This window comes from Chrysemys picta, chromosome 2, assembly GCF_011386835.1.
Source record: "Chrysemys picta bellii isolate R12L10 chromosome 2, ASM1138683v2, whole genome shotgun sequence".
Classification (NCBI taxonomy): domain Eukaryota; kingdom Metazoa; phylum Chordata; order Testudines; family Emydidae; genus Chrysemys; species Chrysemys picta.
Window position 1 is genome coordinate 159,704,055 of NC_088792.1, and position 72,089 is coordinate 159,776,143.

Consider the following 72,089-nt stretch of genomic DNA (forward strand, 5'->3'; position numbering starts at 1 on the left):
CATGGAGGAGAATAGGAGTATCAGAAATCCAAACTACAATCCTCATGAGGCAATGCAACACTTCAGGGAAATGCCATTTAATGTTGAACTGATGTGGAAACAAACCCTTTAGATTTGGGAATATTGAAATATTTCATTTTGATTGAAAAACAAACATTTTGTCACTTCTAAATAGAATTTTTTTTTAACTTCTTGTTCTGCATAAAATTTTGATATTTCAATTTTTGGAGATGAAAGCTAATGTTGAAATAATCAGAATTTTCCATCGGATGGAAATTTAAATTTTCCTTAGCTCAAGTCTGACCTGCTTAACACAGGCCAGGGAATTCCATCTGGTCATTTCCGCATTAAGCCCGTAACTTCTGGCTGCGTTACAGCATTTCTTTTAGAAAGGTGCACGCAACGTTGACGTAAAGACTTCGAGAGGTGGAGAATCCAACACCCCCCTAGGTAAGTTGTTCCAATGATTAATTACCATCACCATATTCCTATCCTGCATTTGTCTAGCATCAGCCTCCACTGAGGCTGCCAACAAAATGGTCATTTGTGAGGATTTTAGGATGCTGCATCTGTTTAGTAGGAATTGAGCTGAGACCCACCAGCTCATTTCATGCAGGGTTATGGAGTAGCAGCAGATGGGAATGAATTTTGGTCAGAGAACAGAACGTGGAAGGAAATTTAAATTAAAAAGCTAAGTGGGAATGGGCCCAACCGCTTTACGTAACAAGCCAGTCTTCCTTTATGTTGCGCGGGGGCACCTGGGAACCAGCTATGGTTTAATTGTATTGCTTTAATTTTACCAATGAGATGCCTTGAGGCAGATGCACATGAAAGAAGATTATGATTCGGGAGAGTTGCTCTTCTTGTTTACCTATTGAAAGAGCGTTTCCTTGGTACCTTTGCCTTCAGGGTAAAGTGCAAGAGATGAGGAAAATGAGTCTGTGCTAGCACAGAGGCAGGAATTTGTGTATCCTCATGAGCTGTAATGCATTGGTTCTTAGTACTCCCCTGCCAGCAAGATTATTACTCTCCCCATTTGACAGGAGGGAAAACCGAGGCACAGCACAATGACACGACTTGCCCAAGGTTACAGAGGGAGTTTGTGACTGGACCAGGAACTGAACCAGATCTCCATGGATGTGGTGTTCTTCCCACTAGTGCAAGGTAACCTTGTATTAAGAACTCAAGAATTAATTTATTTAAGTTTGCATCCCTCTAACGTAGGGTTACCATATCTAATAAATAAAAAAAGAGGACCCTCCATGGGCCCTGGCCCCGCCCATTTCCCCAGCCCAGCCCCAACTCCGCCCCTAACTCTGCCCCCTCCTCCCTCCCACTCCCAGCCACACGGAAAGGGCTGCCCGAGCGCTACCAGCTGCACGGTTTGCCGGACAGCCCCCAGACCCTGTGCCCCTGGCTGGAGCTTCCCCAGCGCAGCTGGAGCCCGGGAGGGGAAGGGCCCAGCCGGAGGCGCAGGGTCTGGAGGCTGCCCGGCAAACCATGAAGCCGGTAGCGCTTGGGCTTCGGGCAGCCCCCTTGCCTCCGGACCCTGCGCCCCCAGCAGGGCACTTCCACTCCCGGGCTCTGGCGGCGCAGAGTCCGGAGGCATGGGGGCTGCCCGAAGCCGGTAGCGCTCGGGCAGCCCGGCTCTTAAACAGAGCCGAAGAGTCAGGGGAGGAGCAGAGCCGCCATTTTCCTGGACATGTTCGGCTTTTTGGCAATTCCCCCCGGACGGGGGTTTGAGTGCCGAAAAGCCGGACATGTCCGGGAAAAAGAGGACGTATGGTAACCCTACTCTAACAGCACACCAACCACAGCCGGCTCCTGTCTGCAGCAGGCAGCTCTCTGTTCTCCTGAACTTCTGGAGACTTGTCATGCTATGTCACGAGGGGCCATTTGAACTCTTCAGCCACACCCCACAGCCTCCGATAACAGCTGCTGCTCCATTCAGAAGGTAGGCCTGAAATCCATAGACCATTCCTTTAAAGAATCCAAGGCCATGAAACTGTTAGCGAGAGAGTCAGACACACACACACACACATTGGGGCTGATGCTTCCTCAAAGGAAATTTCGAAGTCCATAAATATATCCACTGAAATGGAGGACAAAACATAATGTATAAAAGATGGAACAGAAGATATATGACGCTATTGCGTAGCAATCCTGTCTGCAGGAATTTATAGCTGTGCTCTGTTCCCTGTTAAAAGAGGTTCTGCTAGCTGATGGAGGAGTTCAGTGCATCATGTATCTGTTGCAAACCATCAATATTATGGCTTACCTATTTAAACTGGAAATGAGACCAAATGTTTTGACTGTTAGGTTGGCGGCCTAGAAGTTGAGGGAGTGGAGAACTAAAAAGTAAATTGAACATGGGTCTTTATTTGTTCCAGTGTGCCAAAAGTAGGCTGTCTTCTTCCCTCTCCTCATTCTGCCGAGATAGGTGGCTGAGAAAATGGATCAGCTGTAGGCCCAAGGAGGTTCAAATCCAGGCTTGAGATCCCATGGGGTACACACCTGGTATCTTATTGCCTGGGACTGGAAGTTAGGACTCCTGGGTTCTGTTCTCAGCTCAGCTACTGATTTGGGCAAGTCACTTTGTGCCTCACTTTTTGTGTCTGTAAAGAAAACTAGGAATAACAGTGTTTCCCCCCCCACACACACACCGGGGTGTTCTGAGCTTTAAGTAATTAATGGTTGTGAAGTGCTTTGAGATCCTCTGATGGAAGGTGCTACAGCAAGGCAAAGTTTGTTTTTTATTTCTTCTGTTGGCATCAGGCAGCAAACACAGGCAGCCCTGCTGTTTTTTCTTTAGAGAAGTTAAATGGAACACACAGAAACAAGGGACAAAGAAATGCAGACGTGAACAAAGACCTGCGTGTGCATGCACACACATGCACACAGAGACAGGTATGGTGTGCACACACTTACACAAATCCAAATTTGGAGACACACACATCCAGCTATGAACATGTGCATGTACACTCACATACACACTTAGTCACAGATTAACCTACTAGCCCACACCCATTTTGGGGAACTAAGGGGTAACCCATCAGCTAGACAAAATTTGCCTGCCTAACGTGTGATAGCAATGGTCATCAACAGGGTGGGTGTACATGCTGGAAGTGGTGTGGGGTTTTTTATATTACGTAATGTTAAAATATTGTTGAGCATCCAATCTGAAAAAATCATAAAATCACAACAAAGGCCATAACTCATAGAAACCGTTTATTTGTGACCAAAATTGGCAGAAAACGTCTAAATACAATCGATAATGCAGCTATGCACTCAAATAGTAGTGTTTGGAAATATTTAGCCCCAGATGACATTTTATGCATTCTCTTGTATTTTTTTGCTTTCGGTTAAAGCGAGTCTATAGTCACGTGGCAGAATACGTTTGTTTGTACCGTGTAATAATCAAAATATTTGTCCTTTGTAGAATGGGCTAATTTGGAAAACATTTTTCTGTCTGTTATTTGTATGAAGTTAACAAGATAATAAAACCTCTACCCCCTAATTATAAATCATCTATTTTTGATATTATCGGCTCGGCCACGGCCGTAAGTCTAAAACGTACCCAGTACAAGTATAATTTCCTTCTTCCGATCGATGAATATGACAGTACCTGGAAACTACTTATATAACAGTAATGACACTTAGTAGAAGGACTGTAGAATGTCTTGTGTGTACATATAACTATGAGCTACTGAATGTCTAATGCTTAGAGCTATATTTACTCACAAAAATAGTCACCAGTTATAATGCGGCCTGCATTGACTCAGTAGTACTACTCTCAGGGCAAAGAGTTAGGAAACAGGGCACAAACCCCACATTGGTTGGGAGTTCTACATTTAGATTCACCAACCAATTATCAAGCGTAAACTCCCCTCAACCACCCATAACAGCCTTAACGTGGAGTCACGGACAGTCCCAGGGGTACTCTGACCTATCTCACCACCATGGTGATTGATGGCCATTGGCCACTTACCCCAAGAATCACAGCAACATTCAGGTTACTCCCAGTCCCAAAGGACCAGTCACTTACCCCAGATCTATTTTGCTTTAGGTCTCACCCCAAAGACATGCTTGGAGCCAATCCTATAGTAAACTATATGAAGATTTATTCAAAAGGAAAAGGAAATTAGAGAGCGATTTACAAGGGTCAGGCAACCAAACAAAGATGCACAAATGAGGTACAATCTTAAATTTCAAAAAGTAATTTAGACTTCTATAATCATCAAACTCTATTTGTCCATTAGGGCTAATTCAGTCTAAGTAGCTGAGGATCTCTTCCTTGCGCCTAATGCTGCCTTGTCCCCCACGGTCCAAGCGGCACAGATACGCATAGTTCCTTTTGTTTGCAACTCAGAGCATGTTGCGGAGAAAAACCCCAAACTCAGCTGGTGGGAGGAGTCCAGCTGCATGCCTCCTCTTCACAGGGAGGAGAACAGAAGAACAATAAGCGTCCTCGGTCCTTTTTGTTGATAATTCTTCAAACTGGATGGGGGGAGTTTCCCCTCCTTTTTCAGAAGGGGCATAACAATTTCTGTAGAAGAGCAACTCTTCATGCTCATTAACATCCCGCTCCTGTGTGGCGATTCGTGTGGTCACAGGGGATCACTTTACCATACCGTATGGAATGCAGCTATAACAAATACTATTAATGCCAGCAGCAACTCACAAGCATTCAGTAGAGTCCAAACACTAAACGTTTTTTTTATAATTCTAATAGCTATTCTATCAAATTAACCCCCAGGCGAGCCAGACCAATTCCAGCTCTGTATCTGTCAGTGTCTAGTTAAGACACGGGGAGCCTGGCATTAGCAGGCACCTGGTCTACCAGCGTCATAAGTAGATAGTTGAAATATCACTACTTCCCATTAGAATCTGTGGCCGACGTGTTTGACGCTCCGTCGGTACACTCGTCGCCGTGATGGCAGCGTGCAGCAGAGCACGCCAAATCTTCCCTGAGGTATAGAATCGTAGGACTGGAAGGGACCTGCAGAGGTCATCTAGTCCAGTCCCCTGCACTCAAGGCAGGACTAAGTATTATCTAGACCATCCCTGACAGGTGTTTGGGGATTTTTAAGGGCAGGTTAGACAATGAGGGAGATTCCACAATCTCCCTAGGCAATTTATTCCGGTGCTTAACCATCCTGACAGTTGGGAAGTTTTTCCTAGCGTCCAACCTAAACCACCCTGGCTGCAATTTAAGCCCACCGATTCTTGTCCTATTCGCAGAGGTTAAGAAACAAACAATGTCTCCCTCCTCCTTGTAACAACCTTTTATGTTCTTGAAGACTGTTATGTCCCCTCTCAGTCTTCTCTTTTCCAGACTAAACAAACCCAATTTTTTCACTCTTCCCTCATAGGTCATATTTTCTAGACCTTTAATCATTTTTGTTGCTCTTCTCTGGACTTTCTCCAATTCGTTCACATCTTTCCTGAAATGCGGTGCCCAGAACTGGATACGATACTCCAGTTGAGGCCTAATCAGAGTAGAGTGGAAGAATTACTTCCTGTGTCTTGCTTACAACAAACACTCCTGCTAATACATCCCAGAATGATGTTTGCTCTTTTTGCAATAGCATTACACTGTTGACTCATATTTAGCTTGGGATCCACTGTGACCCCCCAGATCCCTTTCCACAGTACTCCTTCCTAGACAGTCATTTCCCATTGTGTATGTGTGCCACTGATTGTTCCTTCCTAAGCGGAGTACTTTACTTCAATAAGGGCAAATAGGATGAAATTCCGACCATTTCTCCAGTTTGTGCATCTCCTTGTCAAACAGGCGCACTTATAGCTTGGCTGCACCATCACTTTAGGAACAAGAAGTCCTGTGCTATAACCTATCCTTTGGTGACAAGGGAACGCTCGCAGATGCTAAACTGTCGCATGATTCCATATGTACGACTGACAGTTTGCACGTTTCAGGTGCCGCCCGAAGCAAGCCATTGTCGGTGGCAGTTTCTTGCTCATTTTGTTCTTAGCAAACGACTGGTTGCGCCTGTTATCGAGAGGCGTTTGCTTCTTAACACTTGTACAATATACTAGTGAGCTACAGCCCACTGACTCTGAAAAAGCTGCTGTCGGGTTGGACTGCAGTGACTTACCTTCAAATGTTGCTAGTGCTACTGAGCAAGGACCACTCCATTCAGCTACCGCTTGCTTTTTCATTAATGTTCTGGTTAGGTCAGCTCCGTCCATGCCATGAGTTCAAAGTAACGGTCCTAAGTTATTAAGCTATCGACAGGCAGAGACGTAGCTACCTCCCGGACTGTCTCGTCCTCTTTGATGCGTGACCACATCTGAGTGTTTCTGCTCTTTGCATGCTGTCACTTATAAGCTTGCTCCAATTACCTACATTGTGAGCAGTTTTAAGGGCAATTAGGTTACTGACATACCACAGCTGATCTGTCATGCTTTTTTCCTGGGCTGACATATTCACTCAGAATGTATCTCATTAGCCACCCCCTGAGCTGCCTAACACACTGCACCAAAACCCAATAGTCCCAGCATGAATAAACTTTCATTTTGGTTCTACAATGTGGGGCTGTTGGAGCAAGACATAGGATGCCAACAGGTATAAAAGACACACAAAGGCTGCACTAGCGTTTGCGTTTAGAGGTAAACCTTCAATGCGCTCTAAAGTTTGTAGACAGAGTCAGACCGGCTTGGAAATGTGTGTGCTAGAAGATGGCCTTGGGGCTACCATTTGTCATGCAAATTTGGGGTCAAGGGCCTGCCTGGTAAAGAACCTGTGCTTACTTTTAAAGTTCTCTAAACTGCAAACGCAGAGCCAGACTGGCTTCAGAACCGGTATGCCAGATCGAAGACCCAGAATTGCATCTGGGGACAGGTTTGGGCTCACTGGGTGAATAGCACTGTGGTGAGGGTGCTCCGCTGAGAACACAAAACCCTTGGTTCAATGCCTCGCTCTACTTGCACAGGCAAAGGGCTTTGAAGAGGGAGCACCCTCCTCCTTGCCTCTTGAAGCTGTTCCACTTTAACTATTAATCAGGCCAAAGCACAAGACAAGGGTGGCAAGCCCTCGCTAGGGCAGCGGTTACAGTACTCACCTGGAGTGTTTGAGAACTTGATTCCATTCCCCTCTCTGCCAGCAAAGGGGAGCTTTGCGCACAGGGGCTGCTAACAGGGTGTTTTCCAGGTGACGGAGGAGCAAAGACAGCACCCTTGGGGTACATGACTGGCTGTAGTGTGTGTTTGTGTTTGGGGGTTACTTGCTGTGTGCTGAGCTTGTGTTTGGCTGTCTGTTTGCTTGGTTGGTTGGTTGAAGGACTGTGCTGTGGCCGGCAGGTGGAAGCGGGGCGCTTCAAATGAAGGTGTGAAAGCTAGAAGCCTCTGTTCATTGGCTGAGCCAAGGTCACTGGGTGGGGCTGTCAAGCAGGCCAGGGCTATATTCAGCAGCATGCAAGTGACCAGGGAGCTTGCCAAACAGGGGCTGCTAACAGGGAGTTTCGCAAGGGAGTTTGGCAGAGGGGCGAGGGCCCCATGCTGGCTTGATTTACAACCTTACCTACATGCAGAACGTTGTGAGTTAAACAAAAGCCTTTCAGTAACTAGGAGACCATGCAGGCAGAGGCCTATCTTCAGAGCAGAGGCTGCCCTATGGCAAGGAGCAAGGAGCTCCTGGCCCTCTGAGACCGCTGGAGGAGCTAAGGGAGGCCAAGAGGTATGTTGATAAGGCTTTCCAGGACACTGTAGAAGTGTCCCGCCTCCGGTCAGACAGCCTTTCCCCGTTGAGGAGGATGAAAGGCCCAGGGAAGCAGAGCGGTCAATGGGAGCACAGGGAAACCTTTCCATTGCTGGGGCCCTCCTTCCAGAAGTTGTTAGGGTATCCTCTCGCACTGAGGTTGCCTCTCCAGGGGAGGGAACTCCAGTCACTAGAAAAAGGCAGGTGTTAGTAATAGGCAATTCGATCATTAGAAACAAAGACAGCTGGGTTTGCGATGACCGGGAGAACCGTATGGTGACTTGCCTGCCTGATGCGAAGGTTGCGGATCTCTCGAGGCACCTGGATAGACTCATGTGTAGTGCTGGGGAGGAGCCGGTGGTCGTGGTACATGTAGGTACCGATGACCTAGAGAAGGGTAGGAGAGACGTCCTGGAGGCCAAATTTAGGCTGCTAGGAAAGAGACCGACATCCAGGACTTCTATGGTGGCGTTCTCGGAAATGCTCCCAGTTCCACGTGTGGGGCCAGGTAGGCGGGCGGAGCTTCAGAGTCTCGATGTGTGGATGAGACAATGGTGTAGAGAAGATGGGTTTAGATTAATTAGGAATGGGGGGAAGCTGTTGGGATAGGGGAGCCTATACAGGAGGGATGGCCTCCACCTAAACCAAAGTGGAACCAGACTGCTGGCACTTAACATTAAAAAGGTTGCAGAGCAGGTTTTAAACTAGGAGATGGGGGGAAAGCCGACTGCTGCAGAGGAGTGTGTGGATCAGACAGAGAATTCTCTTAGAGGACAGTCTATCGATAGAGATTCTCTAGGTTATAGTCAGGAGCGGAGGATGGAAGAGGATCATGTAAGGGCCAGATGAGATGAGAAACATTCACATAAAAAAGAATCTGATGCATCAGAAAAGGGCAGACAAATCAACAGTGACAAGTTTTTAAAGTGCTTGTACGCAAAGGCTAGAAGTCTAAATAATAAGATGTGTGAACTAGAGTGCCTTGTGATAAAGGGTTAGGCTAAAAGGGGTAAACAAGGGTGATGTCATGCTAGGGGTCTACTACAGGCCACCTAACCAGGTGGCAGAGGTGGATGAGGCTTTTTTTAAACAACTAACAAAATCATCCAAAGCCCAAGATCTGGTGGTGATGGGGGACTTCAACTATCCAGATATATGTTGGGAAAATAACACAGCGGAGCACAGACTATCCAATAAGTTCTTGGACTGCATTGCAGACAACTTTTTATTTCAGAAGGTTGAAAAAGCTACTAGGGGGGAAGCTGTTCTAGACTTGATTTTAACAAATAGGGAGGAACTCGTTGAGAATTTGAAAGTGGAAGGTAACTTGGGTGAACGTGATCATGAAATCATAGAGTTCACAATTCTAAGGAAGGGTAGAAGGGAGTACAGCAAAATAGAGACAATGGATTTCAGGAAGGCGGATTTTGGCAAGGTCCCATGGGAATCAAGACTGAGGGGAAAAACAACTGAGTAGAGTTGGCAGTTTTTCAAAGGGACACTATTAAGGGCCCAAAAGCAAGCTATTCCGCTGGGTAGGAAAGATAGAAAATGTGGCAAAAGACCACCTTGGCTTAACCACGAGATCTTGCATGATCTAAAAAATAAAAAGGAGTCATAAAAAAATGGAAACTAGGACAAATTACAAAGGATGAATATAGGCAAACAGCACAGGAATGCAGGGGCAAGATTAGAAAGGCAAAAGCACAAAATGAGCTCAAACTAGCTACGGGAATAAAGGGAAACAAGAAGACTTTTTATCAATACATTAGAAGCAAAAGGAAGACCAAAGACCGGGTAGGCCCACTGCTCAGTGAGGAGGGAGAAACAGTAACAGGAAACTTGGAAATGGCAGAGATGCTTAATGACTTCTTTGTTTCAGTCTTCACCGAGAAGTCTGAAGGAATGTCTAACATAGTGAATGCTAATGGGAAAGGGGTAGGTTTAGAAAGAGAAAATAAAAAAAGAACAAGTTAAAAATCTCGTAGAAAAGTTAGATGCCTGCAAGTCACCAGGGCCTGATGAACTGCATCCTAGAATACTTAAGGAGCTAACAGAGGAGGTATCTGAGCCTCTAGCTATTATCTTTAGAAAATCATGGGAGACGGGAGAGATTGGAAAAGGGCAAACATAGTGCCCTTCTACAAAAAGGGAAATAAAAACAACCCAGGAAACTACAGACCAGTTAGTTTAACTTCTGTGCCAGGGAAGATAATGGAGCAAGTAATTAAGGAAATCATCTGCAAACACCTGAAAGGTGGTAAGGTGATAGGGAATAGCTAGCATGGATTTGTAAAGAACAAATTATGTCAAACTAATCTGATATCTTTCTTTGATAGGATAACAAGTCTTGTGGATAAGGGAGAAGTGGTGGATGTGGTATACCTAGACTTTAGTAAGGCATTTGATACGGTCTCGCATGATATTCTTATCGATAAACTAGGCAAATACAACTTAGATGGGGCTACTATAAGGTGGGTGCATAACTGGCTGGATGACCGTACTCAGAGAGTAGTTATTAATGGTTCCCAATCCTGCTGGAAAGGTATAACGAGTGGGGTTCCACAGGGGTCTGTCTTGGGACCAGCTCTGTTCAATATCTTCATCAACGACTTAGATATTGGCATAGAAAGTATGCTTAAGTTTGCAGATGATACCGAACTGGGAGGGATTGCAACTGCTTTGGAGGATAGGGTCAAAATTCAAAATGATCTGGACAAATTGGAGAAATGGTCTGAGGTAAACAGGATGAAGTTTAATAAAGACAAATGCAAAGTGCTCCACTTAGGAAGGAACAGTCAGTTTCACACATACAGAATGGGAAGAGACTGTCTAGGAAGGAGTATGGCAGAAAGAGATCTAGGGGTTATAGTGGACCACAAGATAAATAGGAGTCAACAGTGTGATGCTGTTGCAAAAAAAGCAAACATGATTCTGGGATGCATTAACAGGTATGTTGTAAGCAAGACACAAGAAGTCATTCTTCCGCTCTACTCTGTGCTGGTCAGGCCTCAACTGGAGTATTGTGTCCAGTTCTGGGCACCGCATTTCAAGAAAGATGTGGAGAAATTGGAGAGGGTCCAGAGAAGAGCAACAAGAATGATTAAAGGTATTGAGAACATGACCTATGAAGGAAGACTGAAAGAATTGGGTTTGTTTAGTTTGGAAAAGAGAAGACTGAGAGGGGACATGATAGCAGTTTTCAGATATTTAAAAGGGTGTCATAAAGAGGTGGGAGAAAACTTGTTTATCTTGGCCTCTAAGGATAGAACAAGAAGCAATGGGCTTAAACTGCAGCAAGGGAGGTTTAGGTTGGACATTAGGAAAAAGTTCCTAACTGTCAGGGTGGTTAAACACTGGAATAAACTGCCTAGGGAGGTTGTGGAATCTCCATCTCTGGAGATATTTAAGAGTAGGTTAGATACGGTCTAGACCATCCCTGATAGACATTTATTTGGTCCTGCCATGCGGGCAGGGGACTGGACTCGATGACCTCTCAAGGTCCCTTCCAGTCCTAGAGTCTATGAATCTATGATATCATAGGCATCACAGAAACCTGGTGGACTGAGAGCAATCAATGGGACGCAATCATTCCGGGGTACAAAATATATCGGAAGGACAGAACGGGTCATGCGAGGGAGGGGAGAAGCGGGGGGGGGGGGGGGGGGACGACACTATATGTGAAAGAAAATGTAGAATCAAATGAAGTAAAAATCTTTAAGTGAATCCACATGTTCCATATATTCTTATTAGAGCATGAAATTACTATCCATAGAGATTCTAACATTAGGGCTCTATTATCGACCACCTGACCGGGCCGCTGATAGTGACGAGGAAATGCTAAGGGAAATTAGAGAGGCTATCAAAATGAAGAACTCGATAATAGTGGGGGATTTCAATTATCCCCATATAGATTGGGAACATTTCACTTCTGGCCGACATGCAGAGACAAAATTTCTCGATACTTTAAATGACCGCTTCTTGGAGAGGCTGGTACAGGAACCCACAAGGGGAGAGACAACTCTCGATTTAGTCCTGAGTGGAGCGCGGGAGCCGGTCCGAGAGGTAACTATAACAGGACCGCTTGGAAATAGTGACCGTCATATAACAACATTCAACATCCCTGTGGTGGGAAGAACATCTCAACAGCCCAACACTGTGGCATTTAATTTCAAAAGGGGGAACTATGCTAAAATGAGGGGGTTAAACAGAAATTAAAAGGTATAGTGACTAAAGTGAAATCCCTGCAAGCTGCATGGGCGCTTTTTAAAGACTTCGTCATAGAGGCCCGACTTAAATGTATATCCCACATTAAGAAACACAGTAAAAGAACCGCTGTGGCTTAACAACCGTGTACAAGAAGCAGTGAGAGATCAAAAGACTTCCTTTAAAAAGTGGAAGTCAAATCCTAGTGAGGGAAATAGAAAGGAGCATAAACGCTGCCAAATAAAGTGTAAAAATGTAAGAAGAAAAGACAAAGAGGAGTCTGAAAAACGGCTAGTCAAAAACTCCAAAGGAAATAACAAAATGTTTAAGTACATCAGAAGCAGGAAGCCTGCTAAACAACCGGTGGGGCCCCTTGATGATCGAGAGACAAAAGGAGCGCTTAAAGACGATAAAGTCATTGCGGAGAAATTAAACAAATTCTTTGCTTCGGTCTGCACGGCTGAGGACGTTGGGGAGATTCCCAAACCTGAGCCGGCTTTTTTCGGTGACAAATCTGAGGAACTGTCACCGATTGAAGTGTCACTAGAGGAGGTTTTGGAATTAATTGATAAACTTTACATTAACAAGTCACCGGGACCAGATGGCATTCACCCAAAAGTTCTGAAAGAACTCAAATGTGAAGTGGCAGAACTATTAACTAGCGTTTGTAACCTACCCTTTAAATCAGTTTCTGTACCCGATGACTGGAAGATAGCTAATGTAACGCCGACATTTCAAAAGGGCTCTAGAGGTGATCCCGGCAATTACAGACTGGTAAGTCTAACGTCCGTACCGGGCAAATGAGTCGAAACGATAGTAAAGAATAAAAGTGTCAGGCACCTAGAAGAACATAAATTGTTGGGCAATAGTCAGCATGGTTTCTGTAAAGGAAAATCGTGTTTTACTAATCTATTAGAGTTCTTTGAAGGGGTCAACAAACATGTTGACAAGGGGGATCTGGTGGACATAGTGTACTTAGATTTCCAGAAAGCCTTTGACGAGGTCCCTCACGGCAAAGGCTCTTCCATAAATTAAGTTGTCGTGGGATAAAAGGGAAGGTCCTTTCCTGGATTGAGAACTGGTTAAAAGACAGGGAAAAAAGGGTAGGAATAAATGGTAAATTCTCAGAATGGAGAGGGGTCACTATTGGTGTTCCCCAAGGGTCAGTCCTAGGACCAATCCTATTCAATTTATTCATAAATGATCTGGAGAAAGGGGCAAACAGTGAGGTGGCGAAGTTTGCAGACCATACTAAACTGCTCAAGATAGTTAAGACCAAAGCAGACTGTGAAGAACTTCAAAAAGATCTCACAAACCTAAGTGATTGGGTGACAAAATGGCAAATGAAATTTAATGTGGATAAATGTAAAGTAATGCACGTTGGACGAAATAACCCCAACTATACATACCATACTATGGGGGCTAATTTAGCTACAATGAATCAGGAAAGAGATCTTGGAATCATTGTGGATAGTTCTCTGAAGACGTCCACGTGGTGTGCAGAGGCGGCCAAAAAAGCAAATGGGATGTTAGGAATCATTAAAAAGGGGACAGAGGATAAGAGGGAGAATATCTTATTGCCCTTATATAAATCAATGGTACGCCCACACCTCGAATACTGCGTACAGATGTGGTCTCCTCATCTCAGAAAAGATATACTGGCGTTAGAAAAAGTTCAGAGACGGGCAACTAAAATGATTAGAGGTTAGGAACGGGTCCCCTATGAGGAGAGATTAAAGACGCTAGGACTTTTCAGCTTGGAAAAGAGGAGACTAAGTGGGAATATGATAGAGGTCTATAAAATCATGAGTGATAGGAGAAAGTAGATAAGGAAAAGTTATTTACTTGTTCCCATAATACAAGAACTAGGGCTCACCAAATGAAATGAATGGGCACCAGGCTTAAAACAAATAAAAGGAAGTTCTTCTTCACGATCAACTTGTGGAACTCCTTGCCTGAGGAGGTGGTGAAGGCTAGGACTATAACAGCGTTTAAAGGAGAACTGGATAAATTCATGGAGGTTAAGTCCATTAATGGCTATTAGCCAGGATGGGTAAGGAATGGTGTCCCTAGACTCTATTTGTCAGACAGTGGAGATGGATGGCGGGAGAGAGATCGCTCGATCGTTGCCTGTTAGGTTCACTCCCTCTGGGGCACCTGGCGTTGGCCACTGTCAGTAGATGGGATGCTGGGCTGGATGGACCTTTGGTCTGACCTGCTATGGCTGTTCTTAAAGCGTCCTCCATCTTTCCTGTTGGAGCTGTTACACTTTTTAATTGGTGTGTGCTGCGCCAGTTAATAATCACTCTATAGTCCAGCGGTTTGGATGCTTGCTGGGAGATCCTTGGAGTTCCTGGTTCAAATCCTGCCTCGACCTGTTAAGAAGGAGTTGGAATAAGGATGTTCTACCTTCCTGGTGACCAGAGAGGCAGCAGATTCCTGTTTAAGTCCCCTCTCTGTCGCAGGATGATGCTGGGAGAAATGAATAGGGGGCGACTGAGCTGGACTTATCTTTAATAAACTGCATGTTGGGGCTTGTGCTCAGACTGGAAACAAACACTGATATCTCTCAGGCCACTGCTGCTCCTTTGTTCCCTGAATCTCGTTCCTACGCCCCCTTCTTTTCCTTTCTAATGCCCCCGTTTTGCTTCTCAGGCCCATTCCTAGATGCTGCAGTCATGCTCCGAGAATCTGCTCCCTAATGAAAATTGCTGTTGTATGTCATCTCCTATAAGCCCATAACTGGCCTCCCTCCAGTGGGCTAACTACAGCTACCACTTTATTTTCCATTGGCTACAAACTGGCCCTGGGCAGATTTGGTCATTGCTTACAAATGTACTTAGACACTGTGGGGATGGTGGCTATTGAACACCATAGGTAATCAGCTAGATAGTTGGCTGGGTGGTTTTACGCAGGTGGCTTAGAGGTGAAATGAAAGGCTCTGTAGCTTATTGTTACCATTCTGAGCTATGTTACCTCACCATCCCCAACCCTCTGCTACTTGAGCATCTTAAATTAGGATGGCTCAAGACTTTCCCAAGGGGGCTATGATGGTATGGAGGGGATCTAGCTTCCAGGCTCCACATTACCCCAGACTGACCTCACCTGAATCCCACAGCATCAGGACCAGAGCCCAAGAAACTTTCCAGAAAAGCGAGAAGCTCATCTTTTATGGAGTGTGGGTCAGCTGCAATCACTGTCATTTGAATATTGTCCTCAGCCAGTTTCCTCTCGCCACAGCTTGCCTGCAAGTGTGAATAAATCCTTGTTGAATCTCTCTCTCTCTCACACACACACACTGCCTCTTGTGCAGGGTTTGCTTTTTATCTCCTGCGGCTCCTCTCTTATTTCACTCACTTTTATGCTCCAGTGTAAGGAGTAAAATGCTCTATAAAACCTTCACTGCACGGCCCGTGTTCACCATTGTCAAGCTGCAGAACTCGGGATGTAAAAGTTAGGGAATGAAAATCAATCAATCAATCGTGATTGGATTTATAGCGCTCCCTGTGTGCGAAAGCCCAACAAGAGCTCTACATTTTAATCAGTGCAGAACCGTATCAAAACTCATGCAAACAATTGAAAAGACTAACCCAAACCACAGACAGTGCAGCTCCCGGCTCTATATGCCTGTTCTATCCATTTAAGTTACTTACTTGGCCCTGGTCACCGGAAGTATCTGAGCATCTGACGCTCTTTAATATTGTTGCCCCTTTTTGACCTGAGCAGCTGGTCAAATTTCATTCATGGCCTTAGGGATGTTCCGGTCTGGAGTAGTCTGGTATTTTCTTTGATCCATTTTTTATTTACAGGGAATGTACAAAGTCCTGCTCCTCTGAACTCAGGAGGAGCCAAAAATAAAAGGAGCAGTTTCTTAGCCCCCCAGCCTCTTCAGTCAACACCAGACCCAAGAGCTTACTCCCTCTAGCTTTCCCCAGGGTCACTCAGACTGTGCTCACAGGCTCCTTCTTGCTTTTGGCCTCTGGCTCTTTGTCTCTCACTCACACACACACACACACACACACAGGATCACAAAAAGCCAGTGAAACCCGCTGTCCAAGTAGTGCTAGTGTCTGGGCAGATTCTATTAGGCGCTTTTTTTTTTTTTTTTTAAGGGGTGGGCCCTTATGTGTTTCTTACAACTATTTTAAATGATGGGCCTGTCCACACATCAGTTTGAAGGAGGTTTGAATTCAACCCGTAACAAGGTTTCACCCGGGCTCACAACAATATATTTATCCTTAGAACCCCTGATGAGGTAGGGCAGTACTCTTATCTGCATTTTATAGATGCGGAAATGGAGGTATAGATCCTCAAAGGTATTTAGGGTGACCAGATGTCCCAATATTGTTGGGACCATCCTGATGTTAGGGGCTTTGTCTTGTATACGCAACTATTCCCCCCCCCCCCACCTCCCACCCCAGAAAAAAAAAATTGTCCCGCTTTTTCACACTTGCTATCTGGTCACCTGGACAGGGATGGTGTCCCTAGCCTCTGTTTGTCAGAAGCTGGGAATGGGCGACAGGGGATGGATCACTTGATCATTACCTGTTCTGTTCACTCTCTCTGGGGCACCTGGCATTGGCCACTGTCAGAAGACAGGATACTGGGCTAGATGGATCTTTGGTCTGACCCAGTGTGGCCGTTCTTATGTTTTAAAGATATTGAGGGTCTTAAAGGTATCTTCTGTTGATATAAATGGAGCTTAAATACCTTTCAGGCTCTGGGCCTAGGTGACTTGCTCAAGGTCACAGGGGAAGTCTGTATCAAAACAGGGACTTGAACCCAGGTATCCCAAGAAAATCACTAGGAAATCCTTCCTCTCTAACATGTAGTGGAGTGAGTGGGCTCTCGGCTTACCATTTAGGAGATCAAAGTTCTGCTCCTCTCTTAGACTAAGTTCTTTGGGGCAGGACCTGTCAGGCTCTGGGTTCTAGGCAGTCAGGCCTGGTGGTTGGAGCAGCAGTCAGGTACCACTGTTTGATGCCGAACGCAGAGTCAGCACCAGGCTGAGAGCAGCACTGAAACCAGGATCCAGGGACAGGCCGTGAGTCAGAACCTGGGTCAGCGTCTGTAGACAAGCCAAATCAGGATCATAGTCAGAGTCTGGACACAGGCCGAAGGTTGAAGCCAGACTGGAGTCAGTCTAAGGGTCTGGGCATCAGGAGGTGGGAGCAGGGCTGGAGCAGGGTCGGAGCAGTCTGGGACAAGGTTCAGGCAGGAAGAGGGACAGGATCGAGGGCAGGCTGGAAAACTAGGGAGTCTGCAACACCTTGAGGTAGCTGGAGGTTTCCCAGGTGAGGCTGAGCAGTGCCATTGCACAGACTAACTTGCGGCTCTGGGGGTGAGAATGAAATACCTGTGCCTGTGGGCATCTGACCCGGCCCCTGCCCATGGATAGGCTGCTGCAGCACGCCCGAGAGGTGGAACACTGTAGCCTTTGCTTGAGCAACGAGTTAGTGCAGCCGAGTTGCTGCAGGCTGCCCGAGAGCTGCGTCGCTGCAGGCTCCGCTGGAGGGCTGAGGGTTGTAGCAAGGGAGCAGCCCTGGTCCAGCAGTGGGTTTGCCTCACAGGGACTCTCTTTTCATTAAAAGATTTTCAAAGGTACAAATGGGAGTTGGGCGCCCACCTGCCATTGACTTTCACTGGGATTTGAGGTCCTAACTGCCCTTTAAAGTCTATCCCTGTATGTGGGTATAGCACCTACCCCAATGGAGCCCTTGTCCTTGATTAGAACCTCTCTGTGCTACCACAATAAACAGTAACACAAGTGAGAAATGTAGAGCGTTCAGTTTAGCTTATCCTAAAAGGAGAAGGAGTGCACCGTGACTTGATTATGGTGCGTCAGTACCTTGACGGGTACTAAAGGGCCCTCTAATCTAGTGGAGAAAGATATAATAAGAACCAATGGCTGGAAGCTGAAGCCAGACACATTCCAAGTGGAAAGAAGAGAGAGATGCTTTAACAGAGAGGGTGATTACCTTTTGGAACAAACTGCCAATGGAACGGTGGAGTCTCCATCTCGTGACATCTTCAGATTCAGACCAGATGCCTTTCTGGAAGATAGGCTTTAGTCAAACACAGGGCTAACAGGGTGAAATGTAATACAGGGGTCAGACTAGATGATCTAATGGTGCCTTCTGGCCTTAAACACTATGAATCTAGGTCTTCTTATATTACTTATTTTCTCCCTCTCTCTCTTCATCCCTACCTCTCCCACTCTGCACATGACCCTACAATAATTGATCTAGGTCTGCCAATACCAGATTCTCCATTCCATGCACTATATCGGGAACAGCAGATTTTTGCACAGGTTGTTACACAGCTCCCCAACTGGCTATGCTCTAGGATGTTGATTCAGTTGGCTTCCAAACCCAGTCCTTCAGATGCCTCTGCTTCGCTCTCTCTCATCAATCATTGATTTCTCTGTGCACTCTGTTTAAAAAAGAAAGAAATCAATATTACACTAGATAAGGCTGAAGGCAACAGCACGAGGCAGGGCCAAGGGGCCAACAAAATGCAAAGGACAAGAAGCCGAGCTCCAAATTGAGCAGAGACGTCACAGGAATGATGGAGCAGAAGAGAGTGGTTGACAGAGGCAGATGGATGGAATAACAAAGAAGGAGAGAGAGAGAGAGTGTGTGTACTATACACACACAGATTACAGACAGATACGGAGAGGGGGCAAGAAGCTATACAACTGAAAGTCACTCCTGACTCAGTGGCCTGTGAGATAGAGTCTCTGTCATGGTCCCAGTGACCCCATCAGAGAAACCAGGATCAGAACTGGTACTAACTGTCCCTCTTCTCGGCTGAGAGGCTAAGGAATGAAGGGGTTGTGGAAACTGGACTCCACCCCAATGACTCTAGAAACTGGGTTTGCGCCTCAGCTGGCATTCCAGTCAGAGTCACTTTATACAATGCAGTTCCACTTTGCACTTCTCTATGGCCTCCCAGCTGTGAAGCTCAAAGCATTCTACAGACGTGAATGAATTCAACAGGACAGCGCCCCTTTGGAAGAAGGGGCATGTGATGGTCCTCATTTTACTAGTGGGACACTGAGGTACATAAGGATTAAGGACCAGATTTTCGAGACAGCTCAGCACTGTGGGGACTGAGATCTTTTGAAAATCTGTCGTTAAGTGTCACCCAGGGGCCTGCTGGGTGAACTCTTCTGAAAGTCCGGCCCCATGTGACTTGCCCATGGTCGCATAGCTAGTTGCTAATGTAACCCAGGAGTCAATGTGTGTTACCGATCCCCCTTTCTGCCCAATCTACAGAGGCTCTCAGGAGACCTGGCACTGTAACCCATGTTATCGCAAGTCATGCTTTCAGCTTTGGCAGTCCCTGGTTCAATCCCCAGTATGTCAAAGAAGATAGCAGCCATCCCACACTAACAGAGCCAGGAATAGAGTCTAGGCTTCCAGAACATGCTCCCCCCCCCTCGGGGCACTGCCCTTGCCCGTAGCCATTCTATAGCACTGCAGATAGAAGACTCTGATCTCCAGGGGTATCAAACACACCTCTGGACAGCGCTTCATTCCCCAGTGCATAGAAGGGGCTTCCTTTATCTCCAGTCTTTTCACAACACCTAATCCTGTATAAATATTTTGCCCAGTTTCAGCCTCATTAGTAATAACAATCATGGTGTAATGACCAGGTATCAATTTCTGCTCGGGGAAACAGTCGCAAAAAGATCGTTACTTTCCACTTAATTAGTCCAACCTATTTTTTTTTCTAACATTGCCACATGGAAGTCCATGGTGTTGACCTGGCAGGGACCTGCTTGGGAAGAAAGAGGGTTCTGCTGGCTTCCATTTTGCCCTGGGGGAGCCATGGTCCCCATAACAGACACCTCTGAACAACAACCATCTGCTGGGGTGGGGTAGGAGTAGTGAAATAGCCATGGGAGCTGGATTGCATTTCACAGCCTTGTTTGACAAGCCCCTTGAAGGAGCCAGAGATAAAAAGGAAAGCATAGCAGTCGAGTGATAGGATTGCTAATTACCTGCATCTCCTTCTCACCTCTTTCCCATCTGAATCCAGTCAACTCCTTGGTCAGGAGAGTTTACATGGGCATGCCTAGATAAAGCTGCTGACATTTACAAAGCTCAGTGCGCCTCTCTGCTTGCTTCGCCTGCAGGCAGCTTGGAGACAGAAGACTACATGGAAGAAGCAAACCAACGCAGCGAACAAGTGACAGGGGAGGTCAGAGCAACCTGGGACATGGAAACTTTGAGGCATTTTGTTTACCAGTACACACATCTAATCAGACCTATGTTTTTCATGTGCTGCTGGATTGGATGCAAGTCCCTCTAGTCAGGGCCGGCTCCAGCATTTCTGCCGCCCCAAGCCAAAAAAAAAAAAAAAAAAAAAGCCGCGATCAGCAGCAGCAATTGGAAAAAAAAAAAAAAAGCCGCGATTGGCAGCGGCAGTTCAGCGGCAGGTCCTTCGCTCCTAGAGGGAATGAGGGACCTGCCGCCCCCGAATTGCCACAGGTGCCGCCCCTCTCCTTTGGCCGCCCCAAGCACCTGCTTGTTAAGCTGGTGCCTGGAGCCGGCCCTGCCTCTAGTTGAGCTCTGATGCTGCCAGATTAACTTTGTGGGGACGTAGATAGACTTTGCTCAATGTTGGCATAGGAGCCCAGTACAGATACTTCTCTCAGAAGCTGTATTCAGAGTTAGTTATTCATATTGTGGTAGGACTAGATCAGAGGTGAGATGTGCAAGGTGCTGTACTGTAGAACAGTCCCTACGACACTGCTGACAGAACAGAAAAGGGAATATGATCATCTCAATTCTACAGATGGGGAACTGAGGCACGAATAGATTAAGTGACTTGCACAAGGTCACGCTGGCAGTCAATGGCAGAGCCAAGAATTGCATTCCAGTTTTCTGAGGCCTAGCCCAGGGCCTCGGCCATAAGGACCTCCTTCCTCTTAAATTGCTGGTCTCTGCGTTAACGTAATGGCAATGCAGAGTCACTGTCTCTCTCAAAATAGCACAGAACCCAGGAAAGAGCATTGTCTAGCAGCTGATACAAGAGCCTGGGAGTCTTCGCTTTGCCTCTGACTTAATCTGCGTGACCTTAGGCAAGTACTTGTATCTATGGTACAGATGGGCAGACCGAGCCATGAAGAAGTCAAACAAATACCTGCATTTCTAAAGTGCTTTGAGATCCCTGGGTGACCTATAGGAACTAAGTGTTATTTAATGGAGGGGGGAGGGGGAGGGTTGTCACAGCCATGAAGAGCCTGAATCATGCTGCGTGCTACCCTCACTCTGTTGCCAACAGTTTCTCCTTGAGCCAAGGAAGGACACACACGCACACTTCCAGACAGAGAGGGGATTTGGGAGGAAGCAGGTTATAAAACACTCTGCAAGCAGGAAAGGTTCCATTCAGTGCTTCAGGACTAGAATTAATAGGTGCAACCCATAATCCTCTTTTGGAAAGGGAGAGGTGGGAGGGGGAGAAGGGAGAGAGAGAGAGAAAAATAATGGCCAAATCGTCATGTCTTGTTGTCAGAGAGTCTTCCAGGTTTGTGAAGTTCAATGCATAGAAAATCAGGTGGAGAGCCTGCTAGACTCAGCATGTTTTTGGAGAATAAGGGGCAAAACTGACCTTCACATAATCAGCCCTGGGAGGGAAACACAAGTGTTTGTTTCCAGGAACAGGCAGGCAGCAGAGCAACACGGACAGTTATTATAAAGCTAATCTCAGCTACCCCCATCCTGTCACAGCTAAACCCCTGGGGTTTTTTATCTATATAATTTCTGCTGTGGCAATCTTTTCCTCTTAAATTCAGTGCTGGTGGAAGGAGGAAGCCTGAGAGCGTGAAGGCCTCTGATTATTATGGAGCAGGTACAACAGAGGCAGGGTAGGGCAAGCTTCCCTCATATGTTGACTCCAACAGAACTGCTCCAACCCTGACCCCACGGGACCACCTCTGGCTGAGCGGGGGTTCTGTCTCCACGGTCCATTCAGTTGCTGGCCTCTGCTGAGCTTGACAGAGGGGTAGTTAGTTCCCATCAGTCATAATTTCAGTGCCAGGGAGGGTGGAGCTGTAAACCCCGTCAAAATCACTTTGGCTGAGTTACACAGTCTAGCTCCAGGGGCAGGAAAGAGACACCCAGCATCGGAACATGTGGGGCCAGGGTCCCCATTGCCCTGTGGGCCGGATGTGAAGTCACTCCTGACTCCGAATGGCGGTGGTTTGCACCCACCTTTCACTGGCTCACTCTGCAAGGCATGGGGCAATTGAGAAACTGCTGCGTTTCAGGTGGATTCGTGAAGTAACTGGACAGCCCAACTGAGCCAAGGGCAGGGAGCTCACCTCCCTGCCAAAGAAACGAAGCCTCTTCCCCCAAGGAGTCAGCTGTTTCACCTGAATTAGGGCCCAGGATCCTAGTGTCCCTTCGATCCCCTTTTTGCAGCCTTTATTTAACATGGGGTGTGTGTGTGTGCGTGAAAATTAGGGTCTCCCAATTTCCCTCTGAGATCTAGAGCAGCATTTTCAGCAATACAAAGATATTCTAACAATTCAGGTGCTTAGTCCCTGCCTCACAGAGTTTGTCTTTCTGTTCTGTCTGTACAGCACCTAGCAAAACAGGGTCCTGGCCCACGTCTGGGGCTCCTGGGCAGTCACACAATACAAATAATAAATTCCCATAACGGCCGACCACTTGTTCTGCCTATTGGGACGTCTTATCTAGGATACACCATCAGTTCCGAACTCCAGGTGTTGTATAAGTGTAACCAACTGCTCAGCATATGTTCCGAGCCCTCCACATCACCTAATCCACAGAGAATACGGGTATGTTGACTTTTGAGCTGGGAGATGCATATTCAGATTAGCTCCAAATATTCGCTAGTGCCTAAAAATGGCGGCATGGCTGTCAAGGACGTACCCAGGGCAAGGGTGCTGGAACTGGGTGCAGGGGGGGCGAGGAAGGGGGCCATGACCCCATCGCTTTTACCATCCATTAGGGCAAGCACTGGGGTGTGTGTGTGTGAAAGGAATGGGGGGGCAGAGGCTTGGGGAGAAGGGGTGGTGTGAGGGTAGGGCCTCGGGGAAGGGGTGGCACAGGGGCCCGGCCACAGTTTATGTGCCAGTGGCCCCCCACATTTAGGGACCTTCTGCCACTTCTGACCCAGGAGGTTGGGCAGGAGTGTACTCAGGGCAGCTAGCCCAAGCCCCCGTCCATGCAGCCGCAGATGCACTGCTATTTTTAGGCTCTAACTTGAGCATATTGGGAATCATACCTGCCAGCTCAAATGCAGACAGCTCTGATGGGCCCATAAGGTACATCAGGCTGAGAACGTAGCTCTTCAGCTCAACCTGTAAGGATTCAGATGCATCCAGCACCAAAGGCTGCTAGGTTTAATTCCTGGTGTTGGCTCAGATGGTAGCCATCCCAGACGGGGCTCTGAGCAGTTCAAATCCTACTTGTGTGGCAGCTGCCCTCTCAGCCAATGCTGGGGACTGATCCAGAGCGCAAAGCAAGAGTCAATACAGCTTGAGAGACCCATCTCCTCTCTGGACTGGGCACAGAACAGGTTGTATAACCCAAACCCAGCAGTGGGGGAACTGAGCAAATGAAAACCAGTGGCATTTTACTCCCCAACTCTGCACTCTGGTGTAAATAATGACACAATGGCGCTGCACAGTTGGTATGTAAGCCAGAGGAAAATCAGGCTCCATCTCACCAGGTCAGTGGATATGACGAATCAGGAGACAATACCTCCTCCCAACACCCCTCTGTATTAGAACAATCCAACCCCCAGAAAGGCAGAGTCATGGATAGTGGGATCAAAGCTCTCCCTCACGGCTTTTTCTCCCTCCCTCCCTCTCTCTCTCTCTTTATTCAGATCACTCATTTTCCTCTTCAAAGATTCCTCTCTGGAAGAGGGATCATGCACTCACACATACACGCTCACTTTGTCTCCAACATGATGTATTTTTTGTTAACAGCTGCAGTGCACCAAAAAAAGATCAAAAGAGGGGCAGAGGGGAAGGGGATTTTGTAAAAAACACCAACAACTGAAATTGTTAAAAAAGGCGAAAGGAAATAAAAAGCCAACCTCTAAACCTACTTGTGACTTTTCCAGCGGTCCTGAACATATTTGATTCGTGGCAATACACAAGGATCGCCTAGCCTGATCCTTTCTATTTCTTTCCCCTTTGCCATTTATTATTTCTTTCCCCACCGCTGGCTGGGTGCTACTGAGCACTGACCTATTTTGTATGCAGGGGGGAGGGAAGGGATAAAACAACCCACCTCACTCAGTCCATCCACCTCCACCAATTTTTTTTTTCTCATTTTCTGAGCCAATAAGAATTGCATTTCATTTTTTTTAACTAACCTGTCAGCTCACATTACACTCCTGGCCAAATGCCCCCTTCGACCTCTCCCCCCCTGCATTTCTAACTCTCTTCACTAGAGGATGGGAACACGGCTGGTCTGAGATGTTTAGGGGGGAAGTTGTTTGGCTTCAGAGTGTTTTCACTTTCCCAGCAACAGTCAGAAATAAATGGAACCAGGCTCTGAATTTTAGCACCTGGGCAGGAAGGAATGAAAGCCGGGTATGAGGTGCCAGAGAGCCAGCGGTGGGTGTTGCTTGTGTTTGCAGGTGATTTTTTTCCCCTCCCTCTTCTCCCACCTTCAGCTGCCCTTTCTCATTTTCAGCTGATAGCAGGAAACACGGTGCAAGTTCAGGAGACGGAATAAAATGCAGGGCCCAAGTCTTCCACCCTGACAGTAGAAATCTGCAGTTAATCCACCTGTGCTCCTGGAGCTGCCAGCCATGGGGTCACTTGGAACGATTTGCAGCAGTGGTTTTTTTGGGGACAGACCCCGCTACAGTGCAACTAAACATCTGCAGCTGGCCTGCATCCGCTGACTCGGGCTCAGTGCTGTTTAATTGCGGTTTTAATAGGTCTCCAGACATCTACGCTGCAATTAAACAGCCTCATCGCCCAAGCCCCATGAGTCCAGTCAGCTGACACGGGCCAGCCACAGTTGTTTAACTGCAGTGTAGACATACCTGGGGGCTCCCCAGAACCCGTTCTACCACACAGCCATGTCACAGGATGGGGTTCCCTCACCCTGGATTCCTGCCTGCAAACAGTCTTCACACACACCAGTGGCAAGCTAAGCACCAAGTGTTTTATTTACAGTGTGCTGTAAAGCCCTTTTTCCCCTACAACATAAGGTTTTTTACCTTCTCCGTAGGGAAGATCACATTTCCCTGTGAGTCTACACTTCTGTGGCACTTCTTTCTCGCCTTCCCCTCTCCTCCCTCCTTCCTGTCACATCAATTAACAAGGTGAGTCAGCTCACCCACTGAGAACAGTTAAAAGAGGATCACCTGGTACTTAACCAATTATCTCCTCAGTTTGGCCCATGTAGGGATACACTTCTACCCCCAATATAACGCTGTCCTCGGGAGCCAAAGAATCTTACCCCATTATACGTGAAACCACGTTATATCGAACTTGCTTTGATTCGCCGGAATGCGCAGCCCTGCCCCCCCGGAGCGCTGCTTTATCGTGTTATATCCGGGTAGAGGTGTACTTGCGAAGTGCAGAGTGAGGAGCCAGCCTAAAACTACTCACACTCCCTCACAAACTGGCTGAGGCGATGCTGAAAAGTTAAGTCAACCCAGCTTTGTCATGCAGGGGTGGGAAAAGTCCATAGCCATGAGTGACGTCCCCCCTGTTTAGACAGCACAAGGTCGACGGAAGAAATCTTCCATCACCCTAGCTACCGCCACTCAGGGAAGTGGATTACTTATACTGATGGGAGAACCCTTCCCACCAGTGTAGGTAGCATCTACACTGAAATGATACAGTGGCACAGCTGTAGACAATCCCAGAGTCACTCAACACCCTGGGCCAGAGTCACACTCGTGGTCTAAAAGGTCAAAGCTCTAGAGCCCGGAGCAGCGCCCTGAGTCACAGTGGTAAGGCAAGGGTGGAACAGAGACTGAGTCCTCCCACTAGGTCTTACAGATGGTACCGCCAGCTCAGAAATCAAGGCACAACGGCATAGAGCACAGTGGCAGCGTGGTGCTGCTGCTCTTTGGGCTACATCTATTCTGCAAACGTCAGTCCCCGGCACTGTCTAGACCACACTCCCTGCAACGTGAACGTTACTGTGTTTGGTGCTTTAATCACTCCCTGACAACACAGAGCAATAACTGAGCAAAGAGCGACACGGTAAGCAGAGGCCAGTCTGGCAAGGGGCCCAGCACCCTTACAGCCAGAGAAACCTATGAGGATTGAGGACACGCAGCGCACTGGGCTCTGAACCTGTGTCCACCAAAATCAATGGCCCCATTGAACATGGTGAGAGTTTTGCCATTGATTTCAATGGTGTGGTTTTTGTTTGTTTGTTTTTCAAAATTCCTCCCCATGTGAATTTTGCCACTGAATTCAGGAACAGCAGGATCGGGTCCTCCTTCAGCAAAGCAGCACAATGGTGACAAGAGGGCTAGGGAGGGGACAGAGGAATCAGTATCCAATGTACACATACAGCAATTCCTATGGCCTGATCCAAGGCCAACTGGAGTCAATGGAAAGTCTCCCAGCTACTTACAGGAATGCACTGAGAATGGACTACGGATCAGGCCCATTGCTCTGGAGATGCATTGCAGAAGTTAAGGGAGAAGACTGGGTGGCTGGATATTTCACAGCCAAGCTGCATCCTAACAAGGAGAAAAGGCTCAATCATGATTTCCGCCCCCTTTCCCAAACACACCCGCCACATGTGATAAATGACCCATTGGGAAAGATGAATGACTCTAACCTACCAAGGGCTCCTGTGCTCATTGATTATGAGAGCTGTTAAACTTTGTGATGGGAGCAGCTCAGGATTGGAAGCTGGAGAAGTTTAAAAGAGCAGCAGGTGCAGTGTGGATTTTTGATTTTTTTTTCTTTTTTAAAAGCAACTTATTTAGATACAATTATACCAAGATACCTGCATTTCACTTCTTCAGTCTTTATTGCTAAGGACATTTGTATGAAAATAGGATTTGTTTTAATTAAAAAAAATAAAACATTCCCACCTGCTCCCACAAATAACAAGAGCAATGAAGCCGCGGCAGCAAAGTCTGTACAACCCCACCCGGGACCCTGGACAGCACTCGAGCGTCTAGCCCATGCTGCTGCTGCAGTTTCACTGCTAGCTCTATCAAAGCTAGCTCAGCTGGGTCTCCAGATGCTGCAGGCTCACCTCTGCTTGCAGAGTAGACATGCCTTCAGAGGGTTACTGGTTTATATGGGCTATTTGTCTAAAATGGTAGGATGCCAGCGTAGGCAGGGAGGCAGGATGCCAGCGTAGACCATTAGGTTGCTCTGGTTTGACAGGAGATGAGATATTAGATGAGATTTACTTATTTTCTTATTTTAATTTGATTAAAAGCACCTTTCTGGAACTCGGGATGCCGATCACTTGGGATATTTATTATTGATGAACTATCGTTATTGTTTGGTTGTTAATAATTCATGTTGTTTCTTTACAAATCCACACGCAAAAGATCCTGATGGATTCCCACCCGCAAGGCGGCTTTCCATGCACATCACCTCTCTACCCACCTCCTCAGGGGACACCTGAGCAAACAGAGAGACCTTGCAGAGAGTTCTGAAGGCCAAGAAACCAAGAGAGAAGGGTCAGCTCCTGAGTCAAGGGTCTTTTACTTGACAAGCTCGGCTTCTTGGCCTCTCCTAGGGAAACCAGGGGGGCTATTAACTCCGGCTCCTCAGCTGGCTGCAAATGTTTGACCATTGGTCTGGGTAGGTCAGTGTCTGTGGGTGGCCTTCTGGGATAGATTCACAAAATTTAAGGCCAGGAGGGACCCCTATGATCATTTAGCGCAGTGGTTCTCAACCTATTTACCACTGTAGGCTGCATATGCAGCTCTCTGTGTTATGCGGGCCACATCCACACAGGATATATACTTCCTGTATGGCCCTAAGGATGTCACATGGGCCACAGCTGTGTACAGATTGGGCTGTGGGCTCAGAACCACGGATCTAGCCTGACCTCCTGTGTAACCAGGGCTTAAATTCTCACCGAGTATTTTCTGGGGCTCAGGGCTTCTGCCTCACAGGTCAGGCCGAGGCTCGGAGTTTGAGGCCTGTGGGAGGCACTGGGACTCCTGTGGGTTTGAAAATATTTACCTGAGCAGAGCTCTGGGCAGTTCTGGCTGAATTTAAGCCCTCTGTCTAGCACAGACCAGAGAAGCTCACCCCCCAATAATTTCTGCATCAGACCCCCAGCTGCTGGTTGAGCTAGAGCAGATCTTTTAAAAAGACACCCAGTCCTGTCTTAAGGCATGCAGGTGATGAAGGAGCCACCAGGTCCTTAGGTATGTGGTACATGTGGTCGGTGCCTCTAGGGCAGTAGATAGTATATTGGATCAGATGGACCAGTGGCCTGTTTATAATTTTACTGCTATAGCACCTATAGGCCCCTTCTGAGATAAGGGCTCCCCTGTGCTAGGTACTGTACATAGACATAGTCCCTATCCTAAAGAACTGGCTATAAATAGACAAGACAGATTATTATCCCCATTCTACACATGGGAAACCGAGGCATAGAAAGATTAAGTGATTTACCCAAGGTCACAGAGACAATCTGTGGCAGAATCTTAAATTGAACTCAGACCTCCTGAATCCCGCTCAAGTGCCTGAACCACAGGACTATTCTTCCTCCACTTGGGGGGTGGCAAATGCTATTCTCCATTTAGCAGGCTGGCTTGCAGGAACTGAACTCCTGTCCAATTCCTTCCAGGCTTTCTTATTTCTCTGCCTCTCCTCGAGCCAAGTCCTGTTGCCAAAACATGCTTTGTGAAAACAGCCAGTCCTTTTCTATTTATTTGGTAATCATATTTGATTTAATTTCATGTTTCTCCTTATTCTTTTTGCTGTGCTTTCCAAGGAGGAATAATGATGGCAATGTGTTATTATTACTCCTGTCTGTGTAGTTGATTCCTTTCCTCCCCTTGTCATTTCCAACCCTGATATTTTTTTTTTTGCCTACATACAATGACTTCTGCATTTCTGCTTGCTCACCTGGAAACTGCTACATTTCCTGTTTCTTTCTGATTAGATTGTGTCTTACAGACGCATACTGCTGAGCCATTTTTAAATAAAGATGTTCGCTTAGCACAATCACCTAATTATTTGGAGTTTAGTGCCATTGTATTTTTACATACACTTTTACAATTGATTTTTTGGGCAGGAAAGAAATTCAATTGTTCCCCTGGACGCCAGCATATTTTATACATGTTGTGTTTTGTGCGCATATTACATTTTTAGAAAAATCAATTTCTGGCTGTGTACGTATTTATTAAACTCGAGGCAGAACGTGAGCCTTGGAGCTGGGGCCGGAAGGACTTAGCGGGACTTTGCAAGAAGCTGACGCAGAGTAGACATTTATTCCTGTAACATAGCTAAGCAGCAGGCAAGCTGTCCTTCAATACAGATCCTGTCCCACGCAGACCCGGAGCCCCCTTGCTTGTACGTTATTTGCAAAAGAGACAGAGTGACTCATGATACTGAGAATTAGAGAAGTGGTGCTACTATTCTTTTCTTTTTTTGGCACATGTTGCTATTTTTTATGGGCTGGATTCTGATGCCTTCACTCCTATTAACCAGAACATAACTCCATGAGTAATCCCATTGGGATCTGCTTCCTGCTCCAGCCCAAAACAGCCCACAAGGGACTAGAGAAGAATTAATTGGGCACAGGGCACTCCTGCAAACTGGACAGGAGGCATGGCTACACACATTCTAGGGTGTGCTGTAGGCCATAGGTAGTCCTGAGGAAGCTGGCATAACTTAGTGCAGTCCCCTTTCCCCTCCATGATGCTCTGCATTACACTAGGGCCCCCACATCAGTCCAGATTTAGACGGACTCCAAGGCGGTGTTGTGTCTTTTGCTCTCTGCACAATGATAATAATACGAAGAAACCACCCAGGGCACAGTTGGGGTTCCGATAACCACGCTTACTAAATAAACACAAACATGTAAGGCGCAACTACACATGCACACTGCTGCTCTGGTTGGTTTCTGGTGGTTTCTAAAACACAGAACATGATAAGCACCACTAGAGGGTTCACAGGCTATTTAAAGGGAGACAACACTTCTCATATAGGTGCCTTAAAGCTCATCCTCCAGGCTGCACCAGAATCTCAGCCACTGGCTTTAATTGTTTGGATACAGATTGTTTTTCTAAAAGATCTGGTCTAGTTCAACAGGAATTACTCAGGGAAGTTCCATGGTCTGTTTTCACAGGAGGTCACAGGCTAGATTATCACCATTATCCTTCTGGCTTTATAATCTAGGAACCGATGAATCAGTGGGACCACTGATGGTGTAAGATATAGTTCACCAGCAGTAGGGCTGAGTGGGAAACATTCCCCCCATCCCGTGAGAATCTGACATTTTAGAAAAATTTCTTGTACCAAATTGAGATGAAAAGTACAAAAAAATCTTAATTTTTCTGAACCGAATACCTCAACCCCCCCCTCGCAAAAAAACCCCATTGGTTTGGGGTTTTGATTTTTTTTAAAAAATACTTTTTTAGTATAAATTTACCAATGAAGAGTTGTTTCAACTCAAACATTCAAACTTTTTGGTCTGGCAATGTCAAAATGAGACTTTTGGAAAAATCTTGAAACGCTGATCAAAAATGTTTTGAGTCAGATGTTATGTTGAACCTGACACTGTTTTGGGAACAGTTTGATTTTCAACAAATCAGCATTTTCTCATCAAAAAATTCCTGATTGTGAGCCAGGGGATCACAATCGGGCCCTGTATGAGTTTATTCTCAAGTCCCAGATCCAGCGTTAAAATGAAACCCCATGAGAAGAGGAAATAAACATCCCACTGAAGGCAGGGATTGCACCTTGGGGCTGCGTTAAAAGTGTGCACGTGTTGGTCTCACTTTTGCCTTGATAGCATCTCCTCTGAGTGGAGCTCTGAAGCACATTATGTATGCAGAGGCATAGAGAGGAGAAGGACAGGAATGTCAAACTAATGAGTCATCTGTAGACGTACATATAGAGATATTAACCAAAAAAGCTGCTTTGAATGCCTTTATAATGCCTCTGCCTCCATCTGTCTCTCCCAGGGGACGGTTCAGTTTTCCACACTTAAGGGATTTGTAAATTCATTGCAAACAAGTGAAATGAGGAAAGCAGATACCCACACACACACACACAAAAGCAGGGGGGGTTGATGCGCCATCTGCACCAGACCTGCACCAATGCTAGCAAAGTACGTCCCTACTGCCAATAAAGGGGGAGTAAACGCACCAATAAAACCCATTAGCATACTGATAATTAATTATTTAATTACCCATGCAGGCAGCTGCAATGGAACAGCGAACACCACCAGGAATGGCTTGGGTCAAACCGCAGCCACTATGGTTTCCAGAAGTTCACGTAGGACAATTCAAAACCCACTGATCTCCCCATAGGTGTTGTTCCATTGGCTTCACTGAGACCTGAACAAGACTGGCTGTCTTCCAGCATCTCTTGGCTTCTATTCCTGGCTCTGCCACTGACTCACTATGTGACCTTGAGCAAGTCACTGCCCCACTCTGTCTCTCAGTTTCCCCATCTATGAAATGGGCGTAATTATTAGTACTAGTATTACAGTGGAACCTATTGGCCTCAAGCAAGATCAGGTTTCTGTTATGCTAGGCACTATGCAAGCATGCAGTGAGAGACAGTCCCTGCCCTGAAGAGTTTATAATCTAAATAGACAAACAGCAGGAAAACGGAAACATTATTATTCCCATATTAAAAGTGGGAAACTGAAGAAGTTAAGCGACTTGCCCAAGAGTACAGAGGGTGTCTACAGCAAAGCCAGGAGTTAAACCCAGATCACTTGAGTCTCAGTTCTGTGTCTTAACCACAAGAACACCCTTCTGTACAAGCTCTTAACAGTAGCTCACCTGGCCATCGAGTGGAAGTAGATGGAGGAAAGGCACCAGCCATGTGCTCACAGTGGCATATCCAGAGCGCAGGGGTTTCATTCTGCACCAGACTTGGCTCTAAGGCAGTGGTTCCCAAACTGGGATTCGTGAAATGTTACAGGGGGTTCTTGGGGAAAAATTCGCTAATGGCGGACAGAGCTGTCCTTAGGGACCTGAGGCAGCACGGGACCAGCAGCCCGGAGCTCCTGGACTTCCAAGAGCTAAGCAGATCAAAGCAAGCACATCTATCACACTGAGGAGATTTAAACTTCAAGACTCCTTATAAGAAATGGAAAGGGAGGTGGATATTTTTTGCTGTTTTAAAATTAAATAGGCAGCTAGGATTGTTTTTAAAATTATTATGAAGAACAAGTTTAAGCTTTGTTGTAACATGTGTTGTTTGCTTGAACTGCTCCAGACCTGAATGCTTGTATAAGAGGAACTCTGAGTTGGCTTCTTAGATACCTTCATGCTGTTTCACATCTGATACTTCTTGATGAAACATAGGAGCCTTGTCTTATAACAGGCTTATTCAAAGTGATACAAGCTACGAAAGTGAGATCTTGGAAGAGTGTTGCCATAATGTAATAAAAATACTGTAATGATAAATAATAATTAATAATAAATAGTGTGTAATAAGCATGTCATAAAAACAAATTTTATATTTCCAAGATCACTGATTTTATAATTTATACTCAGGTAAAAGAGAACATCCCTGGAAATATTCTTTTTTAGGAGGGAGTTCACGAGACTTGACATTTTGGTAAAAGGGGTTCACAGGTTGTTAAAGTTTGGGAACCACTGCTCTAAGGGCAAGGAAGGTGAGCATAAAGCTAGAGGGGGCTTTACGTATCTGTTTTTCTGAGCGAGACAAGGGCACAGGCTAGCCCAGAGAAGGCACTTTTTAAATCAAGGTAGCTTAAAGGTAATCTAAGAGCCTGATACCATTCTCTACTACACTGGTATAAATCACTATTGACACAGACTTCAGTGACATGACACTGGTGTAAATCAGATCACTAGTCAAAATCAGGAATAACTATTGACTTCCATTGCATTACACCAGTGTAACTAAGCTCACTAGTGCAAATCAGGAGATGTATTTTTTTTTCTTTGTGAGCAACTGACCATAACCAATGTCTTATTTCATTCAACTCATTTCACTCATCCCTCAAGCACAGTCTCTTTGAATTCCCTAGCTCTGTCTTAATGCTTCATTGGGCCATCAAAGGCTCATTCATGCCTTTTGGACAGTGCCAGCTATCCTTTTGCTGATTGGCTCCATAGCCTTTCAGTCAGCAAATCACCTGCCTGACGAGATGCTATGATGGACATGGAGATGTTCCAAGCTCATCTCATTGCACGTCTGCCCTGGACTTTCAAGAGACTCAAATGAGTTGAGGGGCAGGGAAACGAAAATTGGAAACTGCAGCTGACCCCTGAGAAGTGGGAATAATGGCTGGCCGTGTTTTGGGAGCCCAATAAGATGCTTTGAATGTACATGTTGTTCAGTGCTCTGCCTCCCCGCCTCAACGGCTTGCTGTGGAGGTGAAAGCGGTATTGATTTGGCTCTGTTATGATTTCAAAGTAATTCTTGGCAGCAAAGGCAGCTGAGGACAACAGCTTTGTTAAAAGTCAGGAGGCAAATAATGCTATGAACTAGCTAAACTAGGGACGGCAGCCAAAAGACTGGAGCTGTCTGTGAGCACCACATCAGAAAATGATCAGGATACTATTCACACCTCATCAGTTTCCAGTCCTGGTACCAAACACGTGTGTATGTGTGTGTGTGTATGTGTATTGGTCTGTACTGAGGTCTCTGCTCAGAGTTAGGCAAGGAAGTAGACTCACAAGAGCATATTTTCATACAGGTCTCCTGTTTTATGCTTATATTGTCAACTCTTTAGGGCAGAGACTGTTTATGTTATGTGTGTGAGCAGCACCTAGCACAGTGTGGCCCTGTTCCTTGATTGGCACCTCGAGGAATAATAAATAATAATAATAAAATACCCTGAACACAGTTCAAATGATATGGTGATTAGTGACACAATTAGATACATTAAATAGAAAAAACCCCCGAAGGTAACTAATTACTTTGGCCTCTCTGTAATATCAATATTGCTTGAAAACCTTTAGGGTTATGAACTCTCCTGATGCTGTTTAAATACATCTCTAAACAAAGACACCATGATTCCTGCGAAATATGTTGGATTATTTATCAAGATAAAGTCAAGGATGCAGGGAAGCAACATCTGTTCTAACACTGACTTCTAATAAAGATGGGAGAGATTGCTGAACAAGGTCTGAGTTTGGAAATATACATAAATAAATACAAGTGTCAGGTCGCTACTCAGCATTGTTGTTACAGATTTTTTTTTTTTTTTACCTTGGTTGCTTGGTAATGAGACAGGCTGTGAGATGATGTACAAGCCTTTGCACAGCTGGGTTAATGTCCTATGCAGGATGCAAGTACAGTGCATGTGGGTGGTTAATTTGACTTTCGTATACAGCAAGCATTTGTCTACATGGCCAAAATATTGTGTGACAGCCAGATGTCTGACCATTTATCTACCCATCCAGCTGCATGTGCTTGCTCTGAGATGTGTTTTCTGGATCTCTGAGTTTCTCATCATTTAGGTTGCACATTAATTCACTATAATATTTGTTTTCCTATTGAGTTACCACTCACCAAGGTTATTTTTTTCCAGCCTCTCCAATTCAATGGAGAAACCACATTGTTTTCTACTAAGAACCCAGTCCCGCAGGGTACTCAGCCACCCTTGACCTTTCACAGAACCAGTCCCTAAGTGGAGATGTGCTTTATTTATAGCAGGAGAAGGTACAGGAAGTGGTTTGCCTACTGTCACAGAGCAGGTAAGTGGTAGAGTCAGGGACAGAATGCAGGTGGGCTGAGCCCTACCACCTCAGGCACACACTCAGTTCTTCACTGTGGGGTGAAGCACAGTTGCATAACTTTTGGGGAAGGGTGGGGTGATATTGTGATTGTGACAATGCTGCTTGGCATACCCCTCCCATGTGGAGCTACCAGTCTGACTTTGGGGAGGACATCATGGCTATAGCGGGATGACCTCTGTCCCCAGGGTCTAGACCAGTGGTTCGCAAAGCCGGTCCACTGCTTGTTCAGGGAAATCCCCTGGCGGTCCGGACCGGTTTGTTTACCTGCTGTGTCCGCAGGTTCGGCCAATCGTGGCTCTCACTGGCCGTGGTTCACCGCTCCAGGACAATGGGGGCTGTGGGAAGGGCGGCCAACACATCCCTCGGCCCGTGCCACTTCCCACAGCGGGAACCACTGGTCTAGACGCCTCACAGGGAAGTTTGTTGGAGTTATTAAAGTGCCTGGCTCTGGATTAATCTTCTCCCCTCGCTCTCCACTGAGGAAGTCACCAAGTTAAACCATTCAAAATGATAATTTGGGCAGCAGCAGTAATTCAGCCCCTGCGAGCCCATCATTCACTCCGTGTGGTTCGGGCGGCTTTGCAAAGCAGATGCTCATTCACAAGTGCTCAATGCAAAACAATTTATTTCTACGGAGGCATCTGTCGGCCACAGCCTCCCCAAAGGCTCCACCCTCAAGCTGCCAGGCACGGGCTGATTTGGAGATAAGATTTAAAGACCCTGGGCCTGGTTCTCCAGGGCTTTGCTCCAGCCACGAGCTGTTGTAACAGCAGTGAAATCAATGGTGCTATGCTGACAGAAAGCAGGAGTAACACAGTGATGAATGGGAAGCATTGACTTCAGTGCGAGTTGCATCTACATACAATCCAGTTCTCAGTGTCCGGGGAAAGAAAGGAGAAAGATTTCCAGAGAGATGGTGCAGCACGGTTGTCACCAGTGGGGAGCACATGCAGCAAAGAGAAACCACATGGATCTAGTGGCCTAGAAACCAGGGGAACCTGTTCTTTTCCAGGCTGAGTGGCTTTAAACAAGTCACTTACCTACTTTGTTTCTCTTTGTTTATTTTTTTCCTAGCACAGCATTAAGCTTACTCAGGGCCTGTAGATGCTACTGTAGTACTCAGCCGAGGGTGGTGAAGACCAAGGTACACAAGTCCATTTTTTGACAGTCCTTTCCCAGCATTTGGTGAACGGGTTCTTTGCAGACAGGGTTTTTCCAGTAGATCAGATTTGGGTGCTTTGTATTTGGCAAGCCCTTGCCCAACCTGAAAACATTGCTGGGAGGTTTTCCACTGAGCGAGGCTCTGTGGGCCGTGAACGTCCCCTACGACCCTCGTGGGGTGACTTGTTACTTGTTGTGGGAGGGAGCATCTGCAGGGAGTGTTTTCAAAACAAGCACCTTGAGGCAGTCTCCCATGCTGCAGCTGACGCATGGGAGGAGCTCCCTGAAAACCTCCACAAAGCCACCCCAGCATCCTCCTTCAAGTACCTCCTAAAAACTTGCTTTTGCCAGGATGTCTACAAAAAATTTGACTCCAGTTAGGCAGTTGGTGTGCTGAGACCCCTGCCTATCATACTACCGAATATTGTCTCATTGTGTCCTTGTGGTGTCAGTCTGTCTCTGCCTGTTGCCTTTTGTCTTATATTTAGATGGTAAATTCTTTGGGGACACAAAGTCTTTTTGCTCTATGTTTGTACAGCACCTAACACAATAGGGGTCTGCTCCAGGACTGGAGCTCCTTGGTGCTACTGCAATACAAATAAATAACAACTAATAGAATTTTGAATGTGTTAAGGGAGAGGAAGGAATAAAGCTGGTTGGGAGAAGTCCCTAAGATCCTGTTCATTGGGTTACTTGGCTTCAGGGGTCTAACACAACATCCCACTTAAAATCTGCAAGCACAGACCGAATAGCTCTTTCCTGCGGCCCGCCAAGCTCCCCCCCCCCCCCCGAGTTATTTTATATGGCAGCTAAGCTCCCTGCTCGCTTCTCCCCAATGTTTGGGGCTGAGTCTCTCCCCCGGCCCCGCCTGCCACCCCCACACGTCTCCCCCGAGTGTCCCCCGGGCTCACTTGCTGCCCCTTCACTGTCCCAGAGCCTGCAGCTCATGCTGACTCCGCTCTGCTCTGCTGGCTTCCGGCATCACCTGCTGCCGCAGGGTCGTAGTGCCCCCCTCCACTATGGCCAGGGCAGGCTGCCCTTCCCCTGCCCTTCTGCCCTAGTCCTGAACCTCTCCAATGCCCCAAACCCCTCATCTCCAGCCCCATAGCCCTCACCCCTGCACCCCCATCCTATCCCCAAACTCCATGCCAGAGCCTGCACCCCCCACCCCCTGTTCCAGCCCGGAGCCTGCACCCAGCACCCAAATTCCATCCCAGAGCCTGCACCCCAGACCCCCTCCCCCACTCAAACTCCCTCCCAGAGCCTTAGGCAGGTGGGGGTGTAGTTTGTGGGGGGGCAGGTTCTGGGCACCACAAAATTTCTACAAACCTGCCACCCCTGGAAGAGGCAGAGCAGGGGTGGAGTGGTGGTGCACCCAGTGCAGTGGGGGGGCTTTAACAGAAGTAAATCTAACTAAGTGCTTGTTTTGTCCTTTGAGTAAGGTGGAGACGCTTAGCACTTTCCAGGAGGGAGGGGGCAGGAGCAGGGAGCCGCGCGCTCAGGAGAGGAGGTGGAGAAGAGATGGGGCAGGGGCGGGGCCTCATGGAAGGGGTGGAGTGGGGGCGGGGCCAGGGGCAGTGAGTGGTGTGTCAGTGATGCAGCCCTTAGGCCAATGCACTAGTCCTCATGTGGAACATACTTAACAGGGGCTTGTGCTAGCTTCCCCTATATTCCAACACCCTTTCAAAACTAGCTACCAGACAATGGAGTTAGTCTTTTTAGCTCGAGTGACAGAGGTCATGGGTCCGAGGCTTGTGGTAGAGGTTGATTTCTATACCAGCACAGAGTCCCATGGATGCAGCTGCTGCCATTGCTAACTTTCAGTTTTACTGTAGTTTAAATTTAAATAAAAAAAAAAAAAAAAAAAGCAGGCTGCACCTTTCAAACCCATTTCCTATTAATCTGCTATTAAAATACCAGCCAAAGGGCAAAATAGAGGGCTCCATTCTTCATTCAGATAGCAAGGGCCCTAAATTGCTCCACTGTTTCAGCTGAAACAAGGTTTTTGTCTAATTCTGGCAGCTGACCTCTGATCCTTCCTTAGTCCCTTCAAAAGGAACTTTGAGGTAAAGCTTAGAAGGAATTCCTCCTTCACCTCGCAGGGTCCTTGGTATTAATGGACAAGTGTCCAAGTTGTTCTGCATCCTCGCTCTCTGCAAACACATACAATACAAGGAGATGGGAAGAAGGGAAGGGGCAAAATAAGCTTCGGAGTGGTCTGAATTGTTGATTTTTTTGTTCTGCTCATTAATTGTTCTCAATTGATCCTGATTTCAGCAAATGCATTGGGTATTTGCAAGTGGGGAAGGATGGTGTTGTGTTAAAACACTGGATTCACCTTGGGCACGTCATTTCATCTCTCTTGGCCTCAGCTCCTCATGTGTAAAATGTAGATAATTTTTCTCTCTCAGGTGAGAAGTGTGCTCTGATAAAATATGACAGTGATGGGTGCCATATATGGACTGAGTTAGACAATATTTCGATTCTGCTGTTCCTTACAATGATTTTGTGCCAAGGCATCTCCATTGAAGACCCTGGAGTTACTTCCAAGTCACATCAGTGTGAGCGAGATCAGAATCTGATGCACAGAGAAGTGAAGTGGCCTGCCCAAAGTGCCCTGCTTGCTGTAATTCATTGTCCAAATCAGGATTAGAGATCAAGAATTGCTGACTTCTAGCACTCTAGTAGGCACGCTATCTAAATGTCTTGTCATTATACCGTCTTCCACCACTGAAAGGCATCCACCTCTGGGGTGAAATGTAGCAGCTGTTTAACATACACACACATATCCAGTTAGGTGGGGAAATGAAGAAGAATCTCATATCCAACTGAAACTGGAGGGTAGGACATAATTATCTGAGTGTATAATTTGGCCATGAGATCTTTAATATTCATAAATGTCCAGGACGTTGGCTTTAACTCTCATCCCAAATGACAGCATCTCAAGTGCATCCTAGCCACACATGATTCTATTCGGAATCAGAAGAAAGAGTGATACCCATTGAAACTCCCCCACCCATCCCTGCTCAAAGTCTTCCTTGAAGCTCCCTGACCCATCCCACCCTTGCAAAACTTGTGAGGTCTGGTAAGTCACATCCCACTGTGGTACGGACGAGGCAGGGGAGCACGGGGGCAAGTTTTCTTCTTGGCACACCCAGCAGCTAGAAAGAATCCTTGGGCATTTTGTCAAGTGGCAAAGAAATGGCACCTCAGCCTGAACAGGGCTGCAAATCAACCTTCCCCTTGCAGTATATACATATGGAATGAAGTTTATTTACGAGAGGGAAGGAACCTATAAAGAAGAGTTATGATGTCCAAGAGGAACTGATTTATGGAATAGCAAACTTCAGAATATCGTTCAGCTGGGGGCATGATAGGTGGCCATGAATAAATCCAAAAGTTTTCCTGCCTCCGGTAGCCAGTGGCCAAATTCTTTGGCAGGTTAGAAAAACCTCCACCTGCCATGATCTTTAATCACTGAGAGAGAAGACAACGTAGTAGACAAAAATTGCCATCCACTAGTAAAAAGCACTGTTTTTTTTTAATACAACCTCTTAGGAGATCACATATCCCACATACAGCTAAGTAGGAGCAGTCCTAGTTATCTGGCCAATAGAGTCCAACGAAGAAGAGAAAGGCAGACCTGAGTTCCTGGCCACAAACATGTTGGTAGCACTGGAACAATGCTGTGGCAATTTATTTTTCTTTAGAACCATAAAATTGCTGAATTGGGTACTGACATCAGTGCTCCTGCTGCTGCCTGGACAGCCATTGTCTTAGCATAATCCTTTTCTGGTGGAGAAGGTAGCACCTGATGGTGTCAACCTGCTGTGCTTTTTGGTCTTGGGCTACTAGGTTTCAATTCCAGACCCCATTTTCATTCAGGTGTATGGCATAATGTCTTGTATTGTCCACCGCGGCTTGAGTATCTGCATTTATAATTGCCCGGAGACGTGCCAGTCACCCTGTGCTAAGGTGTTTTCCCAGCAATGATGCACAGAAAATGCCAAATCACAGTGACCAAAATGAACCCACACTCCATACACATAAACCACAGCAGTTCTTAGAGACGGGCCATAACCAGAACCAATACACAGCATTTATGTGGTAGCAAAAGGCCTGATTCACTGCCCTTTAAGAGTCTTTCCATTGCCGTTGGATCAGAATCATAATACCTAGCTCTAGCTATCTCCCTCTTATTCCCAGTTCTCAGTTTCTACATCTCTTGCATAAGGTCTGCATTTTTGAGCCTGCTTCTGGCTCTACCTGTTGGTTCTAGCTACCAAGCCCAGAGCTTCCTCCCATGAGCCGTGCCATGGAAGTCAATGGGAATACGGACAATATTTATTGATGGGTCTTTCTGTGATACCCAGATACCACGATGATGAGTATCTAACAAACAATGGATGACACACTTGAATGGTAGGGCACTCAGATCACAGATGGGGAACTGATACACAGGACGATGACAAGACTGGTTACGTTACCTTTACTCCCATTCACTACCACTTACTCCCAAGAGTAGTCCTAGTGATTTGAACAGGACTAGCTTGGAGGGTGTGTGTGTGTTAAGAATCAGGCCTTAAACAACTTGCACAAGGCCACACAGGAATTTTGCAACAGCGATTGAACCTAGGTTTCCTGAATTCCAGTCAAGTGCCTTCATCACAGGCTAGCATTCTTTTCTAAGCACAGTAGCAAGGTTTTTTTAGTATCATCCCTTAGGTAATAAAGTCCAGAAGGCAGGAACCAGGAGTAAAATCCTGGACCCTTTGAAGTCTATGGCAAAACTCTCATTGCCTTCAATGAGCCAGGACTTCATCCTATATCTATTATTTATCAGAGCAGCTCCAAGCACATACCACAAACTAAAAATACGTAACCACTGAATTTTGAGACCTGGATCCAAATCAAACCATTGTCACAGGGATGGGGGGAAGGGGAAGGATACTGGCCTCTTGACACAGCTTTTGGCCATCTCCATGACAATGATAAGCATCACCACACCCTCCACTTCCTTGTCCAGTTAAGGACTGTGGACTAGCTCCTGATCTCCAACAAAGCGGTTTCCATTGCTCCATTGGTGAAAAGCATCCTTAAAGATGCCCTGGGATAGCAGGGGATTCCCGCAGCAGAGCATCCCCAGCTCTATGCTAGCTCCCTGCATAAGGGGTCTGTCAGGAACAGGAGGGTGCATGGCCAACACATGCTGTATGCTGGCAGTCTCCAGCTGTGAACTGGCTCTTTGTGGACCACTGCAGCCAGGTGTAATTTACAGCAGCTTTTACTCCTCTCTCCTCAACTTCATTGAGCAGAGCTCTGGCCTGGCTGAAGATCTAGACCCGTGAAGTTAAAATGTTGACAGAGTCTGTAAGGTTTCCAATATGTAAAGTAGGCTACAAGAAACCCACATTCCACTGGGCTATGAGATCAGAGAGTTAAGTCACAGGAAACTGCCATAAAATAGTGAAACACACATTTTCTGTGCTGAGAACGTTTGTGTTTGTAACTCTTACTGTCGAGTGGGGAGAAGGCTATGTTCTGTATGCAGCACCCCCATCCTCCCTGCAGCTGTATGTGTGTTGTCAGCAACACAGCCTCATGTACTACAATATACACACATACAGGCTGTACTACCCCCCACCCACCCAAGGCAGAGTGAACCCTTTCCCTGCAGCGTGTGTCCTGGAGCCCCACTGGCTCACCTCTATGCTCAATAGCATCTCTCTTTACTGGAGTGCTGATTTCTCTAATAAGTTTGACTGCCCTCTGTCTCCATATGTATTTTTAAGAGAGCCCGTTACACTGCAAGCCAGCACAGTACAAGCCTTCCTGCTCAGACTCTGACTGGCAGGAACCCCTGCTGCTCCAGTGCTGGGAGGCACACATACAGCTCCTTCCATGCACAGCATTCCTAAACCCCAGAACACTCCTGCTAGTGCAGCTTGGAGATCTCACCGCCACCGCCTCTGCTCTGCCAGCGCGCCACAGCCCCAACCCGCTGCATGTTGTACCATTGCGGTGCCGGGCTGCACACACAGCTCTCCTGATGCACCACAATCCCAGCTCCGGTTTACTCTGCTATTCCAACACTGGGTTGCACTCACAGTTTGGTCTGTTGATGCACCACATTCCTAACCCACTATTGTGTCCTGCTGGTCCAGTCTAGTGTCTTCTCTCTGGAGCACCGGCTGCACATTTTGCATCCAGGAACACCAGAGAACCCTGGCATTTCCAGTGCTGCTTCAGATACTCGGAATGCCTTTACACACTTCAGCTGTGTGAAAAACATCCCCAGCGGTGCTATCAGCTGATCCCAATGTCGGCCCCAGGATAGTGCAGACAAGCAGGTTTAATAGACATAGTAGTAAAAATGGGTCCAGGCACTTGTCCCTTCTTTGCACTAGGGCTTCCCACTGGTGAAAATGTCATTTCATTGGATGGCACCCAGGGCAATTTGCTTGTAAAACTTCCAAGTGTAGACAGGGGGTTGGCATGTGTGCAGAAAAGCTCGTCCCACGAGGGTCCTATGTGACTGGGCAGTCGTACCAGTTCTGCCCAAGTTAGTTCAGTTCAAACCCTTTCAGTGTGGACGGGGCCCAGAATAGGTTGCAGCAGCCTGCACTCAGCTGGTCCATCCAATGTATTCCCACAGCCCTCCTGCCATTCCCATGGGTGTCCATCAGGAACAGCTGCAGGGTGGAACTCCTATGTCTTTGCAAAACTGATGCGAGTGAGAGAGAACTAGGCTCCATAGAGGGAATTCATCTCTGCTCTGCAGTCACCTTATGCTGGCTCCACTGGCTGCAAAACTGCCAGAAGTCTCCTACAGGGAACAAATCCTCTTGTAGTGAGTCCTGGACACATGCAGAGCAGCTGTTGTCAACTCAACATCACTCCCAGGCATGGCAGGGTGAGAAGGGTTATGGCTGGTGTCTTCCTGTGACCCACCTACCAGAACAGCCCATAGGAGCCATCACCATGAGCAAAAGTTAGGGCAGTCTCATAGGCTGCTCAGACCTGTGCCAGGAACTGAACCAGCCCCTGGCAGAATTGAGGGTAGAATTGTCTCCCCTGGTTTATTTCAGCCCCAGTCTCCGGAGCAGGAAGCCCAGTGCATTAACCCACCCTGCCGATGGGTGGAAAAAAGTGACGGTTGCAGTTTGTGCCACTATCGGCAAGACTTTTGGACTTCTAACTCCAAATGACTTGAGCTGGTGCTCTGTAGGTTCTCTGTGCAACAAAGGCAATTGACTAATTAACTCCTGTACATTCCCGTAATTGCACAGCTTGCCAGCCTCATTCACTAGATCACTTTGGATGTGATTAATTTTTTGCTTATGAAAGGTGAAGCCAGTAACAAACCTGTTCGCTTCATGTCTCCCTCCCCTCCTCTCTTCCCAATCACTCAATAACCCAGCAGCACAGCAATCTCTCCACTTCACTGACTAGCCGGGACTGCATTTTTTAGAGGTGAAAGTACAGTTTAATTTCTAAAATCACCCAGCCGTGGCCCCAGACTATGAATTAGGCTGATAATGAAATATCCATGCTGCATATTTGATGATGTGGAGAGCTGCTGATCGGCCAGTCTCATTTATAACAAGTGCACATTGACACCAATTTGATCTAACCATTCCTGAATATTGGAGCGGCCCTTTTGCAAAGTTTGCAGAGGGGAAGCTCCTGATTCTCTGCAAACAAAGCAATGCTTAGTCTTCCGATTAATGTTATGATCCCTCCTGCTGAAAGAGCCCATTCATTACGCTGAGCAAACAAGAGAATGGAGCAGAAGGGACTTTGGGCAGATAGCCTGCAAATGATGTCTTCTGTTTGCTGGGTCTTCCCAGTTTACAATGGCATTAAAAAAGGGGGGTGGGGGGAAAGCATTTTTCAAAAAGAGCTTTGTTTCTCAATTGATAGTATGGCATCCGGCAGCACACAGCAAAATGAAATAACTCCTTGTTATCTCTCCCCCAAAAAGAGACAGGCTGTACAGGAGAAATAGATAATTTCTATCCTTTTTTTATGTGCTTCATAAAGTGCATTGTGCAGACACGTAAAATATATGTGGCCACATATAAATATGTTTAAAGGCAAAATTTTAGAAACAACCTGTTGGTCTCATTTCAAAAAGACAGTATTTGGCACAAAATTGCTGTAGCGATGTTGCTTAGCATTTATGCAACCCCTTTTGCTAGATAAGTTCATGGAGGATAGGTCCATCAATGGCTATTAGCCAGGATGGGCAGGGATGGTGTCCCTAGCCTCTGTTTGCCGGAAGCTGGGAATGGGCGACAAGATGGATCACTTGATAATTACCTGTTCTGTTCATTCTCTCTAGGGCACCTGGCACTGGCCACTGTCTGAAGACAGGATACTGGGCTAGATGGACCTTTGGTCTGACCTACTGTGGCCATTCTTATCCTCATACGTAAGCTTGGTCTTGCAGTGCTATGCTGGGCTGGGACACAGGACATGTGAGCTCTGTCCCTGACTCGGCTACAGACCCACTGTGAGAACTTAAGCAAGTTGGTTGACATCCTTCCAATTCTTTGAAATAAGGATGACGAGGCTCCCCCTCCTCTTTAGAGTACTTTAAGATCTTTAGGTGAAAAGGGTTGTATGTGTCTCCTAGGATTAGTATTATCAACAACCACATGTTCAAACAAGGTCAAGGGTCATGCAGTTAGCACTGAAATTCTGTCACTTCTGCATGGGTGTCAGTCAAATTTGTACAACACAGTCAGAGAGGCAGGAGCATTTTGGCGAAGGATATTGGTGAAAATTCCCACTCATACTAAATGGCTCATGTGATCACGGATTCCACCCACAGCAGACAGCATTGTGAGTCTAATGATCTTGTCCAAATGACCTTCACAGAGTATACGGCATAGAACTCCTGGGGAATGTTATCTAGTAGTTAGATCAAGGGATTGGGAGTCGGGGCTCCTGGATCCTATTCATGACTTTGTCAATGATTTTGCACAGCGGCCTTGGTTAAGTTAATTAGGGTAAAAATTTCCAGACCTTGAGCCAACACATCACGCTTGACTAGCTATGCACAGGTAAACTGCAGGCTCAAAGTGTGTGGTTGCGCATACAAATGGGCATTTGCACACGACATTACTTACTTTGCACCCACACAGGTATATTTTGCACGTGTGATTTAGATCCTATTTTTAAAAAAATGCTCCTTTACTTCTCTGTGCCTCAGTTTTGCCATCTGTAGAATGGGATAGATTTATCCACTTTTATAAAATATTTTGGATCATAGATGCCTTAAAGCACTTCTGGAAGGTACACAGACAGCATGGTGATGGATGTAGTAGAACCACCAGAATAGAATAGAAGCTACATAATACCAAGTATTGTTCCATCATTATTCACTTGCAAAGAGCTGCTTCGCTGGGATCTGAATCTTTGCTTCCAAGAAGTTTAGATATTCCAAACTTGATACTCTCCCTAGGCAAAGATTTTCAAAAGCACAGATAAGAGGCAGGTGCTTAAATCCCATTGACTTTCAGTAGGAATTGGTTGCGTAGTTGTCGCTTGTGTATTATGAAGACATAAACATATAGAGGACCAGGAATGCATCCCTTGGGTCTTTGAAAATCAACCCCCACCTCCACATGACTAACCCATCTCCTATGCAGAAAGAACACAGAAGACCAGAGATTATATGCTATAAGTAGAGACTTGTCTCTAAATGAAATGTGTTTTCCACAAAGTGTCAGTGACTCTTTAAGGGGTTAATCCTCAAAGAACAAGCAAGCATCTCTCTCTAGGTCTGTTGCTGGGCATACTGTAAGCTCCAGCTGTCAATCAGGTTGCAAGTGTTTACTTTTAAACCAGTTGATCTTTTACAAGTCCTGCAGGTCAGTGGGATTTTCCTTGTCTCTTTCTCTGCCCTGAAATCAATGATCCATACCCTGAACATGGCAGCCCAGCCTTCAACTTTGCATGCAGCACTAGCCATGTTAGGTCTCCTCCTATTTCCCCTCAGCATGCTCTGCAAAACGTGAAGGCCAGGGCTCATTCATTTCCGCAAACTCAGGGCACTGCACCAACATGGACGGCTGGGCAAATGAGACAGTAAAAGCTGTTTTGTCTATTGATCCATCTACAGTGCTACTCAACCTTTAACAGCCAAATCGCTACTTCATCACCTAGTGGAGTCTCCAAAGACTGCATGCTTGGGGGTTTTGTTTATTTTTTGGAGTGAATTTAGTGTTGGTGGTGAGCGCCCTGGAGACAGAAAGCCAGACAGGATAAATATTAGTACTAACTTCCCCCAGTTAACCATTAAGCCAAAAGGCCTATTGTTAAGCGAACCAAACCCCTTGCAAACTTAAGAATAATTGTCAATAATATTAAGTTGAGTAAAGGGTGGGAGTCAGGGATGGTCTATATTATAATACTTAGTCCTGCCACGAGTTCAGGGGACTGGACTAGATGACCTCTCATCTAAATTTAGTTTAGTAAGAGTGGAAAGTTTAGTTGCTTATGGTCTAGGATAATATGCACAATGTACTAATTGCATTAGTGCGGCCATTCTGGATATTGCAATATGTGCTTGGACATTGGCAGCATGGACCATGCGTAACTGCCGTGTGTGTAAAAAAGGAAAGTATGTAAGGTTACCATATTCAAACATTTAAAAACGAGGACACTCCACGGGGCCCCAGTCCTGCCCCCGGCCCTGCCCCAACCCCGCCCCTGGCCCCACCCCAACCCCGCCCCTTCTCCAACCCCTTCCCCAAAGTCCCTGCCCCAACTCTGCCCCCTCCTCTGAGCACCCCACATTCCCCCTCCTCCCTCCCGCTCTGATCTTGGTTGGGGGTTGCTAAGTGCTTCCCTACTCCCCACTCGCCCTGCAGTCCCTGCACCCCCCCGCCTGCCCTGCACCACCCTGCCCCTGCAGCCTCTATGCCCTTGTCTGCCCTGCTCCTCCTCGCCCTGCAGCCTCTGCGCCCCCCGCCTGCCCTGCCCCTACACCCCCTGCCCCTGCAGCCTCTATGCCCCCGCCTGCCCTGCCCCTGCCTGCCCTGATCCTCCTCGCCCTGCAGCCTCTGCTCCCCAACTCACCCGGCAGAGGGAGAGCTGCGAGCTCCACGTGGACTCAAACACTGTTCTGTGCTGCTCTGCGGGGGAAGAGGGAGCGGGGAGGGGGAGGGACTCTGGCTGCTAGAGGCCCCAGTGGCTGCGAGCGGCTTTCAATCAGGCCCCGCCATCCAATCAGCCAAGCCACACTCTGCATGAGGGGAAGGGGGAAATCCCGGACATTTCTACTTGATTAGAAATCCCCCCTGGATGGCCATTTAACGCTGAAAAAGCCAGACATGTCTGGGGAAACCCGGACGGATGGTAACTCTAAAAGTATGGCTTGCCAGCGACTGCAAAGCTGAGTTATTGGTCGGACCAGCCAGGATGGGATCAGACTGTCATCGGCTACAAGGATTGAGTACTGTATACATATTCTTAAATAATAAAGGCAACTTTATTAATAAAGGCAATGACTATTTGTCTCATTTTATTGTTACCTACTAAAAACAAACCACTAATAATCAAAATTTAATCAATGTATACAGGGCTTTGGAGCTGTGCTCCGCTCCAGCTCCAGGCAAAAGCCTGCGGCTCCACTGCGCCGGAGCTGCTCCACTCCAAAGCCCTGAATATATACATACATAAAGGGAGCACCCCACACTGCTTACTTACTAAAGTGTCTAGTTAGCGCTGGAGAGGACAGATGGTCCAATTGTCAGGGTGCTTGCTGGGGTTTTGGGATAGTTGGGTTGTATGCCTTGCTTTGCCAAAGACTTTCTGGGTCCCCTTGGAGAAATCATTTAGGCTCAGATTTTTAAAGGTATTTAGGCATTTCTGTTTTCAGAGGTGCAGCACCAAATTGATTTAGGAGCCCAAATCTCATTTTCAAAAGGGAAAATGAGACTTAGGTGCTGCAGTGCTGAACACAGCAATGCCCAAACACCATTAAAAATCTGGGCCTTTGCCTCTCCGGATCTCAGTTCTCCATCTGTAAAATGGGGATAAAAGTACTACCCTACTCCACAGGGGAGTTGTGAGGTTCAATGCAGTAAAGGTTGTGAGGTGTTCACACACTACGGGAATGGGGGCTACGTCTGTGCCAGAAGTAGAGATCACCTACTGAACTACAGTAGCAAAAAAATGACCCATTGCTGACTGAGATTGTCTGCAGTGGATGCCGTCAACTGGTGCTAGCAATGTTTTGTTGGCATAGATGGGACAGAATGGCACTCGGCACTCCTGTGGAGAGTGAGTGAATGCCTTGCCTAACTCAATTCCCTGGATTTCGGTGCGAGTTAGATGCCTGGGTTGCCTCGTGGGATTTTCAGAAGGGGCTATCTCCATCTTTAGGCACCTAAATCCCATTGAAAAGTTAGCCCTTAGGATCCTAAGTCACTTAAATTCTTTGAAAATCTTAGACACTCCAACTAATGTTAGGAGACAAAGTGCTTAAAATACCTGACAGCCCCATGTTCCAAATACATTGTTCACAGCTTTCTGGGGGCAAGGGGATTGGATTGGGGCTATTGTTTGGGGCTGTCTCGGTGGCACCAATCATTGATTATTTTCATGGTGAGGTTTTGGGGGTTGTTTTAAATTAGAATATGTGAATGGCAGAGCAAAAGAAAAAGTATTTTTCGAGCCAAAGTCAACCAAGAAAATATTGCACTATGTGAAATAGATAAGCAGAAGAGCTGTTTATTCCCTTGGTGGTGTGAGGCTGCCTTTGAAGCTGATAAATCTTAGCTGGTAATACAGTACTTAAACCAGAACTGACACCTTTTTATATCAACTGCAGAGAATTGCCTTTGTGAAACTCTGATATAAAGGCTGCCTCAGCTGTATGTCGCATACCAATTTCTTTCCAACCCGTTGTTAACCTGTCTGCTCTGTCAGTGCAAAAGTGAGGGTGAAGTCCTACCGAATCCAAAGGGTTGCATTCTGCTTGGCCCACTTGGCCCTAGTGTAAATGATTGCACAAAGTGCAGCAGGATAGGGCATTAGGCTTGGGAACCACTCGAGCAGAGACCAACCTCAAAGAATCCACCGAGCCCAGTGCCTGCTGGCGCAGGCCACTGGAATTGTAACTAGCGCTGTGTGAATACGCCAGCAGTGCAGATGCCAGAGAGAAGGTTGGTGCTAGTTTCATAGAGCTTTGATTCACAAAGCAATCCCAGGGCACTGCGTCACAACACCCACCTCCTGGAAACCTTTGCTCTCGCTATCAGCACAGTTCGTTATCCATGCACAAAGGTAAGGGAGAACCAGGTACTAATGGAACGAACACTTACACATGTTGGATCAGATGGTATAAATCAGCATCGCTCTATTGACTTCAATGGAGCTGCTCGAATTTACACCACTGAGGAACTCTCCCCTTAATACACAGAGTCTATCAACCCATCCTCTCTGGGTTTGTAGCTGAAGGTACAGAACTTAAGCTATCAAGCTGGCAACCCAGGAGAAAGGTGTCTTATAAAGGAATGAAGGCAGTGGAGAATTTGAAGGCCTGGCTAGACTCACTTGAAGACGTACTGGCGTTGAACCATTCTGGTGTGGAGCTGGTATATATATATATATAACGCCAGGGCCTTTCCACCCCCCAAAAAATTTAAATAGCAGCCACCTATAAAGCAACCACTGCTAAGAATTCACCGGCATCCATCTGAAGTAAAGTAAGTCAATGGGCCCCATTCTTTTTTCATTTACAATGGGTTTACCCCAGCTTAGCCCCAGTGCGGTCACTGGAGTTACACCAGCACAAGCGAGAGCAGACTCAGACCCTGTGAATTTTCTCAGCCACACGGCCAATCTGCAGCTTTCTTTCTTACGCATGTGCCACCGCACAATAGAATTAACATAAAACATCATACGGCCAAGACACGTTTAATTTAGATGATTATACTAACTAGCCTACAACCAAATTTTAAGTACTGCAAGCTCTGGCGAGGGGGCGGTGAGGAAACCCTCCAAAATCATATAATGGCTCAGGAATCCTGGTAAACTCCAATCCAGAACATAATAAATAGTGGAGTTAAAAGTATTTAATACCACTAGATACCTTATTACATATTCTGATCAGGGACATAGTTTATTTCAAGCAGAAGAGATAGATGATTTAAAGCTTTGCAAGGCTATTAGCTGCTGCAGATTATTACAGAGCAGTTGGGGGTTCTTTTTCTGTATGTAGATAAATATGAATTTACCATAAGAGAAAGATCAGGGAGAGAATGTGTTAGGTTACTTTTTCTTTCCGAGGCTAAGACAACTAGAATGGACAGAGCTGATCCCAGATGTGGAACCAGTTTGAAAGTTTCAAATGACTCAGAGTGATGCCACAAGGTGTTTTTCCCTTATGGAGGGCGGAAAATATTCTTTTCCAGCCATGAGCTTGCAACAGGTGGCCATAACGCACCGTATGACAGCAATTAGACATCAATCTGGCCAATGCGCTGCTGCTACTGATGGCTACAAACTGAGAGGAATTTGCTTTTGGGGGTATTAAAGGAGTCATAGTTGTCAAGAGACAGTGGCGTGAAAGGGGAGAATCTTGAACTGCGTGCCTTACTGAAGAGTGCTGTATTCATCCCACCAATACATTCATCTATTTCCCCTGGCTCCCTAAAAATGATGAAGCTGTTTCAGTGATTCAGTCCCTCCACCTCCATCCAGAAACGTAAAGAATACTCTGCAGCTCTGGAATGTGCTGTGACCAGACAGTTCTCCCACAAGTGCCAGGAACCACTCCGCTGATTTTGCAGCCCTCCCAACTCTGATTGCTGTCACATCTGAAACAACTGGTAGGGCTGCAGAATGTTTAGAAAGTTCGCCGTCTGGGTAAAAGCCATGGTAATGCTGCTAATACTGGTCTGTTACAGCACGTGATCTTTCCCTGCTTCCTTGTTCACGCCCTGTGCGTTTCTTCATCTGAGCTGCTCTCTCTCACCCTAGGTTTAAATTAAATTAAATTAATGGAGATATCCCATCTCCTAGAACTGGAAGGGACCTTGAAAGGTCATCGAGTCCAGCCCCCTGCCTTCACTAGCAGGACCAAGTACTGATTTTGCCCCAGATCCCCAAGTGGCCCCCTCAAGGATTGAACTCACAACCCTGGGTTTAGCAGGCCAATGCTCAAACCACTGAGCTATCCCTCCCCCCCAAAAACGACATTTAATAGCCAGTAGTACAATTAAAATATAAAGCCCTGCAACAATTAGACTGTATGTTCTTTGGGGCACGGTTGCACGGACTGGCTTTTCTACAAAGCCAAGCCCAGTGAATCTCGACTGGGGTTTCGGAGTGCTAGGATGATATGCTAATATAGTATTTTATTCTTTTTCTTTCCTTTTAGAATATTTATTACACTTACAATCATTATTATTTCCTTTCTAAATATTTAGAAATATTACATAGCACATTTCACCAAAAGGATCTCAAGAATAATCTATTGAGATTTGCAACATCTATAGAAAGCAGCTATTCTTAGCTCGATTTTACAGAGGAGGGAGAACTGAAGCACAGAGAGGTTTTGTGATGTAAAGAGCTATGCACAAGAAACCATTTGCCACACACAACATGTTCTATTGATCCTATAAAAGCCATGAACCAAGCTCCATATTTTTGAGGGCAATCTACTGGCACCTTCTCTGTTAACTGGTTACATATAACTATGCACAGAGCACTCCTGTGATATATGACCTGAGCAAGGAGAGGCAGTGACAGAATCCAGGAGCATGTGGAATGGGACTCAGAATCCTGCTCCAAAACTGTACAATGCAGCTTCTCTTAAAGAGGGATTTTCATACTGGAGCAAACTTGACGATGGTGGGAGGAGTGGGCGGGAGGGGGGACAATGTGTTTGCAAAGGGGAAAATCTTGCTGGTAACTTTGAATTTTCCTTTATTACTTTGGAAGATGCTTGTGTTTTCATTAAGGTTTCTGCTTCCCTAGAAAGTCCAGCCAATGCTTCCTTTTGCTCATCCCCAGCAGTCGCATCACAATTGCATTGTCCCTTCTGACAGAGAAGAGAAAGGACTTGGCTGTGATGACTGCAAAGAAGATTCTCTGTGGCAGCTGCTGGACTCAGACACAGTCTGTGGTCTCTCTGGCTATTGTAGTCCCCAGGCTAGGGTGACCAGACAGCAAGTGTGAAAAATTGGGACGGGGGTGGGGGGTAATAGGAGCCGATATAAGAAAGAGACCGAAAAAACGGGACTGTCCCTATAAAATTGGGACATCTGGTCACCCTACCCCAGGCTGGCTGGCGTGACCCTAAGACCCAAGCTGGAATAGGCAACCCTAAACCAGTTTATTGATTATGCTATAGTAACTGCACTTACCTCTGCTTCACATACAGAAGTAACAGCAATGAACCACCTAGATTCAAACTATCTGCCTCTCTAACGTTTAAGACTGCTGCCCCTCATTGTAATATCTGATCACCTTCCATGTAAGATCAGGAGTGCCAGCAAAGTGCTTACTGGATTTCACAGCAAAAGAACCACAGCTCTCTCCCGGAGCACTGTTGCACCACAGCTTGGTGCAGAGTTCCAATCCATGCAGGCAATCTGACAGCAGCGCTCAGCTGGAGTAAATTTCTGTATCCTAGAGGGGATTATGAACACAGTGTGTTCTGGACACTCAGCCCTAGGCTGCTGTGGGACTCAGAGTCCATATCTTTCTTAATATTTATAAGACTCTGATGCCTAGGCATCCCAACTACAATTGGGACCCTATTGTGCGAGGTGCTGTACGCACGCACAATACGTGATAGTCCCTGCTCCAAAGAGCATAGAGTCTAAACAGACAAGACAGACAAAGTGAGGAAGAAAGGAAGGAGCCTGTAATAATCGGTGTGCCTGAAAAAGACAAGTTTTATATCTTGCTCAGAAAGTCAGCAAACTCAGGCACTGTCAGACCAACAGGGGAAAGGAATTCCACAGCTGGCTTCCGCTGAGCCCTTCCTTTTGTTCCATAGAGCTCCAGTTTAGGGACTATTAACAAATATCTCCCAGATGATTGCAGCTAGGATACTAAATAAAGTTACTAATATCGCTGTGCAAAATGAGCTTCGGACGGGGGCCTGTGGAGACTTGGGGAAAGGAGAAAAGACTGAATAGGTAGTAAATTTTCAGAATTGCCCAAAAAAGCATATCCACTAAGTAAATCCAATAGAGTGGGCTGTCTGTCTACATATAATGTATTCCTTATTAATAATGTAGCCATGATGGAGGTTTTTATTGATCTTCAATATATAAATCTAACCTCCCTATGAATAAAAAATGTAATAAGATTTTTGAGATAGGCTAAATAATAGCACGAGCCCTAAATGACAGGGATAAATTGCAGCACTATTGAAATTGCTAATGGATGGCAGTTCATGCCATTTGCTCATGATCTTGCTAGTGACAGTCAATAATAGGAGAATAATGCCAGATTGCAACTTCTCAGCTACTCCCTTTCAGTGCATGATGATGGACATGAAGGATAGATATTTGAAGTGGTCTCTGCTGAGCTTCCGCTTAGCCCCAAAAGAATCCCAAACGGGGAATGGGTTGAAAGTTTCTGGTAATGCCTTCAGTCAGAAAATTTTAAAGAATTAGACAGTGTATTCTATTCTAGTTTTCATACTGCAGGCATCACTCTGGTAACTGAGCTCCTTTACGTTTTTATTAGAGCTGCACAAAACTCAGCAGTTTGGTTTGCAGAAGTTTAATATGAATATTTCCTTTGTTTTCGTTCTTCTGAGTTTTGCGCTCCACTGGACTTGAACTCCAGAAAGAAAACTCAGCCCAGAACATCACATTTTGACTAGTGTTAGAGGTTGAAACCACTGAATTTTGCGCGAATGAAACTAGAAATTAGCATGGATTTGGTCCAAATTTGGCCCAGGTTGGATAAAAGATTCATAAACTGTCTTTCTAGAGCCATACATACCCATCACCCATCCATCAGTGTATTGCCATACATACCTATCTATCGATCGATCAATCATGCATTCCCATCATCCTTCTATTTATATATGTTCTTATATGGTGCTCAACACAGTAGTATCTTAAACTCCTTGAGCTTATACCATGTTTCTGCTCTGATCTGTACTTGCAACCTGGAGAGTTTAACCCATTTTCGTTTCCCTGTCGGTAAAATGAGGATAAATGATGCTTCTCCTCCTTTGTAAAGCGCATTGAGATCTCTGGATGAAAAGGATACGAGATTCATGAAGAAACTTTTCCACAGCACTAATTTTTACTTAACAAAAGGATGGTGATATTTCTATCTCATAGAACTGGAAGGAACCTTGAAAGGTCATGGAGTCCAGTCCCCTGCCTTCACTAGCAGGACCAAGTACTGTCCCTGACAGATATCCCCTCCCCCCCGGATCCCTAAATGGCCCCCTCAAAGACTGAACTCACAACCCTAGGTTTAGCAGGCCAATGCTAAAACCACTGAGCTATCCCTCCCCCCTCCACTGAGTAACTTTGCTTCAAAAGAAACAGACCCACAGAAACATCTGCTTCCTTTTGCAGCTTGCATACTGTAGATAATCCCTAGCTCTCCTATAGCACTTTACATCAGTAGATCTCAAAGCTCTTTACAAAGGAGATCAGTTTCATTGTCCTTATTTTATAGAGGGAGAAACTGAGGCACAGAGAGGGGAAATGACTTGCCCATCATTCAGTGGGCCGGGCAGGAATAGAAGCCAGGTCTCCTGATTCTTAGTGCAGTGCAGTGCAGTGCAGTGCTCAATCTGCTGGTTCACGCTACTTCCGAGACCAGCTACAAATTGTGCCTTTCTTCCACTCCTCCCTTTTGTTTCGCTCACTAAAATTCACCCCAAATCTTTAAGAATAAAACCAAACATCAAATGATCTCTCCATGTCAACCACAGAGGCAATATATAGCCCAGGTGCCGCTCTACGCCCTTGATACGGGGAGGAGAGTAACTCCACTTGCTGCTGGGTTCATTGCTCTCTGTCACAGTCAGACGCCATACTACAATCCTTGGCATAGGATCCATCAGGCAAAGCATCATAGTCACCTGGGGGCTGAAAGTTAAAGGGATCTCTCTACGAGTATATACTGCCCCCAATCAGGTACAGTTAAGTATGCACTGCTTCCAAGCCTGTATACACTGGAGCCGCATATTGAATACACCGCTCCCAAAGGTGTCCCACAGCTCACTGCTCCTGCTTTGTGGCATCAGCTGCCTTTGCCGTGGCTTCTCCTCATGGTGGTTTACTACTCACTGCTGCGGCGCCCCCTTGTGGCAGCATCTGGGGATTAGCTCTGCCCAGTTTGTTGCCTGCTTCCTTTGGTCACTTGCCCCACGGCCCTTCTTGTTTTCTAGGAGTCTCAGTGCTTGCTTTTCTTGACTCAGCCCTCCAGCCACATCACTATGTAGTTTTCCCCTTCTAGGGTATCAAAGTCCCTCCCGGCCAACTGTCCATACACCATCCCAGGCAGTCCTCCGTGCCAATTCCCAGTCTGTGCCACTTGCCTGCCTGCTACTCTGGGTTCCAGCCCAGGGACCATATCATCAGCAACCAAGATCTACATAGTCTCACCCCTCGCTGCTATTTCTCTGGGCTTCTTCCAACTCTGCCTCCCACAGGCTCTCTTCCCTGGAACTCCTCTGGGTAAACCCCTTCCATCAGGTGCAGGATCCTACGGCTTTTGCTCCCCTGTGTTTTTCCTCCTACCTACTTCTCTGTGTCCAGAAAGGGACTGCTGACTCTTTCCCTGCAGCCCTTTTCTTTTCTTGTCATTCTATGGCACAGCAGCCTCAGCATGAGGGGTTATGATTGCCACATGCTGCAGTTTTCGCATAAGCACAAAAATCGATATCCTCTCACCCAGTCCTAGATCCTTAAGAAAATGATGTAATGCTTTTTAAATGCTACCCCACTTTCCCAATACTCTCACCAATCCTTTCAGATTATCTTCTTTCACCGGTTCTTCATAAAGAATCTTTCTTTCCGTATAATTCTCCCTGCATAGCCCCAGCAGATTCTCAGCTGTTTCTTGGACTTTGCACGTGTCGCACAACCAGTCTCTGTAAGCATCCAAAGAAGTGGGTTGTAGCCCATGAAAGTTTATGCTCTAATAAATTTGTTAGTCTCTAAGGTGCCACAAGTACTCCTGTTCTTTTTGAGGATACAGACTAACACGGCTGGTACTCTGAAACCAGTCTCTGTGGTTGTCTAGTAAATATAAATTACCATGCAGATCACAGTGACCTGTTAGCACTCTAAATATAGTTCCTTCACTTCTTCTCTCATAGCTATGAAGTATACCATTATCCTCAAGTTTAGGATATATTTCTAGAATCTTTGTCCTTTTTTCCCCTCTTTGGTCCATAGTTCTTGCTATTCCTTCTTATGTTCTCTCTTAATCAAACTTTTGAAATCCTGTTTATTCAGAGGGTCTTTATATCAGCCTCCTCATTTTTAAGGCATTTTTTGCTGATTTATTTGCATTTTACTGCCTGGTGTGCCAACATGCACTGGAATCCACATTTTTACTATATGTGTACCCATTTCTATTATCTCCATAGTTAAGAACAGTATTTTATTGATTAAGTCATTCCAGCTTTCTGAGGCTCCCTTTCTAATTGCTATTATACCCGATAAAGAGATATATAGGATAGCACTCCTAGGTCGGGCGTACATCCCTTATCCAGATCAGTGCCAACAGTACATCTATCAATTCAGCTGTTACAATGGCAACAAAATTAGATAGTCTCATCAATAGCTTAATTCCAAATTCAGGGCTACAAAAGGCCTTTCCCACTCTACCCACATTGTCATCTGTAGAGGTACCAGTATAGATTTGGTAATGCTGACCTCCTTTGCCACGTATAAACTCAGAAATCCTGGTCATCACATTTGTTGGTCCTGCTTTTCCCTTTGTTTTATCATAGAATTCCAAATCCACAACTGGAGACAACCATCCAGCTGTAGTTTGATTTCCCATGAATAAAAGATTTTAATTTCTTGCAGATATTCCTTTTCACCCAAATCTTTTACCCACCTTTTGACCCTGTTAGCATGTGGGAGTCTGTGGTGCCCAGTTACTTCTTGTCTACTTAATTCCCAGCAGTCCTCCTGTAACTGTTTAGTTCTTTTACCTTCACTATTTCCATTAACCTTAGCCCAAAAGGTTAAAGCTAACAATTTCATCCTTAAATTTATAGGCCTTTCTCCTGACACACACACACACACACACACACACACACGCCAGAGTCGAAATACTCACACATGTGATTCGCAGAGTTTGGGCTTGGAACAGCTCTAATTTTTTAGTGTTGATTTAGAAGCTGAATTAAAGGCCTGGCATCCATAATCTGTAACAGGTCTTCTGAATGCCCTTATACAGCATCAACATGTTCTTATCTGCACCACAACTGTTCCCGGCAATACTTTTAAGCTAGGGTTACCATACGTCCTCTTTTTCCCGGACATGTCCGGCTTTTCGGCAGTCAAACCCCTGTCTGGGTGGAACTGCCAAAAAGCCGAACATGTCCGGGAAAATGGCGGCTCTGCTCCTCCCCGACTCTTCGGTTCTGTTTAAGAGCCGGGCTGCCCGAGCGCTACCAGGCTTCGGGCAGCCCCGTGCCTCCAGACCCTGCGCCGCCGGAGCCCGGGAGGGGAAGTGCCCGGCTGGGGGCGCAGGGTCCGGAGGCAAGGGGGCTGCCCGAAGCCCAAGCGCTACCGGCTTCACGGTTTGCCGGGCAGCCTCCAGACCCTGCGCCCCCGGCTGGGCGCTTCCCCTCCCGGGCTCCAGCTGCGCTGGGGAAGCGCCGGCTGGGGGCGTAGGGTCTGGGGGCTGCCCGGCAAACCCTGAAGCCGGTAGCACTGGGGCAGCCCTTTCCCCCTGGCTGGGAGTGGAAGGGAGGAGGGGGCGGAGTTGGGGCGGGGCTAGGGGTGGGGAAATGGGCAGGGCCAGGGCCCGTGGAGGGTCCTCTTTTTTTATTTATGAGATATGGTAACCCTATTTAAGCAGATTCATACTCTCTTTACATTTAGTCTTGATATTATCTATATGACCCTTCCACGTTAGTTTGTTATTGAACGTAACTCCTAAGAACATAAAAATCTGAACTACTTGTATTTTCTCTGTACAGAGATATAGGTTCCATTCTTCTTCAATCTTCCTTTTGGTGAAGCTCATTTCCTTTGTTTTAGCAAGCAAGAACTTAAATCCCCAAATATCTCCCTATTTTGAAATCCCCCTGAGCGCCTCATTGGTTCTCTCCACAGCTATCTTACGTCTTCTATGTTTGGCCCATATAACAGTCGTCCGCAAATAGAATAATACCTATTCCTGTCTGCATACTTGCAGCGAGATCATCAATCATAATGTTAAACAGGGTTGGGCTGATAACGCTCCCCGGAGGATGCCATTAGCAAGTTTATAAATATTCGAGAAAGCTGCCACAACTCTGACTTGTACAGTTCTATCACTTAACAAGTCTCTTATCCACCAGAACATTCTCTCTCTCATTCCAGTTGTGGCTAGTTTATTCAGCAAGCCTTCCCTGCACAGCATGTCAGATGCTTTTTCAGTGTCCAAAAAGACAGCGATCATAAAACTCCTAGGTCCTCGTGGGTTTGTTTTTATTATTATTTCTGTTTCTAAGCTTACAACATGATCAACTGTGCATCTTCCTTTCCTGAAATCACTTTGTGCACAGTTTATAATTTCATTTTTTCTACATATGCTACTAATCTCTCATTTGTTAATCTTTCCATGATTTTGCCCACACATGATGTGAGGGCAAAATTAGTCTATATGCATCAGGTCTTGTGAGTAATTTGCCAGGTTTTATCATCAGTAGAACCATGGCTTGCTTCCATTCTGCCGGTAGTATTCCTTCTCCCCATGTATTATTATACAATTCCAATACAATTCTTAACTTCCTTTCTGATAGGTGCTTAAGCATTGCATTACATACACTATCTTTACCTAGGGCTGTATTTTTACTTTTGTCTATAGCTTTTTTGAGATTCTGTATGCTGAAATTTTCAGTCGGTACGTCCTCTTTATACGGTACATACTACCTGGCCATGGAAGAGCTTCAGCAAACATTCCTTTTTGTTCCTAAAACTCTCTACTTTGATTTGTATCATTACCAACTTTTTGGAACTCTTTTGGTAAAATGTCTATTTTTCCTCAGTTAGAGCTTTCAACTTTATAACTTACTATTAGATCCGGTATAAATTTGATTTTACTCCATATCCCATTCATTCTTTTAACCTGTTTATCGCTCTCTGAAACCTTGGAGTCTTTGTTCCTGTTCCCACAATACTTTTTCCAACTCTGTGTCTTTTTAAAAATTCTATGTGCCAATGCTTTACATCTTTTATAGTTCACGAAGTCCTACTCATACTTTTTGCTTGTTTGTATGCCTTATTTCTTTCTTTAATTGCTGCTTTACAATCTTCATTCCACCAGGGAACTGGATTTCTGAGTTTGTGGAAATTCAGTGTCTGACATACAGCTAGGTTGGCTGCTGCTACAAATCCCTTTGCTACATTATCATGAAATTCCTCTAGATTATCACTTATACAATTGGTACTTAGATACACAGCACACTTACTCTTAAAGAGTCCCCAGTTTGTTTTTCTAAGGCTCAAGGTAGGAATTCCTTCAGTACTTTCAACATTACCTTGGCCTGGATATGTAATTAGCATAGGGAAGTAATCACTTCCCATTCCATCTTCTTTATAGATTTCCCAACTGCATTTACTTGCTGCAATTCCCTGATCTAAACATGAAAAGGTTCCGTCCGCCAAATTAAGCGTAGTAGGTGCTCCATAACTGAGCAATACCAAGTTGTGCATGTCAATGAACTGTTCCAGGCATTTGTCATTATAATCCATTTTTTCTGCTTCCCCATAATTCATTATGGCTATTAAAGTCTCCACAAATAATATGAGCCTTTGACACCCTTAACTAACTCTTCCAAAACTAAATTATCTCTTTTTTTTACATAGGTTGTAAACATTATAGATTTGTATAAAGGTACTATTACTCTGCAGAGGAATCGCAACACTAGTGTACTCAGAACTTAAGTTCTATATGGCAACATAACGAAGACCTTCTTTTATAAATATACAGACCCTTCCCCCTCCTCCTGTTATTTCTCTGTCACTTCTGACTACATCATATCCTGGAAGTAGGGTGACCAGATGTCCCGATTTTATAGAGACAGTCCCGATTTTTGGATCTTTTTCTTATATAGGGTCCTATTACCCCCCGCCCACTGTCCCTATTTTTCACACTTGCTGTCTGGTCACCCTACCTGGAAGTCTAAACGTAAGTTTTCTCACTAACCCTGTTTCTTGTACACATATCACATCAGGTTTGTTTTCTATTTAAAAAACACTTCTCTTTAATTCCTGACCATGTGTTATTCAACTATGTGCGTGCCAGCAAAAAACCATTAGAACCATGTTGATTAAACTGCATTATTTCGTTCATTTAAAATTGCATGAGTGCGGTCTGTCAAAAGATTGCCTATAAGCAAATACTTTTCTGCCACTTTTGTTACAGTTTTTATTCCTTCAGTTTTCTTCCTTATCTGTAAAGTACAATTAATCACTTATATCAGAAATGATATACATTTATCTTTGCCTACAAGCAGTGTATCTTCATCTAGTCCCCTTATATTATCTTTCCTGCTCTGAACTGTATGTTGTTGTACTAGCGGCTCTTTTCCTTCTCCTCCACATTCTGCTGTGAATATCTTTTGGGAGCTTCTGCGTAGGATATTTTATGGATAGTTTACATTTTCTATAACTCTCGAGTGTGTTCCGCTGCCACACACCCCTTGTATGCTGCGCTGTGCTTCTCCGCACAATTGCTGCATCTCAGTTCTGTTCCTTCCATGCAGTTCTCAGACCAGTGTTCTCCTCCACATTTACCAAACCTCGTTTTCCCCCTGGCGGACAGCGGCCACGTGCCCAAACCTTTGACATTTTTAACATCTATGAGGGGCTGGGATATAGGTTTTAACCCAGAAGAGTTGATATCCTATATTAACCCTATCAGGTAGCACTGCACATTTAAATGTTACTTAGACAGCTCTGGTTGCTTTGTGTTCTCCCCTCCTTCTCCTGCTAATTAGCTGCTTAACAACCAGCACTTGGTCCTTGCCCATATCCTCATTTTCCAACTTCCAGCCTTTCCCTCTCAGCCTCTACTTCCAGCTCTCTTCAGCCAGCCAGCTGCCAGCCCAGAGTTCCAAGCGCCAGCTCTCAGCCTCTCCCAGCCTACACAGTCAGCCTGCAGCCTGGCCCACCCCTTTTCTGCTCTCAACTTCCTTGTTTTATACAAACTCAGCCTGCCCCGTCCAGTTGGGCTTCATCATCAGTTTGCCTTATCAATCAAGCCTGACTCCCCTCCCTCCCCCATATGCATATTATAAAGTTAAATTGGCCCACTGTAGTCACCATAACCCCTTCAGAGATGGTCTGGGGTAAACACCCATCACACTGCCCTATGGCTTGTGCTGGACATCCTATTAAAGGCTCAGAGTACTTCAGAATCAACACCAGGGAACACAAAAGGCAAGGGAAAGTGTCTTGACCACAGCGTGTAGTGGATGAGAATATTAATGCTAATAGATATTCAAATTAATATTGAGACAATTAAATCAGAGAATGCTAGCTTGAGGCTCATTAGCTGTCTAGCTGAATTGCAGCACTCACTGGGGATGTGAATGTGTTAATGGTAATACTGCCAGCTTGGTATTGTATAACCTGTCTAATCATATTAAGCGTTGATCAATCCGGGCTGCTAGTGGCCTACTGAGATTTGAACTGAGTCTTTGATGACAAGAGACATGACACAGTCTAGGGCCTTCACTCACCAGGGAGATGTTAGCAGACATGTTTGGATAAGCTGGAGGTTTTGGAGTGGGATGGGTGGGGATGAGAATGTGATATTAAATGTTCACTATTGCATTTTGGACATAGCTAACGGATGAGCAATGAACACACAAAGGAAGTGATGGCATATCCTAAACTCTTCATAATGAGCAGCTGTGGATGGAAGAGATTAAATGGCTTGATGGGGAGAATGTATCTTTCCGCACTATTTCTCAAAGCACTTTTAGGGGGCAAGGATGGTGAAAGGAATAAATTGCCTAGGGCGGTTGTGGAATCTCCATCTCTGGAGATATTTAAGAGTAGGTTAGATAAATGTCTATCAGGGGTGGTCTAGACAGTATTTGGTCCTGCCATGCGGGCAGGGGACTGGACTCGATGACCTCTCGAGCTCCCTTCCAGTCCTAGAATCTATGAATCTATGAAAAAGACAGAAGATATTTATCATATACCAGCAACGTAAGTTAAAATCACCTGTACACTGAGTATTATTAGTTACAAAGCAAATCATCTGGCTGTTTCTGGGTCCATTAATTAATGTGGCCTTCAAGCCTCTCCATCTTGGGTTATGATCTCTTCAGCTCTCATGGGCCATTCAGGGATGCACCTAGCTCATACTTGGAAGACCCAAGGACACCTTGCAATGAAAACCCAGGTGCTGCAGAAAATCGTGCTGGTGAAGCTGACACTTTTTGCTCTGAACTGGTGGTGCCACCACTCGGTACTGGGGAATGGCATTGTGTTCATCCAAGATCTTGTAGCAACGTTGGCAAGGATTATGAGTAATAATACGAACACATTTGTATTTCTCTAGCACCTAGCGATCCCGAGATAAGGGTCCTATTGAACTGTGTGTTGTACTTAGAGAGATTAAAGAGACAATCTTTGTCCCAAAGAGTTCACAGTCTAACCAGATGAAGGGAGGAATATGCGATAATACACTCTTTCCAGATGGGGAACTGACACAGAGACACTAAGTGCCAGATTTGCCCCAGGGGACTTTCCCAAGATCACCCAGAAAGTCTGTGGGCAGAACCAAGAACTGAACTGGATCTTCTGAGTTGTGTCCAAATTCTAATGTGAAATATTTTCTCCATTCTTCCACTTCCCCTGTGGCTTTGGATCTGGATATAGGATTCACTTCCTGTCCTAACCAGCAGTGTAGCGTTGGCAGGAGCTCATATTAAACAGCTGCTGTGTTCCATTCCAGCAGGAGCTGGCTGCATTTCAGTGGTGGGTGAAGTGATCCCTGTATATACAGCCAGTAAAAGACTTTGGGGTCCTTCGGGAGGAAAGGCAGTATATAAACGTGAAGGATTATTATGGTCAATACATTTGGGTCTACTAAGTGCCAGTCTATTGTGTGTGTAATTGCCAAGCAATCTGTAGGAACATGTTCTCTGTAGCTACAGGGTGTTTTATTTGCTGAATAACCCTCTGGGTGGTGATACTGTTCCAGAGGTACGACGGCTGCTTCTTGAACTTACAGCGCTACCGACTTTGGATGCAAAATGCTAAAAACGTGTCCTAAAAAACCCTGAGTAGACATGGTTACTCTGCAGACCTACCCCATCAGCACCCTGCTTACTGTTGCTATAGCAATGCAGGTGAAAGACAGATGCCCAGGGTGTGGAAAACAGAAAGGCAGAGGGTCACGGCAGAGGGCATAGAGGGGGAAGGAGAATCTTTGCAAAACTTTGAGCTGCCAGATTAAATAATTGGTTTAGGCTTGTGTTCGCACAGAAGGCTAACACAGTGTGAGGTGGCGAGGGAAGCAAGCAGCAACAAAGAGGAGTGCAGCAGACGACGACATGCACACGTTTTTCTGCCTCAGGAGATTGCTTGCTGCTTGACAACCTCCCCTCTCTCTTATCAACATGGATTTGACTCTCTGATGAATAGTAAAAGGCTTGTCTCTGGCTTATGTCTGCTGCTCCCTTGATGGGGAACTGCCTGGCACTAAGATGCTCTAACGGGTAAGGGATTCTCCTCTGACGGACCCCTTTTCCCTCCACCCCTCCCCCAAAACAAATCAGGCCTCAAATGGACCTAGATGGAGAAGTTATGTTATGTTAGAAGCACAGCGCTGGGAGCAACTCTGCTGCCTGCGGTCCAAAGACCTTTCCCAACGCTATCAATCGTCACAAACTAAACCTGGCTGTTGGGACTCCATCACGACCCTTTCAGGACTCATCTGAGCTTGTGTCGCCACATGCATAAGAGCCTACCTCGAGCTGTGGTAAAGGGCGTGCTTCCCAGGGCTGGGCTGTCCCTGGCTGAAGATGTATAGCTTCCATTAAGGTTTAAGCGTTTCCTCTGTGTCGCGGCCATTAAGAGGAGACCATGGAAATTACAAGGGTGGAGAATGGGATCCTGGCGGCGGAAGGAAAGACAAATGCTGCAACTTAAAGTGATCAATTTCTTCAACTGCACCCTTCAGACATGACCTATGTGGCCCCAATCCTTTGCTGGGGGTAGGGGGCGAGAATCTGAGAGAAAGCTGGAGGAAACGGTTGATTATCACTTAGAAAAGGCTCCTCTCTCTGCCCCACTCCAAACACAGCACAGTTCTCGCTCTGTCCTTCTCCACCCACTGTATCTGTCCACAGAGCCAGGACAGCTCTTTCCTATACTTGTTCATTCCTAGGCTGCTGCATCCCACAGTTATCTTGGGACAAGCTCTCAGCAGTCTGTGTGTATGTGTGACTGAGTCTTGACTCCATCCCCACCCTAGGCAAGACACTCAAGGGATTCACCCAGAGCGAGATGGGAGGTACAGCTGCAAAGGCAGGGTCTAGTTTGCAGATGACATTAAACTGGGAGGAGTGGAAGATACATGGGAGGGTAGGGATAGGATACAGAGGGACCTAGACAAATTGGAGGATTGGGCCAAAAGAAATCTGATGAGGTTCAACAAGGATAAGTACAGAGTCCTGCACTTAGGACGGAAGAATCCCATGCACCACTACAGACTAGGGACCGAGTGGCTAGGCAGCAGTTCTGCAGAAAAGGACCTAGGGGTTACAGTGGACGAGAAACTGGATATGAGTCAACAGTGTGACCTTGTTCCCAAGAAGGCTAATGGCATTTTGGGCTGTATTAGTAGGGGCATTGCCAGCAGATCAACAGATGTGATCATTCCCCTCTATTCGACATTGGAGAGGCCTCATCTGGAGTACTGTGTCCAGTTTTGGGCCCCACACTACAAGAAGGATGTGAAAAAATTGGAAAGAGTCCAGCGGAGGGCAACAAAAATGATTAGGGGGCTGGAGCACATGACTTATGAGGAGAGGCTGAGGGAACTGGGATTGTTTAGTCCGCGGAAGAGAAGACTGAGGGGGGATTTGATAGCTGCTTTCAACTACCTGAAAGGGGGTTCCAAAGAGAATGGATCTAGACTGCTCTCAGTGGTAGCAGATGACAGAACAAGTAGTAATGATCTCAAGTTGCAGTGGGGGAGGTTTAGGTTGGATATTAGGAAAAACTTTTTCACTAGAGGGTGGTGAAGCACTGGAATGGGTTACCTAGGGAGGTGGTGGAATCTCCTTCCTTGGGGGTTTTTAAGATCAGGCTTATCAAATCCCTAGCTGGGATGATTTAGTTGGGGATTGGTCCTGCTTTGAGCAGGGGGGTTGACTGGATGACCTCATGGAGGTGAATGCCTGGCTGCGAAGATGGTGTCGCCAGGAGGGCTTTGGCTTCCTCTACCACGGGATGCTATTCGAGGAAGGTCTGCTAGGCAGAGATGGCATTCACCTTTCGAGGAGGGGAAAGACCCTATTTGGACACAGACTGGCTAACCTAGCGAGGAGGGCTTTAAACTAGGTTCGACGGGGAGAGGTGAGCAAAGCCCACAGATAAGTGGGGAACATGGAGACCTGGGAGATGGGTTGGAAACAAGAAGGAGCGTGGGCTATAATGGCAGAGAGAAAGGAGGGTCAGGGCAAAACTGAGAGGCAAGATCAAACCAGTATCTTAGATGCCTATGTACCAGAGGTCGGAAACATTTGGCACGCGGCTTGCCAGGGTAAGCACCCTGGCAGGCCGGGCCAGTTTATTTACCTGCTGACGCAGCAGGTTCGGCCGATCGTGGCCCCCACTGGCTGCGGTTTGCTGTCCCGGGCCAGTAGGGGCAGCAGGAAGAGGCACGGGCGAGGGATGTGCTGGCCGCGGCTTCCCACTGCCCCCATTGGCCCGGAATGGTGAACCGCGGCCAGTGGCGGCTGCGATCAGCCGAACCTACCGCGTCAGCAGATAAAGAAACTGACCCGGACGGCCAGGGTGCTTACCCTGGCGAGCCACGTGCCAAACGTTGCCGACCCCTGCTATATACAAATGCGAGAAGTATGGATAATAAACAGGAAGAACTGGAAGTGCTAATAAATAAATACAACTATGACATTGTTGGCATCACTGAAACTTGGTGGGATAATACATGATTGGAACATTGGTGTGGATGGGTACAGCTTGCTCAGGAAGGATAGAAAGGGGAAAAAGGGAGGAGGTGTTGCCTTATATATTAAAAAAGGGTGTGACCATCTCTAACTCAGACTGCTGACATCACTGAAACTTGGTGGGATAATACACATGATTGGAATGTTGGTGTGGATGGGTACAGCTTGCTCAGGAAGGATAGACGGGGGGAAGGGAGGAGGTGTTGCCTTATATATTAAAAATGTACACACTTGGACTGAGGTGGAGATGGACATAGGAGATGGAAGTGTTGAAAGTCTCTGGGGTAAAAGGGGTAAAAAACAAGGGTGATGTCATGCTAGGAGTCTACTACAGGCCACCTAACCAGGTGGAAGAGGTGGATGAGGCTTTTTTTAAACAACTAACAAAATCATCCAAAGCCCAAGATTTGGTGGTGATGGGGGACTTCAACTATCCAAATATACGTTGGGAAAATAACACAGCAGGGCACAGACTATCCAACAAATTCTTGGACTGCATTGCAGACAACTTTTTATTTCAGAAGGTTGAAAAAGCTACTGGGGGGAAGCTGTTCTAGACTTGATTTTAACAAATAGGGAGGAACTCATTGAGAATTTGAAAGTAGAAGGCAGCTTGGGTGAAAGTGATGATGAAATCATAGAGTTTGCAATTCTAAGGAAGGGTAGAAGGGAGTACAGCAAAATAGAGACAATGGATTTCAGGAAGGCGGATTTTGGTAAGCTCAGAGAGCTGATAGGTAAGGTCCCATGGAAATCAAAACTGAGGGGAAAAACAACTGAGGAGAGTTGGCAGTTTTTCAAAGGGACACTATTAAGGGCCCAAAAGCAAGCTATTCCACTGGGTAGGAAAGATAGAAAATGTGGCAAAAGACCACCTTGGCTTAACCACGAGATCTTGCATGATCTAAAAAAATAAAAAGGAGTCAAAAAATGGAAACTAGGACAGATTACAAAGGATGAATACAGGCAAACAACACAAGAATACAGGGGCAAGATTAGAAAGGCAAAGGCACAAAATGAGCTCAAATTAGCTACAGGAATAAAGGGAAACAAGAAGACTTTTTATCAATACATTAGAAGCAAGAGGAAGACCAAAGACAGGGTAGGCCCACTGCTCAGTGAAGAGGGAGAAACAGTAACAGGAAACTTGGAAATGGCAGAGATGCTTAATGACTTCTTTGTTTCAGTCTTCACCGAGAAGTCTGAAGGAATGCCTAACCTAGTGAATGCTAATGGGAAGGGGGGTAGGTTTAGAAGAGAAAATAAAAAAAGAACAAGTTAAAAATCGCTTAGAAAAGTTAGATGCCTGCAAGTCACCAGGGCCTGATGAAATGCATCCTAGAATACTCAAGGAGCTAATAGAGGAGGTATCTGAGCCTCTAGCTATTATCTTTGGAAAATCTTGGGAGACGGGAAGAGATTCCAGAAGACTGGAAAAGGGCAAATATAGTGCCCATCTATAAAAAGGGAAATAAAAACAACCCAGGAAACTACAGACCAGTTAGTTTAACTTCTGTACCAGGGAAGATAATGGAGCAAGTAATTAAGGAAATCATCTGCAAACACTTGGAAGGTGGTAAGGTGATAGGGAATAGCCAGCATGGATTTGTAAAGAACAGATCATGTCAAACCAAACTGATAGCTTTCTTTGATAGGATAATGAGTCTTGCGGCTAAGGGAGAAGCTGTGGATGTGGTATACCTAGACTTTAGTAAGGCATTTGATGTGGTCTTGCATGATATTCTTATCGATAAACTAGGCAAATACAATTTAGATGGGGCTACAATAAGGTGGGTGCATAACTGGCTGGATAACCATACTCAGAGAGTTGTTAATGGTTCCCAATCCTGCTGGAAAGGCATAACAAGTGGAGTTCCGCAGGGGTCTGTTTTGGGACTGGCTCTGTTCAATATCTTCATTAACGACTTAGATATTGGCATAGAAAGTACGCTTATTAAGTTTGCAGATGATACCAAACTGGGAGGGATTGCAACTGTTTTGGAGGACAGGGTCATAATTCAAAATGATCTGGACAAATTGGAGAAATGGTCTGAGGTAAACAGGATGAAGTTTAACAAAGACAAATGCAAAGTGCTCCACTTAGGAAGGAACAATCAGTTTCACACATACAGAATGGGAAGAGACTGTCTATGAAGGAGTACGGCAGAAAGGGATCTAGGGGTTATAGTGGACCACAAGCTAAATATGAGTCAACAATGTGATGCTGTTGCAAAAAAAGCAAACATGATTCTGGGATGTATTAACAGGTGTGTTGTGAGCAAGACACGAGAAGTCATTCTTCCGCTCTACTCTGCTCTGGTTAGGCCTCAGTTGGAGTATTGTGTCCAGTTCTGGGCACCGCATTTCAAGAAAGATGTGGAGAAATTGGAGAGGGTCCAGAGAAGAGCAACAAGAATGATTAAAGGTCTAGAGAACATGACCTATGAAGGAAGGCTGAAAGAATTGGGTTTGTTTAGTTTGGAAAAGAGAAGATTGAAAGGGGACATGATAGCAGTTTTCAGGTATCTAAAAGGGTGTCATAAGGAGAAGGGAGAAAACTTGTTCACCTTAGCCTCTAAGGATAGAGCAAGAAGCAATGGACTTGAACTGCAACAAGGGAGCTTTAGGTTGGACATTAGGAAAAAGTTCCTAACTGTCAGGGTGGTTAAACAGTGGAATAAATTGCCTAGGGAGGTGTGGAATTTCCATCTCTGGAGATATTTAAGAGTAGGTTAGATAAATGTCTATCAGGGATGGTCTAGACAGTATTTGGTCCTGCCATGCGGGCAGGGGACTGGACTCGATGACCTCTCGAGGTCCCTTCCAGTCCTAGAATCTATGAAAAAACCTCCTGAGGACCCTTCCAACCCTGATATTCTATGATTGATAAAGTTTCACCCATCAACGTAGTATCTAACATCTCCCGTGGTTTGCCACAAGGTCCTTCTGTGGTCTTCACTGACTCCAGTGCTTTGGCATTACTCTCCTGAAGGATCATTGGAAAGGTAAAGAAATGAATGCCCTTGAGTCCCCAGGACATTCCTGCCATACAAGCCATCAAAGGCTCACATGCTGCAACTCCCCAGCCCAACTCATGTATTCTTCAAAAAAATGTTTCCCTTAACCACCCTGATGGATGAATCCTGGAGAACTGATCAGTAGAGAGCATGGGTGGATGGTTCATTTCAATAGTTATTGAACTATGCTTCACCGCAGCCACTAAGACCAAAAATTGACTCTCTGTGCCCATAAGGAAAAAAATCCAAACCTTGTAACTGGAAGAGGAATCCAGCCCAGAGCAGGATTCCATTCCAGGGGCAGGGCCAGGGCCAGGGCCAGGGCCAGGGGAATCTTGAATCAAGGGACAGACCGGCTATGTATAGAATAGGCCCCTTGCACATGCACTGTCACTCCTTCCTGCATCCTCGCTCAGAAATTCAGGCCAAGTGTATTGGCCTTTGAATGAGTGGCATTTGGAATATTTGGCAGCATCCATTTTCCACCCCAGCAATTTCAATAAAGCATGATGGAATGACAGCTCTGGGATGACCAGCAATGGGAGAACTAACAGCTCAGCACCAGGGACTCATGGCAAAAATAACCTCTCTCTTAATTGGAGAGATTGCTATAGGTTTGTCTGGGGTTAAACTCCACGGCATCTGGCCTTCCAGGGTGCAGGATAGCAGAGACACGATTCTTCCATCTCTGCTCTCGCTGACTTTAGTGGGCCGAGTCCCTGGAGTTCCCTAGGTGAAATTCACCAGAATCCAGAAGGCCAGCAAGAGGCCAATGCACCAGTTAAGTCCTACTTAAACCCTCAGAGACTTTAGCTTCGGGCTGGCCCCTCAATCCCAGGGTGAATTTCAGCCAATTTTGAGTAAGGACTGCTGAATGGGATCTTATCTGTTTAACAGAGAATTCAGCTAGCTCTACATCCCTCCTTGACTCAGCCATCTGCCCCCCTTTCTCCCACCCCCACTGGCTTTCCACTGCCTGCTAATGTTTTCGCCTGAAGACTTAACAAAATGGAGCATTTATTTCCTGCTGAATGACTCTTGCCAGTGATAGGTTCCAGCAACCCGCACTATGTGTTGTTTGTTCTCCCCCCACATGTTAAAATCAATGGTGTTTGTTCATTGTGTGGAATGACAGCTCATTTCTCCGGACAGGTTGGCTTCACAATTGCTTGCTCAAGAGGAAATCTGATAAGAAACAATAGGCTGTTTTTTGGGAGCATTAAACCGCTGTATTCTAATTCCAGCTTCTGTCTCACTCAGTGTATCTTTATTTTTTTCCCCTTTTCATATTGATTTCCATTTTCCAAGTGCACCCCCCCCACACACACACATGCACAACACATTAGAAATCATGTAAGGACATATCAGTCTCCATCCCAGAGATCATAATCAGGCAAGCAATGCAAGCCAAATCTTAGCATATAATGGGAAGGAAAGAGAGCTAAGGCCTGGTATTTACTTAAAAATTAGATGTCATTCAGAGCTGTGAATTTTTTTTTTCCCCGAGCGCCATAGTTAGATTGACCTAACTCCCAAACTAGATGCGGCTAGGTCACTGGAAGGATTCTGTCGATCTAACTTCTGCCTCTCAGAGAGATGGATTAACTACATCAACGAAAAATCCCCTTCCATCAATGCAGGAAGCATCTACACCAGTGGTTCTCAACCTGCAGCCCAATCAGCACACAACTGCGGACAATGTGACATCTTCAGGGCCATACAGGTAGTCTATATATTGTGTCGATGCGGCCCAGATAACCCAGAGAGCTGCATATGCAGCCCACAACGGTAAATAGGTTGAGAACCACTGATCTACACTATGGCAGCACCATAGCTGTGCCGCTGTAGCGTGGATATACCCGAAGACAAACAGTGAAGTTATTCTCCATGTGACCCTCCTACAGTGCGTACAGCCAAGAGACAGGGATTCCTCACGTTCTTGTCCTGGCTCTAACTCTGACTTCCTCGTGTGGCCTTGAGCAAGGTCCTTTGCCAATTTGCTTCCAACATATACAACAGGGTCAGTAATAACTACCCACCTCACACAATGGATGTGAAGACTGAAGGTTAGTACAATGCTTCAGAAACATATTTTCAGTGCTTCATGGCAGTTATCTATAAAGTTCTTGTACCTGTCTGAACAGCTGCTATTTTTACTATTGTTATGGCAAGAATAGGGTAGTTGGGGCACTTGCGGGTACTTGCTCTGCTACTGACTAGTTGAAAGACATGCTCAGGGGCTCAGATGCTACAGTGATGAGTATGACAAATAGGTAGATATGACAGAATCTGTCTGCCTCGGTTCTCCCATCTTTAAAGTAGGAGAATTATAATACACATCACACAAGGGAATGGGGGAAAAATCAGTTTGTAAAGACTGGATGAAAGATGTTTGAGAAGTAAAAGTTACATTATCACTGTTCGGATCCACAGAGATCGGTTCTTGGCCCTACACTATTGAACATTTTTATTGATCATCTGGAAGAAAACATAAAATCGTCACTGATAAAGTTTGAAAATAATAAAAAAAACATTGGAGGAGTAGTAAATGACGACAAGCATGGGTCACTGATACAGAGTGACCTGGATCGCTTGGTAAACTGGGCTCAAGCTAACACTATGCATTTTAATACAGATAAATGGAAACATTTACATGTAGGAACAAAGAATGTAGGTGATACTTACAGGATAGGGGGCTCTA

General features: G+C 46.0%; 1 long non-coding RNA gene across 1 annotated transcript; it reads right to left on the reverse strand.

Moving 5' to 3' along the window:
* Positions 1 to 11,374: 11,374 nt before the first annotated feature.
* LOC122172160 (uncharacterized) lies at positions 11,375 to 56,071 on the reverse strand. The gene is made up of 5 exons (XR_006172202.2): positions 55,952 to 56,071; positions 17,902 to 17,976; positions 16,781 to 16,991; positions 15,029 to 15,168; positions 11,375 to 14,298 (listed from the first exon to the last, which is right to left on the reverse strand). It is a non-coding gene; the product is annotated as an uncharacterized LOC122172160 (long non-coding RNA).
* Positions 56,072 to 72,089: the final 16,018 nt, after the last annotated feature.